Source organism: Chelon labrosus, assembly GCF_963514085.1.
Source record: "Chelon labrosus genome assembly, chromosome: 18".
NCBI classification, from domain to species: domain Eukaryota; kingdom Metazoa; phylum Chordata; class Actinopteri; order Mugiliformes; family Mugilidae; genus Chelon; species Chelon labrosus.
This window is the reverse complement of record NC_140351.1, coordinates 2,040,214-2,102,178: the sequence shown is the minus strand read 5'-3', so window position 1 is coordinate 2,102,178 and position 61,965 is coordinate 2,040,214. Positions and strand designations below refer to the sequence as shown.

The window sequence follows — 61,965 nt, the reverse complement described above, 5'->3', positions numbered from 1 at the left end:
ATACAGCAAACCATGACCAGGAAGTAACTGGGACACCTGTCTGACCTCTGACCGTTTCTAGATGTCAGAGGAACTCAGAACTACTTGTGCTCTTTGGTTTTAGTTGTTGTTCTTCTAAGAAGTGCATCGTTGTCTAGGATTGAAAGCCAGCCTCTTCTTTAGCTCCCAGCATCCACACTAACTAACTAACTCCAGAGGAAACACACCACGTCTACAAGACATGTCCTTTTAGAAATGACATGTCATTTATCTGGCTACTTTCTAGCAGAGATTACGCTATAAATAAAAAGAAGAACTCAGTGTTTGTTAATACTCATGATGTTAAAGGTGACAGAGAATGAAAAAACGTTTTTACCTTGTCTTAGTTGAATAACGGTAGTCTGCCCGCATTCACGAACATACGAAAAGTGCTAGACATTCTGAACATCTCCGTTTCATAGAAATTCCTCCTTTAGAAATGTCAGCCAGAAAATGCCCCAATCTGAACAACGGATACATATTACGTAACATGTATCTTACTGCCCCCCCACTCTCATTCAATTCCCTCCCCTTCAAAATAATTTGCATACATCCGCCCTCTCGCCTCCAACGGGAAGTACATTGCAGCAGTGCTTGCGGAGTTCAAGGCGAAATGGCGAGTCGCGTTCCGAGGTGTGCTCTTCCAGGCTGTGCAAGCGGTGTGCAAACTTTCCATTACATTCCCACCGAAAGAAATGCACGAGATGCGTGGCTGCTGTTCATTTATAATCGGATTCCAACTACATTCAACCACAGACTGCTACTTCGTTTGTGAACGGCAGTCTATGGCGAAAGATAAATTATTTTCTGGTCCCGATCGACTTGTGCCTTGGATTATACATATGTGGTTTTTCAGAATAAAAAATGATTTTACATGTCAAGAATGTCACAGTTTGTCGCAAGATAGTTAAGTAAAACGCTATGGAAAATACGTAATTAAACGAACTACAAGTCCCGCATGCTGGCGCGTACAGAACCGACCAAAACTCCCTTCGGTAAGTAGAGGGGCAGGACTTCGGCTCTCTATAGCGAAGTTTACATTCTTTTGAGTGGCAGCAAATGCAGCCAATCAGCGTCAAGTGCTTGCATTTCATAATGAGGTTGCCAGTTAAGCCCGAAGGGGCGCCAAATAGGTGCAAAACCACGCGTTTAAAATCCCCCACCCTAATATAGCTTTCTGAGAGAGGTTTTTAGGAAGCTTCTAAGGCATTACAAACCCAACCAAAATTTTTTTGTCTGCATGTCACATCACAGATCAAGGATAAATACCCCGTTCAATCATTCTATGTCACCTTTAATGAAGCAGCTGTGGCTGATAACCAAGCACAGACATCTATTAAAGTACAGCACTGTTACTGCTGACATCTGTGCATCTCTGCATCCTGGGCAGCATACGACTGTCTGCTGGCGTGCAGACCTTCCTCCCACTCTGATGCATACTCCTGCTCCTCATCCTCCTCCTCCTCCTCTTCATCCATGCCTCTCTGGCGTTGCAAGGTGCTACGAGGCTGCAAATAAAAAAGTTGTCCTTATCCTCAACAAGCATTCTCATTCTGTCACCATAGCAACCAGGACATTCAGGCCTCACCCCCCTGGCTTTGTCGGGGTGCAGGCCGTGTTGGTGTCTGTGGCTCTGGCCGGTGCTCGTGGCCAGCGTTGACCTGAGGTGTTGTGGTCTAGGGGAGGCCAGGTGAGGACTGAGGTGGTGGTTTATAACGGGAGAGGTGCGGCTGCTCACAGGACTGTCCAGAGGTCCAGACAGAGAGTCGGACATCTTGATCCGACTGCTGAACAGCTGAGGAGACAGAGACAGAGGTTCAAGCTTTTCAGTGTCCTTCACTCACTAACAAGAGCTGAATCACTCAGACACCTGGACCTGCACAGAGTAGAGAGACTCAAAGAGACGAGGCGTCCCTCAGAGACTGAAGGAGCTGCTTATGGCTGTCAGTAGAAGTCAAGACTCAAGACTCAAGGGTTAGGGTTAACCCGTTCTCAATGTCCCAGGACGAAGACAGGTCGCCCATGTCCACCGGCTGGAAGTGGATCTGTCGAGCTAACTCCATAATCTGCAGATGAAGACCTGCAGAGAGAAGGGGTGTGTGTGTGTGTGTGTGTGTGTGTGTGTGTGTGTGTGTGTGTGTGTGTGTGTGTGTGTGTGTGTGTGTGTGTCAGGCTGCATCCTGCTGGGGATGGCTGCTGTAAACCATCAAGGAGTGTCATTGCTATGGGGTGGGGGGGCCTGGTCTGGTCTAGGTGGGTGCTACATGTCGGAAGATAAATGTAGGAAATGTAAAAACTCTCTGACTCTAGCCTGAAGGTGTCTCATGTACCTTCCAGTAGATGCTTGAGGTCCCACAGGAAGGAGTAGTGCTGGCGGCGGCTAGCCAGGAAGACGATGTCAGCCTTCCCCACAGCGTCCTCATGGTGGCTCACGTCCACCACATGAGGAAATGAATGGGCTGCTAGTTTGGGATAGCGGCTGCCCACCACCACATGGAAGCCACAGCGTAGCAGGCGCATGGTCAGACACTTGGAGAAGTCTCCTGAACCCAGGATGGCCACTGTGGGCGGGACAGGGGAACGGGACGGTCCCGTATCTGCAGCCGTGTTCTTCTTCATGCCGCTGGGAAGCAAACAGACGTGATGGAGGGGGTCGGAGGAGGAGGAGGAGGAGAGGAACAGAGGACTCCTCCTGTCACACGCTCTAGAGACAGAGTCCATCACTCACAGCAGCTCTCTTCTTCTTCTGTGGTGTCCTCCTTCTGAAGACTTCAGTCTAACGGAGCAAAGAGACAACGAGGCCGATAGAAGGTCATTTAATACATCATGTCACTGGACAGAGAGACAGAGACACAGAGAGAGAGACGGTGAATATATGAGTTAATAATAATGTAAAGTATGTTCCAGTAGAACAGAGTAAATGTGTGTCTCCTCCAAGAAGGCCCAGATTTGTCCAAACTAGAGTCTCAGACTAAAACCAAGTAGATTTGTGTTGATCCAAGGAGAATGTGACCAGAACAGTTTAGTCAGTAGCAATAGTTTCTACTTTCCAGTCAGTACTGTCATTGCTCTGGACTGGATTTCATCTCTGGACATATGTTAGTTGCTGTGCTGTGTTGTCAGACTGACAATGAATCAATGAATCTGTTTTGAACGTGTTCACACATGAAAAGGATCAGACGCTGGAAAGAAGAAACTCTGACTCTGACAAAGTAGTTGTTGCTCTCGTCTGTGTTCATCTAAAACCTTTAGAGTTGTGCTAGTTCTCATTTGAAGCTTCAACTGAACTAAGAACCAGGAAGAACATCTCAACAACAAGTTAGAACAGATGATTAAGATAATTTAGGAGCTAAACACTGGAACAGAGTCAGACACCGACCAGGAACAACAATCATCTTCATTCAACATGTTTCATCTTCTCAGTTTTCTGCAGTGAAATCATTTTGAAGTAAAGCTTGTTAAACATTTGGACAGTGAACGTGGACTTTATCTCCCACTGATGTGAAGACACTAAACACGTTGGTAATGTTTCTCACTCTGGCTCCAACGACACGATGCTGCAAAAACCTGCACACATCCTGAACCCTTAAACACAACACGGTCTGGAGGATGTTCCACATGTTGGAGGGGGACAGGACGCAGGGCTGGACCTGAGGTGCTGCTGGGGGGGTCCGGGGGAGGGAGGGAGGGAGGGAGGGGGAGCTGACCAGCGCAGCTCGTGACATCCGTTCACCTTCCGTTGGAGAACCGGTGATCCTGAGGAGATGCGTCCACGGTGACATTGTACAGGTGAGATGATGTGGTGTGGTAATGGTAAATGGCCTTGCTTTTATATAGCGCTTTTCTACCTATTGGTACTCAAAGCACTTTACAGTCATACCCACCTGAAGACTGGAGGGATCGCTGGGTGGATGCAGACACAGGCCAGCTGCTCGCTGCACGCTCCTGCTCACTGACTGATCCTGACGCTGCATCAAGACATGCTGCGTTCACGTGCTGTGGGGAAGTTCAGGATGGATGCTGCTAAAACACTGTCAGTAGAGACAAAGATTAAGACGTTAAGACTTTGCTTTGAACAAAGTTGTGATTACATTCAAACGAGATAAAAGATGAAGATTTATGTTATTTTCATTTCATGTCAATCTTCAGACTGTTTGTCTTTGTTCACTGACTCTTTCTAGAATGTCCATTATTTCTGGGTTTTTATTTCTTTCAAATATTTGATTTGGTCTCAAAAATAGAGTCAGACTGTTTAAAGTTTTATAGATTTTATAACAATAAATCATTTGGTCATTTGATCAATCCTTCAATAGCTTCTTTGTGTGTCAGCTGATGGATGGGAGCTGCCACAGCTCAATGATTTAACCCTAACCCAGGTCTGTGCTGCGTTCACGGTCTGGAAAGGCAGTGGGACAGCAAGGAACAGAGGGACAGTCCTGCATCTGTGGTGCGTTCACGACATGCAATGACAGCCTGTGGTTAATTCACTGTCTATCAAATAAATGGGACCGTTCAGTTTTCACTTTTAAATTTAGACCTTTTCATTTTTGTGAAACTCTGAAACTCTTTAATCAAGTCCATATGAACGGTTTCTTTCCAGTGTTCAGTCAACAGCTTCTCTTAACATTAATTCCACCTTAAAACTGTAGACATTTAATATCACCTTGAACCTTTAAAGACCTGCAGGGCTCAGATAGGCTGATATTAGCAGAGTGGAACTGATCATCTTGTTCAAACTGAACTGACTTTATTTGTAGAAAGAGATGAAGAGATTCCAGAGTGGATGAGGAAACAGCACCGTCTGGTGGCCTCTAGAGGAACTGCAGCTCATCAACATCTCTGTCAGAGTCCATTCAGAGAATCACTGGGAAGCTTCCAGGAGATAGACGGATCCACTGAGTAGCTGCTTCTCCCAGTAAATACACAGATCCAGTGGGTAGTTCAGGGCTTTACCAGATAAATCAGTTAATGGGTACTTCAGGGACCTCTACACGTTTCTAGGAAATACACACATCCTGACCAACTGTCTGCTGGGAGAGCTGTTTGAGGATAGCAGTCTGTGGTGCGTTCACCGACTGAGATAAAGGTAGGACATACCAGCGTCTGTGGTGAGTTCACTGACTGAGATAAAGGTAGGATATACCACTGTCTGTGGTGAGTTCACTGACTGAGATAAAGGTAGGATATACCAGTGTCTGTGGTGAGTTCACTGACTGAGATAAAGGTAGGACATACCAGTGTTTGTGGTGAGTTCACTGACCGAGATAAAGGTAGGATATGCCAGTGTCTGTGGTGAGTTCACTGACTGAGATAAAGATAGGATATGCCAGTGTCTGTGGTGCGTTCACTGACTGAGATAAAGGTAGGACATACCAGTGTTTGTGGTGAGTTCACTGACCGAGATAAAGGTAGGATATACCAGTGTCTGTGGTGAGTTCACTGACTGAGATAAAGATAGGATATGCCAGTGTCTGTGGTGCGTTCACTGACTGAGATAAAGGTAGGACATACCAGTGTTTGTGGTGAGTTCACTGACCGAGATAAAGATAGGACATACCAGTGTCTGTGGTGAGTTCACTGACTATGATAAATTATTTCTATTATTGCCTTTTGTTGGTGGTTGTCAACCAACTTTTAGGAGCATTCAGCGCCACCTACTGGACTGGAGTGGGGGACATGAGATGAAGGCATCAATCCATTATCTGGAATCAAGTTGCCTTGACTCTACGGTGGCCCAGAGAGCTCAACACACTGCAACTTCAGAAAACACCTGCAAATAGACTGACAACAGCAGCAAACACAGAAACACGCTGCAAACTCACACAGAGGAAATGTTTCCAGAGGAGCCTAAAAAGAGATGCACCTGGTTTGCTCCAACCCTGTAGTGATGGAGAACCTGAAGCTTTCTGAAGCTCTGAATCAATCTGAAGCAGTTGTGTTGAAATGGTTCAGGTGTTTGGAAGCATTTGATCTAATGAAATGTGGCGACATCTGCTGGATAATATGAGACATAGCATTCACATGAAACCAAGGCTCCACAAACACAAAGTTGGCTTTGTTGAACAATAAAGGATCTACAGTATGTGCATCTTCAAATGCTTCATTTCTTTTCTTTTCTATAAAATAATAGACTTGTATGAGTTTGACATCATATAATACTGGATGTTTTAAATAGATGCTTTTATAAGATTGATACAAATACAGAAATATATTTACAAAACAGGTGAAATGCTTGTGCATCTAGGGACGGTGATGACAGTAGTTGTACTAAATGCTTGTGAAACTGCTTCAGAGATTTTTATTAAAAACAAGATCATTTCAGCTGAGTCAGGCTTTAGTCTGCTCCTCTTCTATGTATGTATACAGGGATGGAAATCAATGTGTAGTGTGTGAATGCCTATGTGAGGATGCAAGTTCATCTAATGTTCTACTAATTTAATTCAGTTTTATTTCTATAGCGTCAATAACAAAACAAATCGTCTCAAGACGCTTTACAAAACCAGACCTGAAACCTCCAGAGCAGCCTGAAGGAGACGGTGGCAGGAAAAACTCCCTTTAACAGGAAGAAACCTGTTTAGAGCTGTACTAGTAATAGAAGAGAATAGCATGACTAGTAGTAGATATCATCCTGTAGCCACGTTTCAGTCAAACTAAATAGATCAATCTGATGATCAGTTATCAGATCATTCACTAAAAGACATTTAGATGAGAGAGATGTGACATTTAAAAGACCACATTTCATTTTCCTCTTCTTCTGTTCTACCAATGAACTTGTACTGATTTGTATCAGGTTCCAATGAGTAACTCCTCTGTTGTTGTTCTTTGGTTTAAATAATCTGGGAGCAGACAGAACATCTAGAGAGTTTAGAGAGTTTAGGGTGTGAGACAGTCCTAGAGAAGCAGCAGAGAAGTGTGGAAGACTACAACTCCTGCTCCTGGTCTGAACTCTGGGTTGTCATGGTTACGGGTGGGGGGTTAATAAAATGGTCCATATTCCTAGAGATGAGAGCAGCACCTGCTAAAGTGGGGTGGATGCCATCTCTCCTAATCAGACCAGGCTTTCCCCAGAAAGTGTTCCAGTTGTCAGTGAAGGCCACGTGGTTTGCTGGACACCACCTAGATCAGTGGTTCTCAACCTTTTTGGGGTCCTGGACCCCCTGGACCCCCCCCCCCCCCCCCCCCCCCCCAACTGGTGGGTGGGGGTGCAATTTGATAGAAACAGCAGAAACTGCATTTTAAATTGCAGTATGGCATATTCTCTCTTTGGGGCAATCAAATATATTATTATATATTACTATTGCGTTGTTAAATCTTTTGGTGATCTGATTCATTTTAATTCAGACTGTTTAACAGAATATCTTCCATTATTTACCAGTTCCTGTTTTGACTGAAGGTTTGGATTTACAATCAATTTTTATCTTTCACACAGAGAAAAGATCCCAGCTCGTACAGTTGACTGAGAGTAGAAGAAGAGCAACAGCATGAACCAGTGGCTCACTAGCGCCCTCTTCCATGAGGCAGAAGTACTGGCTGCCTCATCTCCTTGTTTTTCAGTGCGGTTTAATGTCAGATCAACAAGACTAAATATGTTACACTCATACATGAAATACAAAAATAATATGATTATGAGATTACCCATATATTGATGGAATACGGAGAGTTAGCCACAGGCACGCGCCAAGGACACGAGCCTAACGCAGTTTGTGAGAGATTGCGCAACCCGAGGCTCGGCTCGCTGCCTCAACTCACGTGGCTCCCTGTGGTCGCTCTTTATATTCACACAAGAAATACGTCAATTCAGCGATTTTGACCATAAAAAGGATCGAAATGACGGGAATCATACAGAAATTGCACGTATATCCAACTTATATTAGACCAATGGACAAACAGTATAATTTATTTTATCAACAGTATAATTTATTTTATCAACAGTATAATTTATTTTATCGTCATTACTTTTCATGATGCCAGGTGAGGCACTTTCTCCCCTGACCGCACGTCTGTTGTATTTTTCTGTGGCCCAGAGTCTGCTTCGTCCGAAACAAGCGGTCTTTTTTTATTTGAGTCATCTCTCCATGTTGTCAAGTTGAAACGTCGTCGTCTTCTTTGTGTAACTGTGCTTATCATCTTCTTCGTTTGTTTGTAACATTAGCACAATTTCAAGCGCTAACCTGAACCTTGCAATTGATGAGTTTTACCACATCAGCTTCCTGCAAATATTTCACAATAAAAGCATTATTAAGAAATGAATGGTGTATGCCCACTGAAACACTAGGGGGCTCATAATTTGAAAAGAATGCAGATGGTGTTAAGTTTGTATTAACAGCGTCATGCAGTAACTTTAACAATGCAAGCGGGTGAGGGATCTCATTAAAATACAACGAATAACACTTGTGAAACAGACGGAATTACAGGAAAAAAGCCATGTTACCCACTGTAGTTTAGGTAGATAAAGGTCTCAGTCACATTTGAATAAAATAATACTTTTTGTATAAATGTCATAGGATCTTTTTTAAAAGATATTTTAGTTTCACGGACCCCTTGCAATTACACCACGGACCACTAGGGGTCCACGGACCCCCGGTTGAGAATCACTGACCGAGATAACCAGAGATGGAATGACCACGTGAGACTAAACATGTCCTCATTGGTCAGATTGGTCTAATCTGACCTTAAACTTCACTCTCCCTCCTTCTAAATCAATGAAACTACGTAACGGAGGCAAAACTCTCTTCCTCTCAAAAACCCACAACCATCTGAGGGACTGTCCCCATTTATAATCATTGGGAGTTTAACAATCCCGTGACACGTCACTGATGACGGCCGATACGCGTGTGACGTCATGAAGCTTCATCTGGGGAGTCACGTGATCTTTCAGCTGATGAAGCATCCAAACATCTTGTCGCGATACTTCTGCTTTGAACGCTCGACACTGTTTCCAGCGTCTGCTTCCATCATAACATCTCTACTGTGAACTAAAGGACAGATTTAAAGTTCAACTTTAGTTTCTGTGAGATTGTCAGTGAATGAATGTAATTAGCTAGCGTCTAGCTACAACAATACTCCAACGTTAGCTCTGTGGGAGGAGCTTGATTTACAATAATAAAGAAGTTCAGTGTATAATTCAACATGTCTCAGTAACTGGTGGAGGTGGAGCAGAGCAGCATTAACCAATCAGCAGTGAGTCTAGAGGGAGAGTGGGCGGGGCATCAATAACATGGATCCACTCTCAGACAGAACTGATCTGACTCTGGATCAGAAGTCACCAGATGGCGCCGCATGTAGCCCTGGGACACTAGCATCAGTTTGACCAATGAGAGGAAGTGGAGACGTGTGCTCCATGTTTTCTACAGTCTATGGATTCAAGCCCTAACTGGGACGACTGCCACCGTCATAGTTCAGCCATGAACCGTGCATCAGCTGCAGTACAACGTCATCTTGTTTGGATCTACAGTGAAGCTGCTTCTTCATGCTGGAACTTGTCCTAGTGTTTCACGTCTTGTCCCAACAATCAAACTTCACTTCATCCCAAGCAGCTGGGCGGCGCCACAACATCATTAGAGGAGGATTTGGTTTGAATGGAAGGACGTCAGGAAACATTTAGTTATTTATTCTTTGTTCATTTACAAATCATTTACAGTTTAAAAATAACAAGAGGCAAACATAAGAATATAATGTGCAGAGCAGGAAGAGGCTTAGACCCAAGGGGGGTTACTGGAAGCTTCCAGCTTCATCATCTACGGTGGCCTGGAGGTGCCAACCAACATTACAACATGTCAAACACTTTACAGCTGGAGACACATTTACATTTTAGAAAACATTTCTACATATCATAAAACACAATGACATCACCATAAGACATTCACAAGTCCTGAACCAGATTTACAAGCATCAACCATCAACCAGGAAGAGAATGGACCAACTCTGGGCTTGAACAGGAAGTGATGACGGGAGCAGCCAATAGGAGCTGCTGTTGTCGTTGTCATGTGGTTGTCATGGTGACACTTGTCCACTGCCATCATTGAGTCCATCAGCACCTGGTCTGCTGCAGCCTCTGCTGAGGACAAGAGCAGACTCTCTGCAGAGAAGGTGATTGGCTGCAGTCTGACGTCTCTAGACCAGCTGAACGCTTCCAGGACTCTGAAGCAGCTAAGATTGTGTCTGATCCCTCTCACCCTGGACACAGACTATTTAACAGACGGCTGAGATCCATCCAGTCCAGGACCACTCACATGGTCAACAGTTGTATGAACAAACATACTTGACAATAAAGTCTCTTCTGGTTCAGACACAGCTCATCCTCTCACCTCACACACCGTCCTGTTCACTGTTACCTCCACCCCCTGTAGAGAGGAGGAGAAAGAAGAGAGGAGGTGATGACTCTGCTCATGGTTACTAAATGTAATGCTGGTTCTGTGATGTGCAGGCTTCAGTCAGACTGATCTCAGAGCTGTGATCAGTTGTTGATCAGATCTGATGAATGACCACCACTGTCTCTATACATCTTGGAAGGCTGTCAGCTGGAATCCAGCTTTATTTCCTGGACACATCAACACAACAACAGTCGTCTTCACATCAACTCAAACACATGATCACAACAAGCTTCTGGCTCATCTGATTGGCTGACTGTTGTCTCTCTCTCTGTCTTTCTGTCCAATCCTGAAGCCTGTCTCCATTCTCCTCTCACAGCTTCACTGAGAAGCTGCAGGTTTACAGGAAACACTGGATCTTTGATACTAACTGTGTTTAGGACAATACTGATGAAAGCAGCATGGACTGACTGGAAGCCTCTACTCACCTCAGAGTCTCCAGTTTATAGTCTGGACTCTCCTTAAGATCAAGAAGCTGCTTCACATCTGAATCCTTCAGGTCGTTGTATCTCAGGTCCAGATGTTTCAGATGGGAGGGGTTGGACTTCAGAGCTGGTCCCAGAGAATCACAGCTGATCTCTGACAAACTGCAGTCCCTCAATCTGAATAAAGAATAAAAGATGTAGATTAAATGAAGAATAATTCAATCAGATGTGTTCAGGTTTTAAATGTGCAGCTCAACATTACTGCAGCGTTTCCCAAACTTTTTTGGCTGTGCCCCCCCTTCTATGTCCCAACCAGGTTGACACCCCCCCAATCCCCCACACCTTTAAAAACACAACCATCTTTTTTATAGCCATATTAAAGGCAGCATGTTTAATCTGCTCAAATGACCAGAACACACATAGAACAAAATAATCAGCATCACAACAATGAGCTCTCACATTTGAATTAAAGTCAAACACTAACATTTTCAATAGAATGGAACAAATTTAGCACAAGCTTCCACTTTAAAGAGCAAAGAGGATGATGACAGGCTCAGGATCAGAGGCAGAAAGCAGATCAGTTGGAGGAAATGTTAGAATATTTTCAGACGCCTTCAACTAAAATTGCAGCAACTTTAAATGAGCGTGGAGCTAACACAACCCGTCATCATAGCACAGCGGTTATGGAGATAAAATGACAACGCCAGTCATTTGAATGAAACTGTAATAAAGTTCCACACGAGCCACAACATCAATAACAAAGAGCATAGGCTCAGGAAGAGATAAAACAAGAGGATCCATGTGAGGATGTTAAAGAGCAGAGCAGGTGGCTCAGCTTGGTGTGCACCAGTAACGTACGCTGAGGTTGGTGGCTCAGATTTACTGTAGTGTGACTATCAGGACTAAGTTAGTCACTGAGAGGAGAAAGTGGAGCTCTGTCTGACACGCTGAGTCCAAGGAGGAAACATGAAACCATTACTGCTATTTAAGGGCCTTTATTTTGATCCTTCTGATAACACATACTTCTTGTTATATTATTATGCAGATGGACTTGCAGGACTAAACTATGATGAACAATAGCTTAAGAGGTCAACAGTAAAACCCCTCCCCTACCTCCCCCTCTCTCTGTATCAGACAGAACAGATTGACAGGTAGGTGCAGGTGATATTCATGAGGCAATCATTCAACCCCAGTCACACCCACTGCCCCTGGTGACCAGTGACAAACACATCCCTGCCTCTACATTTACAATCATGAAGCCAGTGAAACAGCTTCAATTCTCCATCAGTTGGCTGCTTTCACACTAACTGGTTACGTTTCATATCTCAATGAGTATCTTTATGTGTGAAGCGTGTAAGGTGCAGCTGGACGACCTTATTAATAGAAGGGATGGTTCAGCCACCAACGCAACAATAACAATATTGGATATTAAAGAGTTATGTGAGATCAGAAACAGAAAGAAGTCTTCTTCTATCGTACTAGGTACGGGCTTGTTGACCACTTTGCTGCAGCTTTGCTCACTAGATCAGATGCACCACACTCTAATATTTCACCTTGTAGAAACCAGTTAGAGCCGGCCTCGGCTACACATGGGAAACTACTGATCCACTAAAGGCGGCGCTCCTCCTATTGTCCTCGGGTGGAGCCCAGATAGAATAAAACTTGTGTGCACACATAGTTGGGGGCTTCTCCTTTTCTACCCATAAGGTGGTGAAGAAGTAAACTTTGAAGGGACATTGGAATTGACACGTCTGGGGCAACTCCAGCCATATGTTGATCTCTCCTGTCTCTGTTCCCCTGACGATCAGAGCCTCCTGATCATACTCCTTTGTCTACCCTCCCCATCTCCTCTCCCCTGCTGATCAGAGCCTTGATCATACTACCTGAGTGTCACTCCTTTGTCCTTTTGTTCTGATCATGTCTGGGAGCCACCCCTGCCCCCTACTGAGTTCACCCTCCTGTGTAAAGTTGCTCTCGACTGACCAATATACATCCACTATACGATCTAATCAGGAACTGTCTGCAACCACACCCGGGGACAGGGTATATCTGTGCTCTGGCCCTGCGTTCAGGGTCAGTCTCTGGTCTCAGATCCACTCTGTGTCGGCAGGCTCACCATGACCTGGAACTCCAATAAACCTCCACCACTGCAGCAAACTTGGAACTAGACTTGGATTGTTTTTTTCTTCAACAGTGGTTAAGCTGAAGTCTCAGCGCTAATTCTGGACCTATTCTCTGCTGTTGATTGGAGAGAAGTTGTCAGGTGGTCCATTCATAGTCAGACTAACCTTCCAATAGGTATAAAGACAACAACAACAGCAGTGCTCAGACTCAAGAGTCTTGCTGGGCAGACTGCAGCTCCTGAGGACACTGGACTGGTGTAGCAGATCACACCAGACAGAGGGCAAGAGGAAGCGGTGTGGGTGGAAGGAGGAGAGGGGCAAACGGGGCGGACTGCTAGCTAGGCTAAAGGCTAACGCTGGAAGACCACCGATCCCGTCCCTGTTCCTGTCCAATGTCCGCTCCCTGGACAACAAGATGGACTTACTTGGACTGAGGCTGGGGGTTTCCTGAGAGATGAGGAACTGTGCAGTGCTTTGTCTGACGGAAACCTGGCTGAACGACAACATGCCGGACCAAGCCTTCCAGATCGACGGCCAGCTTCTCTTCTGTGTTTACCACAACCAGCTGTCAGGGAAAGCCCACAGGGGCAGATTATGCTTCTATGTGAATAAAGGTTGGTGCATGAACTGTACTGTGGTAAACAACCACTGCTCTGAGGCCATAGAGCATATGACTGTGACATGGCAGCCACACTATCTGCCTCCTGAGTTTACAGCAGTGTTTATTATGGCTGTTTACATCCACCGGGTGCTAATGCTAACGATGCGCTAAAGGAGCTCCACAACAACATAACTCGCTCCAGAACAAGCACCCGGAGGCTTTTTACGTGATTGTGGGGGATTTCAACCACGTGAACCTGACAGACACACTGCCTAAGTTCCATCAGCATGTCACCATAGCGACACGGGGAAATAACACGCTGGACCGTGTTCACACCAACAAAACAGACGCATACAGAGCCGTCCCCCACCTCCACCTCAGCTTCTCCACCACATCTCCATCATGCTGGTCCCAGCCTACCGTCCCCTGCTCAGACGCCACACACCAACACAGAGGACCATCACCGTGTGGCCCAGTGATGCTGTCCCTGTGCTGCAGGACTGTTTCCAGACTGGCAGATGTTCAGAGAGGCAGCTGTCTGTGAGGGAGAGCTGGATCTAGAGGACACACATCTGCTGTCCTCAGCTACATCAACAAGTGTACAGAGGATGTCACCACCACCTGGACAGTAACATGCTACCTGAACCAGAAACCCTGGCTGAATGCAGAGGTCCACTCTCTGCTGAAAACCAGGGATGCTGCGTTCAGGTCTGGTGACAGTCTGACACTCAGGGCGGCTAGAAGACAGCTGACTGCAGGAGTGAAGAGGGCTAAGGCTGCATACGCCCAGAGGGTCCAGGGACACTTCACGTCCAGCGATCCACGGAGTATGTGGAGGGGCATAAAGTGCATCACAGACTATAACACCAGAGATGTACAATGCCCCAGGGACCCCTCTCTACCCGACGCTCTCAACAGATTCTACGGCCGCTTTGAGGACCTAGACCAGACTCACCCCCCCACCAGGAGAAGAGCCCCTCAGTGTGACCCCAGCAGAAGTGAGGAGGACCCTCCAGAGGATTAATCCACACAAAGCTGCTGGTCCAGATAACATCTCTGGGTGGGTGCTGAGGGGCTGCACACACCAGCTCACCGAGGTGCTGACAGACATCTTCAACACCTCCCTCCAACAGGCGGTGGCCCCCACCTGCCTGAAGACCACCACCATCATCCCCATTCCTTAAACGTCTACAGTGACAAGCCTGAATGACTATGGACCAGTAGCCCTCACCCTGATAGTCATGAAGTGCTTCCAGAGACTGGTCATGGCCCACATCAAGGACTGCATCGACGTCACTGTGGACCTGCACCAGTACGCATACAGGAAGAACCGATCCTCAGAGGACGCCATATCTACTGTGGTCCACACAGCCCTCACCCACTTAGAGAACAAGGACTCTGATGTTCACATGCTCTTTGTGGATTTCACATCAGCCTTCAACACCATCAGACCACAGACCCTGGTACATAAACTGACAACACTCAGACTGAGCTCCACACTCTGCAACTGATTCCAGGACTTCTTAACAGACAGGCCACAGTCTGTGAGGATCCACGATGTCTCCTCCTCCTCCATCACCCTCAGAGAGACTCCACCCACCCTGTCCCTCTCCCCTCAGGCAGGAGGCTGAGGAGCATCAAGAGCAGGACCACCAGACTGAGGAGCAGCTTCTTCCTGGAGGCTGTGAGACTGTTGAACACTGGAGGACCCCTGTAGCCCCTGACCCCCAACAACCAACCACAGATACATTCTGCACTGAATGCAGTCGTTTTGCACAGACTCCAGTAGAGCACTGTCACTTTAATTCTTCTTCCATGAGGCAGAAGTACTGGCTGCCTCATGGATCATACATGAAATACATTAACTAGACTATGGAAGATTAGGACACATGATAAAAATGGACACAACCAATATATTGATGGCATACACACAGTTAGCCACAGGCAGATTGCGCAATCCGAGGCTCTGCTTCCTGCTGCCTCAACTGGTGTCTCTCCCTATATGACCATATATGGTCGCTCCCTGTATTCACATTAGAAATACTGAAATCCAGAGATTCTGACAATAAAAATGACTGAAATGACTGGAATCATACAGAAAATGTATTTATATCACAGACCAATGGATAAATAGTAGAAGTTATTTTATCAATAGTATAATTTATTTTATTGTCATTACTTTTCATGATGCTAGGTGAGGCTCTACCTCACATGACTCCCCTGACCACACGTCCCTGGTGCTCACATCTTCTCCACCATTACATGTTTCATCTGGTGCCCCCCCTAGAGGCAGCTCCCCTGCATTACTGTGTCCTAACAGCCTTTAAGCTTCATTGACTTTAACAACTAACAGTGGACATTTTCTACAGTTTCTGATACAAACACTCGTCTTGAACTAAAGGACATTTACAGATTTATGGAGGAAAGTTCTGGATGAACATGAATTAGATTCAGTTGGTGATTAAACATATCAGATCTACAACAGTAACAGACAGTGAACTTACTCTAGTTTCTCCAGTCTACAGTCTGGACTCTCCAGAAAACCACACAGCTGCTTCACTCCTGAATCCTTCAGGTTGTAGTTGTAACTCAGGTCCAGATGTTTCAGATGGGAGGGGTTGGACTTCAGAGCTGGTCCCAGAGAATCACAGCTGATCTCTGACAAACTGCAGCTCTTCAATCTGAATAAAGAATAAAAGATGTAGATTAAATGATGAATAATTCAATCAGATGTGTTCAGGTTTTAAATGTGCAGCTCAACATTACTGCAGCGTTTCCCAAACTTTTTTGGCTGTGCCCCCCCTTCTATGTCCCAACCAGGTTGACACCCCCCCAATCCCACACACCTTTAAAAACACAACCATCTTTTTTATAGCCATATTAAAGGCAGCATGTTTAATCTGCTCAAATGACCAGAACACACATAGAACAAAATAATCAGCATCACAACAATGAGCTCTCACATTTGAATTAAAGTCAAACACTAACATTTTCAATAGAATGGAACAAATTTAGCACAAGCTTCCACTTTAAAGAGCAAAGAGGATGATGACAGGCTCAGGATCAGAGGCAGAAAGCAGATCAGTTGGAGGAAATGTTAGAAGATTTTCAGACGCCTTCAACTAAAATTGCAGCAACTTTAAATGAGCGTGGAGCTAACACAACCCGTCATCATAGCACAGCGCTTATGGAGATAAAATGACAACGCCAGTCATTTGAATGAAACTGTAATAAAGTTCCACACGAGCCACAACATCAATAACAAAGAGCATAGGCTCAGGAAGAGATAAAACAAGAGGATCCATGTGAGGATGTTAAAGAGCAGAGCAGGTGGCTCAGCTTGGTGTGCACCAGTAACGTACGCTGAGGTTGGTGGCTCAGATTTACTGTAGTGTGACTATCAGGACTAAGTTAGTCACTGAGAGGAGAAAGTGGAGCTCTGTCTGACACGCTGAGTCCAAGGAGGAAACATGAAACCATTACTGCTATTTAAGGGCCTTTATTTTGATCCTTCTGATAACACATACTTCTTGTTATATTATTATGCAGATGGACTTGCAGGATTAAACTATGATGAACAATAGCTTAAGAGGTCAACAGTAAAACCCCTCCCCTACCTCCCCCTCTCTCTGTATCAGACAGAACAGATTGACAGGTAGGTGCAGGTGATATTCATGAGCCAATCATTCAACCCCAGTCACACCCACTGCCCCTGGTGACCAGCAGGGCTTGAGCTTAGCATTGTCCCAAGTAGCACGTGTTCTCCTAAGCTGAAAAATCTAGTAGCACACAAATCATTTTAGGGGCACGATGAAAAGTTACCAAATAATGTGTATTTCTTTAATAAAGTGATATGAGGTCAACGAGGAGGCATTTATAAGCAAAACAATTCAATTCATATCTTTTTAAGTTTTACAAGTACTGCACAGACTGAAGCTTATCTGGCCTGTGTTATAACATAGAACATTCATACAACAGGCAGGTTCATAATGTGATTTACTGTGTTTCACTAAATTATCTCGTCTGAAGTTCACGTTGCCTGTGACATAAACAGACTTTCCAGCTGCTTCTGAGCTTTGCAGTACTTACATTTATTGGTTTTGGTAAAGGAGCCACGGGAATGTTTTCTGCCAGTCAGCATTAAACCTGTACTTTCACATTAACTGTCATATTAATTGTTGCTACAGTGTTAAAAGCTCTATCCATCTTTGCTTTTATTTTTATAAGAACAATTGGTGCACTGCACCTTTAGAACAACAGCGCTGTCTCTTTCAGAAAGACGGTAGTCTTGATTGTTGATTGTTGTTGAAGTTGTGCGTGGCTGTGGATTTATGCCGCTGAACTGAGGGTATGTTGTAAATATAAAGTAAAATAAATAAAGATGAACGTTTGTCTTGCTGTTTGTTTTGGAGTTGCAACGGATGAATGTTTTAGACTAAAAATTTAATTTTTCTGGTGATGCCTGGTGTATAATCAGTCAACAATGAGTTAGAGTATTATTATCTAAATTGTCTTTTTGTTATTGTCAGCCATTATGGTTTATTTTATTTTATATCGCTGTGAAAACAACAACAAATCTTGTTGGAACATTTAACTTCTTTGTATTTTCAAATGTCCCACCAATAGCGAACACATTTTAACAAGACCACACTTGAACACATCATGATAACGTTATTGACCTTCGCCTAATGCTCATAATTACCGAGTAGAACTTGAATGCGTCATAATACAGTTCAGTGTAGCCTGGTAAGTGAGCGGGTGCTTGGTGCTGACTGGAGCACTGTCCGACAGTAATATGTGTGAAACACACAGTCCGCTGTAGATAGCCTCCACATTAGTAACGTTCAGTTATCTACACTAGGAATCGCTGCTCTACAATGAACTGCGTTTACATGATCTTTAGTATCCTGGTTTTGAGCATATTCGGGATATGTTGTTTACATGGAACACAGAGAAACCCGGTTATTCATATCCCTGTATACATGATAAATAACAGTATCCCGTTTTCCGACCACTGCATCCTATCTGCGCATGCGTGTTTTACGTCTTTGTCAACGTTTTCCAACGCGACCTAACTTGTTCAACGGAGCGAGATGGAAAACCAGCGTCACGTAGCTTTTCCGCAACAGATTTGAATACATCAGCATGTCTGTGTTTTCGTTATGTTTAGTTATTTCATTAATTTAAGGCAAAATTCTGTCTCTTCGTCGCTCCAAAAGTGAGAAGTTCTCGTTGCCGCCATGTTGTTTGTATATCTAGTGCGTCACTCGCGCCTGCGCAGACAGTGGGCAGCCGTCAGAGACCAGGATAAGGTGTATACATGCTCCAGTATCCCGGCTTCTATCGGAGTAGGTAGCAAAGCCGGGTTTCTTGAAATCGGGAAATGGGCATATCCCGATTTCTGAATTCGGGATATGGTGTTTACATGGACAAACACAAAAACGGGATACTATCTAAATACTACACTATCTAAATATAGTATCTAAAATACTAAAATAGTATCCCGATTTGGATCGGGTTACTAAAGACCATGTAAACATGGTCAATGAACTGGCCACTTCCCGCCTCTCACCCGATGATTGACAGCTAACGTAAGCTACAGCCCCGCCCCGTCAGCTACGCGTTACAGACAATGAATGAATGAATGAATGAACAAGAGGCGCCCTCGGTAGTTTTACTCTCACCATTCTTATAAAATGTTGATGTCCTGGGCCCCTGCTCTGTTGCTCCTAGCCCTGGCCTCCCTCTCTAGTCTTTTCTAGTCTCCAGATCTGTGTTTTTTGTTCCATCATCTTCATCATCTTCGCTGCTGGAGTTCGCTCGCGCTCAATTCGAACCTGCGGTGTGGACCAAACCATTTTTTAAGAAGGGGCCAAGAGGGTTATTGAAATTATTAAAATTAAAATATGTCGTGACTTTGTGGCTTTATTTTAGTTGGGATTCATTACTATGAATATAATGTAGTCGTAGAGGCTACTGGGGGCTGTGTGTGGCCCTGATGGGCTGTGGGCCCTTAGAACTGTCATCACCTTTCCCCCCTAAACGACGGCGCTGACCCTGCCATAGATTCTCCCTCTGCCTTTAACCGCCTTCCGCAGCACGTCACCAACCACGATCACTACGTGTAAATCACCTATTATTATTATTTTCAGCTGAGGCTGCATTCAAGAGCACAACCGGCCTCAACCTCCAAACGTCAGCAACACATCATAAAACATTTATTGAACGGTAAACTTCGGTAGTCGCACACGTGCTACTAATTGCATTTCACAATTCGCACTGAACTATTTTTTACTAGCATTTGCGACGAGGTGCTCGCACTGTGGAGCCCTGCCCCAGGGACAAATGAAGTTTTCTGAATCTGAATAAAAATAAATAAATAGTAAGCTACACTTTAAAAATGATCTTATAAAATGTGTGATTAAACTCAGGCCCACTACCACAGTGTTCACATGCTGATAGTTCTATTTATCTGCTTCATTCATTTACCTGCTGGTCATCAAAAAAATAAAAGTGTTTAAGACGTAGATTTGGCTCCAAGTCATCACTGCTGCATTGTTGCATGTTTTCATTTTTCCTGTTGCTAAATACCTCAGTGTTGTGATGACTTTCATTTCTGGTGATATTGCGATTGTAACCAGCTTGATTGTCATTCAGTGTTTGGAGAATATCTCTCCTGTCTCTTCTCTCAGACATTTTCTCCTCCTCTTCAGAAACTCCTAAACCTCTAAAAGTCCTCCTCCCTGCTCTGAACAGATCTCACCTTAGGAGCTCTCTGAAGAGCTGAGATTCTTTAGGAATACCTTTTATCTTCACCAGGATCTACTCTGAGGAAACATCATGATTCTAGGAATGTTCTTAGAGTTTGGCCACTAGGAGAAACTCTTTGAGATAAGAACCTTTAGGAATACCGGCCCAGTCTGTTAGCATACATGCCAGCAATACAGACACACTGAAAGTGACCGTTAGCTAAATAACAGCAGCATGTTTAACACGGTATTAGCATTAGCATGCTAACTTTGGGCACCACGCAAAAAAGTTCTGGGATGATCTGTTGAGAACAAATGAGAACAAACACGCTTTACGTGGGATGGTCAGAGTCAGACAAAGGGCCGTATACGGCCCGCGGGTCGTGTCATGCCCTGGGGCCTCATGTACGAAGGGTGCACAAAAATGTTCCGTACGTACTCGCTCACGAAAAATTCAGATGTATCAATAGTGAAATGTCGTGAACTTGTCCGTTCCTTCACCAACGTCATGTCTGGCTACGCTGGCTTCTACAGCTGTTGATCCTCTGGAGACACTGAGAGGTGATGCTGGGAAACTGTCATCAGTGTGAAAACTATTAGACCGACCGGTCGACCCTGAGCAGAGCCATGCCAGCCGTGTGGGGCGGAGTTATCCTCATGTCAGCCAGGTATATCAAATACCCACAATGCATCTGAACAGGTCAACATTAAAGAGACGGTTCTCTGAATGTAATCAGAGCTATGGACTGGACACACACTGATATAAAAGAACCATCACATGAATTTGTAAATGTCAACAGGAAACATGTTCATTCATCAATGTACAGATCATACGTGATGCGCAAATGCAAGTAAACATTGTGGCAGCATGTCAAAGAGGACATGTTTGCGCATCTCCAGTGAGTAGCGTCTCCAGTTCTCTTTCTGTGAAGTTCTTCTTCCCGTCTTACTCATTCTTATGTTTTCGTTTTCTGATCACACAGAGAGGGGAATCTCAGGTGGAGGGTCAATTTAAAATATAATTTGCATATTTAAAAGGGGCGTGGACAGGGAGGGGTCAGGTACGCTCGATTGGGATGTACAAAGGAAAAATGCTTCTAAATCTGAGCGTGCTCCACGTTTTAGAAGGAAATCTACGCAACTCTTCGTACATGAGGCCCCAGGTCTGTTCTACACCATTACATGTTTCATCTGGTGCCCCCCCTAGAGGCAGCTCCCCTGCATTACTGTGTCCTAACAGCCTTTAAGCTTCATTGACTTTAACAACTAACAGTGGACATTTTCTACAGTTTCTGATACAAACACTCGTCTTGAACTAAAGGACATTTACAGATTTATGGAGGAAAGTTCTGGATGAACATGAATTAGATTCAGTTGCTGATTAAACATATCAGATCTACAACAGTAAAAGACAGTGAACTTACTCTAGTTTCTCCAGTCTACAGTCTGGACTCTCCAGAAAACCACACAGCTGCTTCACTCCTGAATCCTTCAGACTGTTGTTACTCAGGTTCAGATGTTTCAGATGGGAGGGGTTGGACTTCAGAGCTGGTCCCAGAGAATCACAGCTGATCTTTGACAAACTGCAGCTCTTCAATCTGAATAAAGAATAAAAGATGTGAGTTTAGAAAGTTCAGAGCTGAAGAAGGTTCAGAATGAACAAGTTTAAAGTTCACATGTTGAAGATGTTTTGTTCTTTTGTAAATATTTCTTCGAAACTTTTTCTTCTTTAGAACACAAATATACTCAGGCATGCAAACTGGTCAGGGGTCAAAAAGGTGAGAAGAGTGCGCGAAGAGGGAAATGGCCACGAACCCCCCCCCCCCCCCCCCCCCCCCATATTTCACTGTCTGAATGGAGTTGAATGTGCCAATTTTCATGTTTCCACTTCTTCCGTCAATAATCTCATTCATGAGACTGAACGAGGATTCAACTCTGGGGCCGTGAAAAACAGAGAGATTTCCGGCGTGTGAACGTCTTCTTTTGCTTCTCCCTTGTCGAAGACTGAATTAATGAATTGCTGTAACGTACTGCGGTATTGATCGGTGACGTGCATAGCGCTTGCAAGTGGCGGGTAAAGTCTGTGCATGTTTAATAAACACATAGGGGCTACGCATGGGGCTCTGACAACACATTTCAATATGTGTTTGCGTCTGTAAATAAAGTCAGCGGTTATATATACCGTATTTCCTCTAATACAGGCCCGGGCCTTTATTTTACTCAAGCGCATAGCGGTCCAGGCCTTTATTGGAAGGAGGCCAGAATTAGAGGCAGGCCTTAATTTCTATTTGAGCAAAACGAACTACGAGTAGAATGAATAAAAACAAGATTTTGTGTCTATTTGAACCTATAAAATACTAGGTTCATTTATTGAAAACGTACAGTTACCATAACATGGTATGCTTACAGAACATTAACAACAAATGAGCGGCGCGACGCGGTCGGAGCGCACTGAGGACAGTGAGTCCGCTGCAGGTCGGCAGTCGCGCCGGGAGCGAGTGGGCCCCGTCCCTCCCCGCAGGGAGAGAGGGCGCAGTGAGCACTGATTCCACGACCCCAGGGAAGCGGTGAGGTGAGATGCGGGGGGTCGCTGTAAAGCTCGCGGCCGGAGCCGACGAGCCACCTTCGCCCCGAGCACTTACAGGCCGCGCACCGCCACGGAGGAAATGCGCCCGGCAGGGGCCGGCCGACGCTGGGGAGAGGTCCCGCTGAGGGGATCCTCCCACACCGTGCCGCCGAAACCCTGACCCGCCGAGATGGTTCTAATAATAGCCCCGGCCGCTATTAGAGACCGGCCTTTATTTACCTCCGCTGACAGCGAGACCGGCCAATGTTGGAGACCCGGCCGCTAATGGAATACAGGCCAATATTAGAGGATTTACGGTATATAGAACATTATATTATTATATTATTAAAATATATTAAAATAAAAGTCAACGAGTAGGCTAGCCCCCCCCCCCCCCAAAATATTTTCTCCTCGGATTTGCACGAATCACATAAGTCACCCAATTTGGATTGAAAACGGCGAATTTCGCCGAAAGGTGAGGAGTTTGCATGCCTGTATACTGTATATTTGTTAGTTTCTTTGTTTTATAAAGATGCTTCTCAGAGGACTTTTATTCACTTTCCTGATCACAACCGGACTATTGTTTGGAGAGCATTCTGCGTTCGGGCAACAACGGGACGCAGCCATTGTTTACAGTCGGGATCAGCTGTTTGACCTGAGACACGCCGGCACAGACCATGGCTACATCACAGACCTCATCCCCGAGGAGATAAAGAGAAAGCGACGGGGGAGAAGAGGTAAGGGATGGAGGACGAGGCAGAAGAAGGCAGCGGCGAGGAGGGAGCGAAAGAGATTTAAGCCGTGTCTTCCCTCCGTCATCATGGGAAATGTCCGGTCGCTGGCTAACAAAGTGGATGAGCTGGAAGCGTTAGTCAAGACCCAGCGGGAGTTTCGTGAGTGCAGCATCATGCACATAGCAGAGACATGTGGGTCAGATCTGGCTTGAAGCCGGCACAGGTGGCGTTCACTCGGCACTGGCATACGGCATGTGAGCCGGACATGGCCCAGATGCGGCAAAGGCGGCACTGTCTTGACTCCGGCAGACAGATGTGGGCCACTTGTGGAGTGCCGAATTCGGCCCACATATCAGCTTAGACCTCTGGGCCACATATGTGAGGCCGGACTCATGCCACCCTTAAAGTTATTTTTCGATATTTTTGAGTGAGTTGTTGTTTAACATCACAGGTTTAATAAATATAAATAAGTAAATTAAATATTATTATGATATATTGTCGATGTCAATCAATGTCAACTATCACAATATCGTTCTTGTAGAAACAGGACAGATGTCTCAGTTGATCTGAAAATTTAAAGTTAAACCTTGCCACAGCGGCCTTTCAACGGTCAGCCAGCTATCCACTTTTTAAATTCATCAGCCAATCAACGGAAGTAACGGAAGTGACGTAACCGTCCAGGTGACTGACGCGACCGACGTCACTGTGACCGGAGCTGATGGCTGCTCGTGCACTCCGGTGAGACGGACATCAAAGACGTGGTGAGTGAAATGCATCAGTTTTATGTTTACGATAACATTTGTTTTTGAGACAATGCGCTAGCCGTTGGTATACTGTCTAGAGCAGTGGTTCTCAACCTTTTTTCAGTGATGTACCCCCTGTGAAATATTTTTTCAGCCAAGTACCCTCTAACCAGCACAAAGCATTTTTAGTGTCAAAAAGTCAGGTGGCTTACCGACGTGACATCCATGTTTTGTATTAAGATGACGCTGCAGATGTGCTGGCTTCATGCAACTGTTAGCTAATTTCTCCCCACAGAAAAAACACATTGCACTGGGTGGGTTGCAACTTGTGGACGTAAATCCAAATAAAACATACTCTTCAAGATACAGCCGGAATTTTGCCGGCTGTGGTTTGGCCTTCTTTGCCACTTGTCCCTCCGTGTTTTCAAAAGAATTGCCGCTACGCTTCAACCACGACTCCATCGTTTGAGTTTTAATGAGTTTTAACAGTGATTGACAGGTGATGGCAGGTACGTGACAGGTTGGGTTGGTATGGGGGGGACTCTGGGTTTTTAGGATAATGAAATTGAATAGCCTACTGAAATATAAAATTCATTTTATGAACTTATATTTTCCTGAAATATTTATTAAATAATTATTTTTAAAGGATTTTTGCATGGATGCTACTTTTTAAATATATGTATATTTTAAAATCTCAAGTACCCCCTGGAGTGCCTTCACGTACCCCCAGGGGTACGCGTACCCCCATTTGAGAACCACTGGTCTAGAGAGTCTAGCCTGAATGTTAACAAGGGGCGCTAACGTTTAGCTATGTGGCTAACGGTTAGCTATGTGGCTAACGGTTAGCTATGTGGCTAACGGTTAGCTATGTGGCTAACGCGTGGTTAGCGTTAGCTAACGATTACCGTTAGCCTAAAATGCGGCTCAGGAAAGGATGGACTGCACTGTTTTGCTGTTAAACTATCATATTAGTTTTGAATAAATTATATAGACGAACTTAACACAGCAGATGTTTTGCCGAAGGGGTCGTTTTCTTTTTTTTTTTCACGTTTTTTCCGGCTAGTTAAACATTAGTGCTACTACCATAGCTTCTGCTAGCTGACCGTTAGCGTGTTTTTCCGCTGGCAATTACAGATGTATCGTGCTTCAATCCAAAAATAGCGTTTAAAAAGTCAACTGTGGACTTGTAGAGTTTTATTTATGTATGTGTTATGTGTTTTTATTTTATTTTTTTGAGAAGACGTTTCACAACTCATCCGAGTAGCTTCTTCAGTTCGAGGGGACTGGTGGGAAGTCTGAGGTTTAGGAACTTGTACTGAAACTATTGTTTGTAAACAACCATAAAACGGGTCAGTTTGAATGTTGTTTACAAACCTACAGACTCTATTTTCAAGAATCTTAGAGTTATTTTAATTGATCACATACTGATACTGACTACTCACAGTTTGTGTAACACTAAGTCCTTGTTTTGTACATAAATTAAACCAAGTAGATGTAGGGAGAACATTTATCTGACACCTGAATATTGTCATCACTATCAGTTTTAATATAATTACTGTAGCCATATTATCTAATGATACATAAATGTTAATTTCCAATCATTTGTGCTTTGTGTGTATGTTTCAGCTGCTGTTGGCGTAACTGACTAACATCTGGGGCCACAGACCAGGAAATAGACTGGACCATCAAAAGATGTTTACATCTCTCTCCAGGTAGAGATGGTGGCAGACTGAAGAGGATGAAGAGAAAGCAGGGAATGGACAGCACCATATCTAAAACTCGTGCTGAGAGTGGGGAGAATCCAGTTTTCTCTCTACTTCCATCAGGTCGGTGTTTCCGATGCCTGAGGACAAAGACTGAAAGGCTGAAGAACAGTTTCTATCCAAATGCCATCCGCCTGCTCAGCTCTGAACTGTAACCACTTATACCACTGCACTTTACTCACATAGCTGCTCAATACCGTAAATGTGTGTATATATACAAACTACCCCCCCTCTAAGTTTACACTTGAGTTTTACCATCTTTATTTTATTCTGTATTACCATCTATATTTTATTCTATTTTTATCGGTATACATTTACACTTATATTGTTTACCTTGTGTGTTAAGGAATTTACAATTACTACTGTTTTACTGTAGTACTCTTTTTTTTTTTACTACTGGCTGCAGGTACAAGAATACATTTCACTGTGCATTGTAGGGGTGGGAAAAAAAATCGATTCTCCGATTTATTTCGATTCTATCCTGAACAATTCTGTCTCGATTCAAATAAGTTCATAATCGGAATTTTAAAATCAAAATTTTTAATTAGTTCGCCCGCTGCAATATTCTGTGCGCCTGCTGCGGAGCTCAACAGAAAACTCTCCTCTCTGGCCTGCTGATTCTCTGCTATACGCGCATGCACACACACGTGCGAGTTGTTTACATGCGGCGATAAAATGGCTGCACTACCTAATTTGAGTACGTGAGGGCGTTCACACTGAAAATTCCAACGAGACGAAGTGCACTGCAAGTACCCGGATGGTGTACTCATAACGGTCAAAAAGCTGAGTGTGGAACGCTGCACACTTTCCACCCTAAACGGTAGCCATCTTGACTACGAAGCGGCAGGGGAGGGACTATCAACCCAATTCAAACTTGCGATAGTGGCGGCTGATATCGGCGGCAGTGATTTGGAAGCGGTGGTGGAGCAGTTTTACAGGTCCATACAGATGTAAGTTACAATATGACATTTAATGAAAATGATCTATATTGCTGTTTTACACGTAGTACTATTAAATTGCTGCTCGATATACGCTCGCGGTCAAAATCAAAATACGGCGTTAGTCATTCGTCATTTCCGGTAAGTATAGGCGTAGCACCCGATTTGAGACGATACTACCTTTTTGAAAATTACGCTCTACGGACGTAAGTGCATAGTGCTCATAGTGCATGATATCGAAGTGTACTGACGAAAGTACGCCATTTGAGACACAGTCATAAGACTTGCACCGGCTTCTTTAAAAGCTGACGTATGGCAGCATTTTGGATTTTTTGAGGATGGAGGAAAGATCGACAAGACTTTCACTGTTTGTAAGGTAAATTCTAAAAAAAATTAGAGAAGGTAATTCATCTATTTTTCTTTCTCTAATGATCAACACAATAGTAGGAAATGATTTGCAAATTCTGAGTAGCAAACTCATATTTAAGAATCTGACCAAACTAAAATATGTGTGTGTGTGTGTGTGTGTATATATATATATATCACAAAATTTAAAGTCACACATGGAAATGTACATAAAAAAAAATAATAAAAAAAAATCGATTAATCGATAATCGTTTTAGAATCGAATCGTTGACCTCTGAATCGGAATCGAATCGAATCGTGAGGTGCCAAGAGATTCCCACCCCTAGTGCATTGTACTATATATAACTGTGTATGTGACAAATACAATCTTAAACCTTTATGGACATGTCTAGAATCATAAATGTACAGTTTTTAAATTTGTTAAATGTTTGTTAAATGTACTGTGTTGACATGACTAAAAAAATAATAATAAATAATAATACTGTACTTGTTTTTATATATATATATATGAATAAATATGGCACATAAATATAGTGGCTGAGTTAAGGCTGACATCAGGAACCACTTCTGAAAATGGTTTGGCCCACCTTAGGGCCACATCAGGGCCAGCTCTGGTTGAAGTGTGGGCCTTATCTGGCACACATGTTGGATGCCGGATGTGGCCCACGTAAGGGCCGGAATTCTTTCAGGCATGTGGGCCGAGTGCAAGTGGGAGGTGTGGCCCAGAGGTGGGCCACACCAGTTTTGCTATGTGGGATGTTTTTTACGGAGACATGGTTGCACCGTGACATCCCTGACTAGAACGCTACCATCAACGGCTTCCAGACTGTCCGGGCAGATCGGGACATCACCGCAAGTGGTAAGCGGAAAAGAGGGGGGCTTTCCATCTTTGTCAACAACAGGTGGTGTAACCCAAACCACATCACCATCAAGGAACAAGTCTGCTGCCCGGATATCGAACTGCTGGCTGTGGGGCTCAGGCCGTATTTCCCGCCGAGGGAAATTCCCCATGTTATCGCCGTCACTGTTTACATCCCACCATCAGCGAACCCGACGGTAGCATGTGACATCACTCACGGCGTCACTGCAAAACTGCAGACCAAACATCCGAATGCCCTGATAGTAGTCTCTGGTGATTTCAGTCATGTCCCAATGATAAATACACTGACTAATTTTACACAGTATGTTGACTGCCCGACCAGAGAGGAGAGGACACTGGATTTGCTGTATGCTAATGTGAGGAATGCATACAGATCTACCTCCCTTCCCCCCTGGGCAGGTCAGACCATAACCTGGTTCACCTCAAATCCTGCTATGTGCCCCTGGTTAGGACACAACCAGTCACCACCAAAACAGTGAAAAGGTGGTCTGAGGAGGCCTACCACTCACTGCAGGACCGTTGAACTAACGGACTGGAATGCACTCAGTGAGCCACATGGAGAGGACATCGACGGACTTATGGAGTGTATAACTTTTTACATAAACTTCTGTGTGGATGTGTGAGCTGCCCATCATCATCATCAACACCAACGATGGCATCATCATACCCTCCCCCACCTCACAGCTCTCCTGCTCCTGTAGGGCCCGATAAAATCCGTTTTATTTTTTTCCCAAATTCTGTTTTGTTTTTTCCCAAATTCCATTTTTTCCATTTTAATTTTTGGTAGTTCTGTTTTTTCCAGTATAGTTTTTGCGAATCCCATTTTTTTTTTACCTTTTACTCTTATTTTACTATCAAAAACAGTGTGTTTTTAATGTAAATGACTAAAATGCACACAAATTAAATAGAAATTAACTTTATTGAGGTGACAGACAACACGTTTCCTCAATATGGCAAAATTAAAGTGCATCAAAACCAACCAAAAAATCTGAATTCACACTCCTGACCACTTGGTGGCGAGTGAGCATATTGATTGGCTCTTGGTTAAGCAGGGATCCACGAGCAGCAGTTATGAGTCGGTTAAGTTTCGTTTCTCTGCGTCTTGTGCGTAAGTGAGCGCCTTAGTTTGCTAATAGACGTCTAGATTCACAAATCTTGAGTCGTCTTTGATGGCCGGTTATATAAGCCAGATCCAAATCTTTTTTTCCACCGCTATATTAATTAAAAATGAATGAAAATGAAATTCTATTGAATATGTCATTATTATCATTTAAAAAAATTAAAGTGACGGGTAAAAATAGATTATGACGGGATTTTTATGACCCTGTCAGTCAAAATGACAGACAACGAAAAAGTCTAGCGCAACTTCTGCCTGACACATAGAAGTCGTTCGGGAACTGCTCGGCTCTGTACTGGGGGGTTAGCGTCGAGTTTCGCAGTTTTTTCGCCAAAGAAGACGGAGCCATAGGCAGCCGATTCGCCATGCTTACAATGTTTTGAAGGGGGAGGGGCTCAGTCTTTGGAAGGGGCTTGTTGTGCCACCCAGATTTGCTTCCCTCCGTGCAGTTTTCCCCAGACATACGTTCCTCTTCCACATGCAAACAGCACTGCAGTCAAATTATGTCAAATTACGCGATATTCCGCATTAAAAAATAGATTCCGTTTTTATCGGCCAATTCCGCGATTCCATCTGCGATTCCGTGATCGCGGAAATCATAGGACCCTACTCCTGCTCTTATTGATGGCCCTGCTCCCCCTTCACTACCTCCTCCATCAGCCCTCTCCAGAGGCGTGGCAGCAACCCCCCACCAAGAACAATAACAATGACCTGCAGCTGACCAGGTGAGGAGACGGCTGAGGACAATCCACGCAGGAAAGGCTGCAGGCCCGGATGGCGTCTGTCCCAGGGTGCTTAGGACCTGCGCCACCCAGCTGTGTGGAGTCTTTCAACTGGTTTTCAACATGGGCCTGAGCCTACAGAGGGTACCTGTGCTGTGGAAGACACCATGCCTCGTCCCAGTGCCAAAAACACCATGCCCCTGCAGCCCCAGCGACTACAGACCGGTGGCCCAGACCTCCCACATAATGAAGACCTTCGAGCGACTGGTTCTGGAACAGCTACAAGACATGGTCGACACTCAACTGGACCCTCTCTAGTTCACCTACCAGCCACGACTTGGAGTAGAGGATGCCATCATCTTCCTCCTCAACCGTGCATATGCTCACCTGGATAAACCGGCAAGCTCTGTGAGGGTCATATTCTTTGACTTTTCCAGTGCTTTTAACACCATCAGGCCGACTCTTCTGGATGAGAAGCTCAAAGCTATGCAGGTTGATGCCTCCCTGGTGTCCTGGATTGTTGACTACCTCACTGGAAGACCACAGTATGTGCGGCTGCAACACGGTGTGTCTGACAGGGTGATCAGCAGCACTGGGGCTCCACAAGGGACAGTCCTCTCCCCCTTCCTCTTCACCGTCTACACCATGGACTTCAACTACCAGAGGAGGATGCTGGCAAGAGTGGAGCCATCCTGGACAACACATCTCACCCACTCCACAACACACTGACCAGTCTAAGGAGAACCTTCAGTAACAGACTCATTCTACCCAAATGTACCACAGAACGCTACAGGAGCTCATTCCTGCCTGTGGCCATCAACCTTTATAACTCCTCCCGCTGAGTGTTGGTCACTCTTAACACCTTTAACACTTCAGATGCCGTTAACTTATTTGCAGCCTCTTACCTCTGTATATTGTGAATATGTGTGCAATATTGTTCTTTTACTTTAAAATTCAATTCAATTCAATTCAATTTTATTTATATAGCGTCAATAACAATACAAATCGTCTCAAGACGCTTTACAAAAACCCGGCCTGAAACCCCCAGAGCAGCCTGAAGGCAACGGTGGCAGGAAAAACTCCCTTTTAACAGGAAGAAACCTTGAGCAGAACCCAGCTCATATGGAGGGACCCATCTGCCTAAGGCCAGCCGGGTACAGACAGAAGAAAGAGAGAAGAGAACAGCAAGATAAACATACATCTGTCATAGATACACATATCTGACTAAAGCGTACATGTGGAATCTTATGATACAAACTGAAAATGCATCTTACTTTATTTTTATATATTTTTGTATTGCTTTTATTCTATTGTAATTGCTCTGTTAACTAGCAACTGTCACTTTATGAGAGCAACAGCAACAAAACAATTTCCTTTAAGGATTACGTAATAAAGTATTCTGATTCAGATTCCTTCACAGTGAACTCTTTTAGATTCTTGTTCAGACAAACAATGACATTTGAATACATCACCTTGAACGTGGTATCAAGATGTTTTAACATTTCATAAAATAATTTAATAACTGATAGATTCAGCTATAATATAAAATAATTGTTAGTTGCTAGCCTGCTTTTAATTTGAAAAACTATAAGGTGGAAATAAAGAGTGTCAGAGTTTCAGAAGCAATCATCCTGTGGAGGATTTTTCTTCTTCTATGAAGGTTTGAAACCTGGAGCTCAACATGGCTCTGCTACAGTCAATGGACTAAACCACAGAAGAAGAAAACAGACTTCATGAAGATCCTCAGTGTGGGGTTAGGGTTATCAGTAGAATATCTGCCTGATGTCTGCAGTTTAGAGTCACCACAACTTTACCATCACATTCATCTCAGCACACAAAGAAAACATGGAGTCTGACCTGAGAGTCTCAAGTCTACAGTCTGGATTCTCCAGAAGATAACAAAGCTGCTTCACTCCTGAATCCTTCAGGTTCTTGTTCATCAGCTCCAGATGTTTCAGTTGGGAGGGGTTGGACTTCAGAGCTGATTCTAGAGAATCACAGCTGATCTCTGACATGCTGGAGTCGTCCAGTCTGAATAAAGAATAAAAGATGTGAGTTCACAAAGTTCCTGCTTGAAGAGAAAAACAACACAGAGTGATACAAAACAAATATTTATTTCAACTGTACACTTGATATAAAATGAAGAAATGTCTGTAATATCATAAAATAATATTTCTGTAAACTTCCAGAAAACCAAACTGCAGTCAAACTAAACTAAACCTCTACAGTCTGATATAAAAGAACATTTGTCATAGTGCTGAATAATTAATGATCTTCTTCAGTCGGGTGGATCAAGTTATTTTCAGAAATAATCAATAATAAATAAAAAGCTAATAAAGTAATGACTTTAGATGGTGGTGATTTCACAGTGTTGTCCAGCTACTTTGAGATCTGACTGCTGCTGTTGACGCTGCGTCTTTCAAACCTAATAAATAGACGGAGGAAAGTTCTGCATGGAAACGTCATCAGAGTGAAACAAAGGAACATCACAGCTGTGTGTCTAAAACAGCTATTAACACACTCAGTAACTATTAGTACATGTGTAAATAATAAGATGAATTAATGTACATTTAAAGAGTTTATTCATCATTTACTGACACTTTCTAAATGTTCTTATGAACCACTGATAACTCCTAAATAAATACTGTAAACACTTTAATATTTAATTTATAAATGATAAACTGATCATTAGTAAAGTATGAAAATATAATTATTAAACAGTTTATAGAGGACTTCTGGTGACACCATGTTGGAGGCAGCAGCTTAAAACTGAGCTCTGTTGGTTCAACTGTTCATTTCCAAACAAAACTACTTTAAAAATCTAAAAAACTTGCACAAACTCGGCATGGCAACTTCTTTGAGAGGCAAAGGCTGAAAACAGGAACACACGAGGAGAAAAACAAAAATGTGAAGCAGCTAACTTTAATGCAGACTCGAGTGGTGCAGCAGATGCTAGCACATGTGACCCTGGGTCCAAAATTTTACCTGAACTGGAGAAGTTAAGGAAATAAAATCTAGACGGACACACGCAGACCACACTGTCGCTGACAATAACTGAATCTTCCATGCAAGAACTGAAAGACGAAATGACTAAACTTGAAAAAGGAACCACGGAGGCAGAAGGACGTATTAGCGCTGTGGAAGATATCGGGATGAGACACCAGAGACCAACACAGTACCTGTTATATAGAGAGATGGACCTGACGGCCAGGTGTGAAGACCTGCAGAACAGGTCAAGATGGAACAACTTGAGAATCTACCGGGTGCCTGAAGGGAGTGAAGGAAAGGATGCGAAGGCTTTTGTGAAGGAGCCAATTCAATCAGTCCTTCAACCGATGCCTGAAGTGAATCTACAAATAGAGAGAGCCCACCGATCCCTAACAGCCAAGCCAAAGAACCCCACTGCCACTCTGAGATCACTGATTGTCAAGTTTCTGGATTACTCTGTGAAGGATGCTATTCTAAGACAAGCCTGGAGCCAAAGACAGATCCTCTACAAAGCAGAGCTGATATTCTTTGACCATGATTATTCCCCAGAGTTACAAGAGAGCACAGGTGTGAGATGCAATCAAACAGTTAAAGCAGAAAAACATCAGCGCCTAATGCATCTACCCAGCACAGCTGAGGATCTTCACTGGTGATGGTGAAGACCTACTCGATGCTAACACATGCTCTCCTGGCGCTACAGGGGCTCAGGATACAGGCATGGGTGGATGAGAGGGAGCAGATGGAGAGCGATCTGTCCCGCTACAGGTGGAGCACCGTGGGAGGGAGATGAGGGAAAGACCCAGCGGTGCTACCAGCTATGGATGTCAAGGCTCTCCTCAGTGGAGATGAAGGATGCAGAGTGAGGAGAGAATGGGTGGATCAGATATATAGCTCCTCTTTCAAAAACAGGAGGAAAAATAAATCAGTTTATTTTAGCCACGAAAAAACAACTGAGGATAAAGAGGGTAGGTATGTGATGGTGATTATTGGACGTACTACAATAACAATGGTGGACCTATATGTCCCGAACGAAGATTGTCCACTTTTTTAAGATGATAGCATCTCTATTAGCAGTAGGGCTGCAACAACGAATCGATAAAATCGATAAAGTTCGATTATTAAAAGAGTTGGCAACGAATTTCATTATCGATTCGTTGTGTCGCACGATTATTATGCCACGGAGATGTTTGAGTATTAAAAAAAAGTTGAGTTGAGCGCGGAGCGGACGTAGAGGAAAGACCATCGGAGAGACTGTTGTTTTGAAACATGGCGGAGGCGGAGAAATCAGTACAACTGTGTCTCAAATCGCGTACTTCTGCACTTACAATACCTAATTTGAGTACGTGAGTGCGTTCACACTGAAAATTCCAACGAGACGAAGTGCACTGCAAGTACCCGGATGGTGTACTCATAACGGTCAAAAAGCTGAGTGTGGAACGCTGCACACTTTCCACCCTAAACGGTAGCCATCTTGGCTACGTAGCGGAAGGGGAGGGACTATCAACCCAATTCAAACTTGCGATAGTGGCGGCTGATATCGGCGGCAGTGATTTGGAAGCGGTGGTGGAGCAGTTTTACAGGTCCATACAGATGTAAGTTACAATATGACATTTAATGAAAATGATCTATATTGCTGTTTTACACGTAATACTATTAAATTGCTGCTCGATATACGCTCGCGGTCAAAATCAAAATACGGCGTTAGTCATTCGTCATTTCCGGTAAGTATAGGCGTAGTACCCGATTTGAGACGATACTACCTTTTTGAAAAGTACGCCATTTGAGACACAGTCGGTGCAGTACGCCGAAATTAAACTACAAATGAGACCTGGAAGTGGAATCCAGTGTTCAGCCTGGTTTGTAATGTGTTGCTGCACCGGGTATGGTAGGGAAGTACGGCGCAGGCGAAGCGGGGAGATTTTATCGTCACGTAGCGTTTGTTAGCGATATGTATTTATGCCTTTTGGATTCGAGACTTCTCCTGTCACATGAACCTCGTATTAAATTTGGGAAATGGACAAGATGTAAGTTTAATGATTGCTGGCTTTGTAACGTGAAGTTGGAGAGAAGCTTAGCCACTTTTGCTAGTAGTATGTTTCAACATGAAGTAGCAAGGCGTCTCACGGCATATTACAAAATATAATAACAGATAATAAAATGTTCGTGGCTTGTAGCCTTCACCAACGGATGCAACAAGAGTGACACCTGCTGAACTAAGCGATGAAAACAAAGGAGGCGCCGCCGTGTGGCGTAAACTGGTACTGCCCCATGTAAAACACTGGCTGTTACAGCTTGAATGAAATGATTTCATTGATTAGCTGAAACGTCCTGAACTATCCTTATGAGGCGAACTGCAGACTCTACCGATTTTTTAAAAATTATTGAATGAATCATTTTTTAAATGATTACTTTAACAGCTCAGAGATGTTCAAGGAGCAACCTGTTTATGCACTTTCTGCTCTGTCAGCTCTGTTTTTGAATAAAGGGTTGGAAATTAATGCTTTTTTTTTTTTTGTCCGATTCATCGTTTAATCGAAAAAATAATCGACAGATTAATCGATTATTAAAATAATCGTTAGTTGCAGCCCTAATTAGCAGACAAAGCAGAGGGAGTTATTTTGATAGGTGGAGATTTCAACTGCATTGTGAGGCAGACTCTAGATAGACTTCCAGCAGGAGGAGGCTCCATGTCCAAGAAATCCATAACTCTTCATGCAATGATGGATGAACTGGGCCAGGTGGACGTCTGGTGTCACCCACACCCTAGAGAAAAGGACTATACCTTCATGTCACAGGTGCATGGCAGCCACTCTAGACTGGACATGTTTCTGATATCAGGAACAGATATTTATAGAACGAGTGAATGTAATATAGAACCAATAACTATATCGGACAATGCTCCTGTCGCCTTAAAGACTCAGATAGGACCAAATAAACAGTTTAAATATTGGAGACTCAACGTTTCATTATTAAACGATGAAGCAACCCAACAAGAAGTCTGTAAAAACCAACAGACTATCTGAAATCTAATGATAATGACACAGTCTCCCCCTCTACTCTCTGGGAGACGGTCAAAGTGGTGATGAGGGGTAACATTACTGCTATCTCATCTAGATTAAAAAAGCAAAGACTGGACTTCCGGTCTGGCAGCCATGAGGTAGACAGCACGCTATCGGAGCTCCCCGATCATCAAGGAAACGCCGTTATTTTTTTGAGAGATTGTTTCTTGTTAATAGGAAAGGTTGAAAAGGCGTTTATAATATGCCCAAACCAAAACAGAAAAGCGTGCCACAGACGAGGGAAAGAGCTCAAATAGCCGGGGAGGGGTCGGTCGAGGATGATACACCTGGCCTTCCCGACATGGCGGAGCAGCAAGTGGATGCGGAGACGGTTAGCCTGCAGACGATATTGCAAGAGCTGAGAGAGTTTCGGCGCGAAAATGTAGATACTCTCCGAGAGATACGAGAAGACATTAAGGCAACTAACAACAGAGTCGAGGAAGCCGAAATGCGAATTTCAGAGACAGAGGAAAGAGTGCAGGGGCTGGAAGAAGCTACGGCGGAGCTGCTAAAGCTACAGGCTAAGCTGGAGGACAGGCTAACGGACCAGGAGGGGAGAGCAAGGCGGGAGAATATAAGAATTCACGGCATAGAGGAGGGGTCCGAGAGCAACTCCACATCGATGATAACATTCGTGGAAAATCTGCTGAGGGAGAAACTGGAGCTGCCCCCCACCCATGACCTGAAGATTGAACGTGCGCATCGCGCACTGGGACCGAAGCCCCCGGCTGGGTCTCCCCCGAGATCTATAGTCGCTAAGTTCTCCAGCAGCAAAACTAAAGAAGAAGTTCTGAAGTTGGTATGGCAGAAAAAAGGTTTTCTGTACAAGGAAAGAAGAGTTTTTGTGGACCACGACTACGCACCGGAGACCCTCAAGAAACGCCGGGAATACGCAGAAGCGAAGAAGGTGCTGCGGGAAAACAACACACGGTTCCAGACACCTTTCCCAGCCAGATTAAGGGTGTTCTACGAGGGAGAGACGTGCCTATACAACTCGGCCGAGGAAGCTACGACGGACATGGTGAAGAGAGGTTTGCCTGTGACGATATTCAAACCACCGGCGAGCTGGGCTGATAGAGTGAAAAACCTGATGTGGCGCAAGGTCCGGTCCCCGGGGAGAACGGATCAGCACCCTGAGACGCCGCGGGACGGTTTTAAAAAGAGACTGGACGTTTTCAGACGGTCTGACCGCTGATCTTGTTGCGCCTCGGCGCGGTTTCTCCACGGTAAGGATACATAGTAGTAGTGGCAGTGACGCGAACAATTAATAAACCACTACTTTGAGACGTGTTTGGGTCAGTTTAATGACATTAATAATATAATATGTGTGACCGGGGAAATCCGACTAAGCTAAAACATGGAACATTTTGAAAACTTAAGGGAGGGCCCTCCACAACTGGAGATGATTGGAGACTTTCCCTCCGAGCCGGCAAAACATCCCGGCTCCTTCAGGGTCTCAAACGAGACCTCAAATCAGGAAGTTCAACTTGAGTCACTGGTAAAATGTCTCAAGTTTATGTTCTTTTGGGACTGTTCAAGTCACGTTCTTTTTTGTGTTTTTGTTCGTGTTCTTATAGTGTTTGAGTGGAGGGGGGTAGTAAGATTAAAAGAGACATATAATTTATAATGGAAAGTCCAAAAGTTCCACTTAGATTTGCCTCTTACAATGTGAAGGGTGTACTTAATCCAGTTAAAAGAAGTAAAATTCTGGGCAAAATGAAAAAAGACAAAGTAGATATAATATTCTTGCAAGAGACGCATCTAACCGAATCCGAGCATGCTAAACTTAAGAGGCAGGGCTTTAATCAAGTTTATTCGTCGTCCTATAAAACAGGACATAGAAGGGGAGTGGCTACACTGATAGCGAAAAGATTAATTTTTGAAAAGATATCAGAAACTTCGGACAAAGAGGGAAGGTATAACATGCTTGTAGGAAAATTAGAAGGGTCAGAAGTCACTCTCTTAAATGTTTATGTACCCCCAGGTGCAACATGGGAATTCTATAAACAAGTACTTGATCTAATGATTACAAAAGCCCAGGGAATGGTGATTTGTGGTGGTGACTTTAATTTGAGACTGAATCCAAACTGGGATGTGTCAAGACCCACTCAGACTAACACAATAAGCAAAAAGGTGAGAAAGATGATGAGTGAAATGGGCATTTGTGACGTATGGAGGGAGTTGAATCCTACAACTAGAGATTTCACTTTTTACTCCTCACCACATAAAACGTACTCAAGGATTGATTATTTTTTCATGTACAGTAAAGATATTGGTCTGGTAAAGTCTTGTAAAATTGGAATAATGGACCTCTCGGACCACAGCCCGGTTTATCTGGATTTAAATTTTAAAAATAACAAAAACAGTTTTTCCTGGAGACTTAATTTAAATGCACTTAAAGGTAAAATGAAGGATGAACTTCAGGAGGAAATTCGGTTGTACCTGTCAGAAAATGATAATGGGGAAGTATCCCCAATTATGGTATGGGATGCAGGTAAAGCCGTCTTGAGAGGGAAAATCATTGCGAAACTGGCCCTACAAAAGAGGCTTAGACAGGAGAAACTGAATAAACTAGAAAAAGAGTTGGAAAATTTGGAGAAAAAACATAAAAAAGATGTCCAAATGGATATTATGAAGAAAATTAAGGAAATTAAAAATCAAATTAAAGAAATTTACGAGGTAGAAATTCAGAAGAAACTAACCTTTCTGAAACAGAATTACTATGAAGTAGGTAATAAATCAGCCAAAATTCTGGCCTATAAATTAAAAAAACAACAAGCAGAGAGGGTAGTGTATAAAATCAAAGACCAAATCACCAAACAAATAAAACTTGACTTCCAGGACATTCATAGTTGCTTTGAAAAATATTATAAAAATTTATATACCCGGATGGTCAGTAAGGGGATTAGGACTCCTGAATCTCTGCTTGCGTCACTCAATCTCCCCACAATTACAGAAGACCAGAACAAAGTCTTACTGGCCAATGTGACTATCGAAGAACTCCAAAAGGCAATCTCTAGACTAAAACCTAACAAATCCCCAGGCTCTGATGGGTTTACAGCAGAGTGGTACAATACTTTTAGTGACTTATTATCACCTCTATTACTGAGAACATTCAATTGGGTCATTAAAAATGGAGAGATCCCTCCATCTTGGAGGGAGGCGATCATTACTGTAATACCAAAAGATGGTAAAGATAAGACAGATTGTTCTAGTTACCGACCAATTAGCTTGCTAAACCAGGATTATAAACTATTCACATCAATTCTAGCAAAACGCTTAGAAATAATACTTCCAGATATTATTCATTTAGATCAAACGGGGTTCATCAAGCAGAGGCAAACACAGGACAATGTTAGGAGGACATTACATGTTATTAACCATATAGATCAAGATAAATTAGAGGCTGTTCTGCTGGGGCTAGACGCAGAGAAGGCTTTTGACTCTGTCGACTGGTCATTCTTATATAAGACATTAGAGAGGTTCCAATTTCACAATGATTTTGTTAAAGTAATACAAGCTTTATACTATAAACCAACAGCTAAAATTCGGATTAATGGAGCATTATCAAATAATTTTGAACTTGAAAGGGGATGTCGGCAGGGTTGCCCTATATCGCCGCTCTTATTTGTCATCTTTATAGAGCCCTTGAGTCAATGGATAAGGCAGAATGAGAAGATAAAGGGGATCATGGTGTCGCAAGAAGAACACAAAATTGCCCTATTCGTTGACGATATTTTGATATATTTGGGGCATCCGTCCGCCTCTTTCCCAGAATTACTCACAACTCTGAAGGAATATGGCCTACTATCAGGCTATAAACTCAATATTCACAAATCACAAATCTTGACATTCAGGTATTCACCTAGCCATCCCATGAGAGAGGAATTTAAAGTCAATTGGGACTCCAAATCAATTAAATATCTAGGTGTGAATATCCCAAAACACCTGAACATGATCATAGCAGAGAACTATGACATATTGTTTTCCAAAATTAAATCTGACCTGTCCAGGTGGAATCTAATCCCCTTCTTAGGATTAGGACAAAGAGTGGAAGTGATAAAAATGAACCTGTTACCTAGATTATTATATCTGTTCCAAAACATACCAGTCGAGCTTCCAAATGGGAAATTTCAAGAATTAGACAAATTAATATCACGATTCATTTGGCAGGGGAAGAAGCCAAGAATTCGCTATAAAACTCTCCAACTAGCAAAGGACAAAGGTGGCCTTGCTCTCCCGAATATTAAAAATTATCACCAAGCGGTCCAGATAAAAATTTTGGTTGACATTTGCAACCCTTCCTATAAAGCAAAGTGGAAAGACATAGAATGTCAGATATCTAGTGATATCCCAATACAAGCAATTATAGGGGACAGTGGACTGGTTAATTGTCTAAAAGATGTAAACCCATGGATTAAAATGTCAATGAGGACCTGGCACAGAGTAATCAAGGAAAACAAGGCAAAAGAACCTTATTGGATCATTAAATGGATAGGATATGACATAGATTTCTTACCAAACAGGATGGATGCAAGATTTAAACAGTGGGCTGACAAAGGGCTAACAAAATACAGCGACCTCTTTGAGGGGGGCACACTGCAACAATTCCAGGATCTTAAAAATCGATTTAGTTTAACAAATCAAGATTTTTATAGATTTTTGCAAGTTAGACATTATCTAGATAATATAATGAAAAAGGAAGAAGGGCAACAAACTAACTTGGGATTACTGAAGATATTTCTACTCAGCTACAGATCGGACCCTGGTCGCGGAAACATATCAAAGATATACAAGGTGTTACGACAACTAGAAGGAGGAGACACTGTATATATAAAGGAGAAATGGGAGAAGGAGAGCAACATTACGATACAGATGGAAATATGGGAAAAAAATTATATTACAAAAGTGGAAGAGTACATTCTCACTGTCTTGGAGAGAATTTGGGTGGAAAAATGTTGTCAGGTTTTTTAAAGTTCCAGCACAAAGGACTTCTCTGGGAAGAAATACAACCTGCTGGAGAGCATGTGGTGAGGGCAAGGCAACACATTATCACATGTTTTGGGAATGTCCAGTCATTACAAAATATTGGGAGGAAATTAAATTGAACATTGAGAAAATCATGAAAATAGTGATCCCATCAGGGTTTGAGACATTATACCTGGGGCTAAGACCGGACACTGTGAAGGGACCTGACAATAGATATATGTATAATATTTTACTATTAGCAAGTACAAAAGCAATCACAAGGAAATGGTTGGTAAAAGATTCCCCGACAATTGAAGATTGGATCAGAGTGGTTAAGGATATTTTCACAATGGAGAAGCTAACATTCATTCTGAGGCTGGAACAAGAAAAGTTTGAAAGTTACTGGAAAGTTTGGATCAACTATCTAACAAATGATAGGCAGGAAGTTTAAAGTGACATCTCCACCCACCCCCCCCCCCCCCCCCCCCCCACCTCTTAGTTCTTAGTTCTTGACTCCACTCATCTGTTTCTGGTTTTAGTTTCTGATGTAGTTATCACATATTTATTATAAGTGCTATACATGTATGCAGCAAGCTATCTTTGTTTTATTTTAAAGACTATTACAAGGACTACTATTTGAGTTAGTGAAACTTTTGTTATGGCTGTAATTATCACCCCACAGTACTGTCCAGATTACCCCCCATACAACTTGGTTATTAGTTTTACTTTGTAACATTATTTTTTTTCACTTTTCTTTGGATACTCAGGATATTTAGACATTTTGAGGGGTGTTGTGTATAAAGAACAGAGGTATTTCTGTAATGATTTTTGAATTCTGAATATATTTGTAATCTACTTGCTCTCTATACATGTTTCAAGCAAAAGACTTGTTGAGGTGTACTTGTATGAGCTCTTCAATAAAAAGTTTAATAACAAAAAAAAATAAATAAATAAATTAAAAAAAAAGCAAAGACTAGCTCAGCAAGTTGAATTAGAGAGGGAAATTAAGAAATTAGAGACACAGTATCAACAATCAGAAGAACATAACCATTTTGATTGTGACCATTCTGGTATTATTAAAAGAGAAGAGACAGAAACTGGATGACCTGTTGACTTACAAGGCAGAGGGAGCACTGTGATTTATAAATAGGAAGTACTAAGAATATGGTAATAGAGCAAGCTGCTTGCTGGTCTTCCAGCTGCATAAAGCTCAATCTAACAAATTAGTGCATAAAATCAAATGCCCAAATACTAACCAGATGTTAACCCAACCAAAAGATGTTTTGGAGGCATTCGCTACCATAAGCTATATACAGAAGAAGATCAGCCTCATAAAAAAGAGAAGACTGAATCCTTCCTTAATTAAATTAATTTGACCAGATTAACAGTAGATGAGGCAGTTACAATGTTACCAATTACAAAAGAAATTAAAGAAAATATTCTCAGACTCAAAAATAACAAATCTCCAGGGGTAGATGGCCTTCCCAGAGAATATTATAAAACCTTGGTAAATGAGTCAACTCCAGTTTTGTGTAGAGTTTATAACTATGCTCTAGCACAGGGAGGGGCAACCTAAATGATGGAGGGGGCCACAATTTTTCATCGACACTACCTGAGGGCCACATAGGACCGCACACTTAACCAGACATGATAAAACTGCAATTTCAGATATGTTTGTGTGTATATACACACATACATATATATATGAAAAACGTCCCTCTCACCCTTTTGGGGTGGTATCTCATATCTGTGTCATCCTCAAGCTCGGGTCCTCTACCAGAGGCCTTGGAGTCTGAGGGTTCTGCGCATATATATATATATAGATATATATAATGTTTAGTGACGCAAACGGAAAATAACCACTTATTGTTATTTCGTTTATTTTTTTTTTTTTAATTAATTTGTGCATTTTTACACTAAGAAAGAGTTCAACATTGTCCCTGTATACCCACTCTACCTCACCACTACCAGCAGTGGCCACTGGTAAAAAGCTGCCTTTGTTTGCATACTTTTGATTTAAGGCCCGCTACGATAGCAGCCCTTGCAGCTTCAGTATACTTCTCGTATTTAGTGTTGGGACATGAACCTGGTGGTGAGCTATGGAAGCTCACCATGCATAATCAAGTTAACCACATGTCTTGGAAACAAAGGGAGGCCCAGGAAACCCCAAGTCCCACAATCCTCCAGGTGTGAAAACTGACCCAGCAGTAGAATGTGACCTCTGAGGTCATCAGGTCATATAAAGTGCACTTTTTGGCCTGTGTTCTCTCTCTTACCTTCTTACTCTCTACTCTTCCACCTCTTCAACTCCACACCCCCACGTGGGGTGCCAGGCCTGTTCTCCTTACAGCAGTGAAGCGAGAGCCTGCTGAGGAATCTGCACCAGCTCTTTAAGCCAACAAACAGAAGGTTTGTAGGCTAAACCCCCAACCAACAGGAGCCACGGCTAGTTAGCACCGAGCTGCTAACAAGCCACTTCAAAGGGCCTAGTTAAGCTAAGCTAAGCATAGAACTTAAACTTTGATTTGATGTGATATTTGTTTTTATTGAGTTGTTTTAGTATAGTGACTTGATGTTAGTTTAGATTATGCAACACGTAGACTCAGGGTCTTGCATGCTAAGCTAACCATCCTTTCTCTAACCTGGCACCTCATAAAACCCTTATCACATTCCACGAAGGCATGGTAATTTTGGTTATAGTTATGAAGTTAATTATTAATTCGAAATCCAAATTGACAATTTAGTATAATTTATGAGACTGATTTGATTAATTGGCTATCTTTTCCCTTCGTTGAAGGGTGGTGCTCCGAGGTGATCTAGTAATTCAGATCCAATTCTTTAATAATAAATAATTATTTTTGATAATTATTAATTATTCATGATAGCCAAACCCCAATATTGAGTGCCTTAGTACCCAGGCCCAACATAATCTTTGAGCAACATGTTGTAGGGGCAACTTAAATTGAAATCTTTCATGGCAGATAACGTCTCTAAACAGAATAAGCACATAGGTTTGCTTTTACATTCTGTAAAAGATAATCTTCTTCCCATTTCACCTGAAACACACATTTTCTAGATCAAGTTTTCTCTCTCCTCTGCTCTTAGCCACGGCTCAACGTCTCTTCTTCACTGGTGGAGAAGACCCGGTAGAAGCGTGTACGAGGCGGCGTCTGCATTAGAGGCCATCTAGTGACCAACTGTGTCATTACAACTGATTCAGTGCTGCAGAGGATACATGTTTATAATTATCAAAATTAATCTAAGGGCCACTTAGAGTGAGGTCGCGGGCCGTGTGCGGTCCCCGGGCCACCAGTTGCCCATCCCTGCTCTAGCAGAAGGGCAGCCCCCTGGGTCATGGTCAGATGCAGTGACCAGTGTTATCCATAAAGACAATAAAGACCTGACTCTTTGTACATCTTACCGCCCAATCAGTCTCCTATGTGTAGATCTTAAAATGTTGACCTCCATTATAGAATACAACAATATATTAGAAAACTTATAAAGCCTGACCAGACGGGTTTTTATTAACAACAGACAGAGAACCAATAATGTAAGAAGGGCCTTGAGCCTTCAATCAGTTGCAGCCAGGAGGGAAACCCCGTCAATGCTTCTCAGCTTAGACGTTGAGAAGGCATTTGACAGAGATGATTGGACCTTCTTAGAACAGACTCTCAGCAAAATGGGCTTTAATGATATTTTTGTGAAGTGGATTAAAACCTTTTATAAAAGTTCCAGATCCAGAGTGAACAGGCATTGCTCAGAATGTTTCCTTCTGGGACATGGCACATGTCAAGAACATGCTTTGTCACCTTCCTTGTTTGCTCTCAGCATTGAACCTTTAGCTGAATTGATACGATCTAATCCCCTTATACAGGGAATACTTGATGAAGGAAGTAATCAGCACAAACTGGCACTTTTTATTAATACATCATGTATTAATATTTTTGGATAATCCTATTACTTCTGTCCTCGCTTTCCTACATAGTGTTGAGTACAGTAGAGTGTCAGGCTATGAGGTTAATATGAACAAATCTGAAGCCACGATGATTGTGGGGGATTGGCCATCCCAGTTAGATGATCTGGTCTCTTTCAGAAGATCCAATCAGGGATTCTGATATCTTGGCTATCTTGGATATCCTGTATTAGTACCACAATCCATATGGAACCTCTGATGGACAAGAGCTGTTAGAGCACCATTCATAGGGAAGAGAACGGGGACAGGTAAGTACCGAAACCAGTAATGGAAATTAGCTGCACCGTTTCTGGTTGTTAACACAACATGCAAGTTACAGTAGGAGTTCCTATTTAAACCTCAAACTTCCCACCAGTCCCCTAGAACTGAAGAAGCTACTCGGATGAGTTGTGAAACATCTTCTCAAAAAACTCTACAACTCCAGTTGACTTTTTGAACCTTTTTGAATAAAGCCTAAGCCTAGCTGGGAGCAGTGGTGGCATGGGCTGTCGGGGACTTATAGACCAGTTGGGTCTCTATGGAACAAAACACCATACCAGGGATACCCCTGTCTGGTCTTCTATTTCTTAGCCAACAATCATCATACAATCATATTCATCTCAGCACATGAAGAAAACACGAAGTCTGACCTCAGAGTCTCCAGTCTACAGTCTGGACTCTTCACAAGATCAAGAAGATGCTTCACATCTGAATCCTTCAGGTTGTTTCCTCTCAGGTCCAGATGTTTCAGATGGGAGGGGTTGGACTTCAGAGCTGAGACCAGAGAATCACAGCTGATCTCTGACAACCTGCAGTTCATCAATCTGAATAAAGAATAAAAGATATAGATTAAATCATGAATAATTCAATCAGATGTGTTCAGGTTTTAAATGTGGAGCTCAACATTACTGTATCCTAACAGCCTTTAAGCTTCATTAACTTTAACAACTAACAGTGGACATTTTCTACAGTTTCTGATACAAACACTCGCCTTGAACTAAAGGACATTTACAGATTTATGGAGGAAAGTTCTGGATGAACATGGATTAGATTCAGTTGGTGATTAAACATATCAGATCTACAACAGTAACAGACAGTGAACTGACCCCAGAGTATCCAGTCTACAGTCTGGACTCTCCAGAAAACCACACAGCTGCTTCACTCCTGAATCCTTCAGACTGTTGAGACTCAGGTCCAGATGTTCCAGATGGGAGGAAATGGACTTCAGAGCTGGTCCCAGAGAATCACAGCTGATCTCTGACAAACTGCAGCTCTTCAATCTGAATAAAGAATACAAGTGATCTACAATGAAAGGTATGATGTGTTTGATCCTGACTCAGAGCAGCAGCCTTCAATCAGACTGACTCAACAACATCAGTAACAGTCTGTGACTGTGTATTTAGTTTTTATGATCAGTGGAGAAGGGAATGGACTGTTGCACCAAAGCAGCATATTTACCAGGACTTGTTGTTTTAAGATTGGAGGCCAGTTATAGTTTGGGGAGTTTCAGTGATATGTGAAATGTTCTGAGTAATAGTTGATGATGTATGATTGTAATAAATAAGAAGACTGGGTCAATATCCTTCAACTGTTTTGAAAAACATTTGAGAAAAAGAAACTTCTTCAGATTTGTGCTCATTGAAATACTGAACATTTATCAACTAAAGAACATTTGACACATCAGTCAATGATTTGAACTGAATAAAATAAGAAACCCTACAACAGCTCCAGTCAGTGAACTGACCTCAGAGTCTCCAGTCTACAGTTTGGACTCTCTTTTAATTTTCGTTTTTATTTAGTTCACTTAACTAAATAGTTTTTTCAATTTTAGTTTTCGTTATTTCGTTCGTTTTCGTTAACTATGATAACCCTGCTCCTGAGTTTACAGCAGTGTTTATTATGGCTGTTTACATCCACCGGGTGCTAATGCTAACGCTGCGCTAAAGGAGCTCCACAACAACATCAGCTCGCTCCAGAACAAGCACCCGGAGGCTTTTTACGTGATTGTGGGGGATTTCAACCACGTAAACCTGACAGACACACTGCCTAAGTTCCATCAGCATGTCACCATAGCGACACGGGGAAATAACACGCTGGACCGTGTTCACACCAACAAAAAAGACGCATACAGAGCCGTCCCCCACCTCCACCTCAGCTTCTCCACCACATCTCCATCATGCTGGTCCCAGCCTACCGTCCCCTTCTCAGACGCCACACACCAACACAGAGGACCATCACCGTGTGGCCCAGTGATGCTGTCCCTGTGCTGCAGGACTGTTTCCAGACTGGCAGATGTTCAGAGAGGCAGCTGTCTGTGAGGGAGAGCTGGATCTAGAGGACACACATCTGCTGTCCTCAGCTACATCAACAAGTGTACAGAGGATGTCACCACCACCTGGACAGTAACATGCTACCTGAACCAGAAACCCTGGCTGAATGCAGAGGTCCACTCTCTGCTGAAAACCAGGGATGCTGCGTTCAGGTCTGGTGACAGTCTGACACTCAGGGCGGCTAGAAGACAGCTGACTGCAGGAGTGAAGAGGGCTAAGGCTGCATACGCCCAGAGGGTCCAGGGACACTTCACGTCCAGCGATCCACGGAGTATGTGGAGGGGCATAAAGTGCATCACAGACTATAACACCAGAGATGTACAATGCCCCAGGGACCCCTCTCTACCCGACGCTCTCAACAGATTCTACGGCCGCTTTGAGGACCTAGACCAGACTCACCCCCCCACCAGGAGAAGAGCCCCTCAGTGTGACCCCAGCAGAAGTGAGGAGGACCCTCCAGAGGATTAATCCACACAAAGCTGCTGGTCCAGATAACATCTCTGGGTGGGTGCTGAGGGGCTGCACACACCAGCTCACCGAGGTGCTGACAGACATCTTCAACACCTCCCTCCAACAGGCGGTGGCCCCCACCTGCCTGAAGACCACCACCATCATCCCCATTCCTTAAACGTCTACAGTGACAAGCCTGAATGACTATGGACCAGTAGCCCTCACCCTGATAGTCATGAAGTGCTTCCAGAGACTGGTCATGGCCCACATCAAGGACTGCATCGACGTCACTGTGGACCTGCACCAGTACGCATACAGGAAGAACCGATCCACAGAGGACGCCATGTCTACTGTGGTCCACACAGCCCTCACCCACTTAGAGAACAAGGACTCTGATGTTCACATGCTCTTTGTGGATTTCACATCAGCCTTCAACACCATCAGACCACAGACCCTGGTACATAAACTGACAACACTCAGACTGAGCTCCACACTCTGCAACTGATTCCAGGACTTCTTAACAGACAGGCCACAGTCTGTGAGGATCCACGATGTCTCCTCCTCCTCCATCACCCTCAGAGAGACTCCACCCACCCTGTTCCTCTCCCCTCAGGCAGGAGGCTGAGGAGCATCAAGAGCAGGACCACCAGACTGAGGAACAGCTTCTTCCTGGAGGCTGTGAGACTGTTGAACACTGGAGGACCCCTGTAGCCCCTGACCCCCAACAACCAACCACAGATACATTCTGCACTGAATGCAGTCGTTTTGCACAGACTCCAGTAGAGCACTGTCACTTTAATTCTTCTTCCATGAGGCAGAAGTACTGGCTGCCTCATGGATCATACATGAAATACATTAACTAGACTATGGAAGATTAGGACACATGATAAAAATGGACACAACCAATATATTGATGGCATACACACAGTTAGCCACAGGCAGATTGCGCAATCCGAGGCTCTGCTTCCTGCTGCCTCAACTGGTGTCTCTCCCTATATGACCATATATGGTCGCTCCCTGTATTCACATTAGAAATACTGAAATCCAGAGATTCTGACAATAAAAATGACTGAAATGACTGGAATCATACAGAAAATGTATTTATATCACAGACCAATGGATAAATAGCAGAAGTTATTTTATCAATAGTATAATTTATTTTATTGTCATTACTTTTCATGATGCTAGGTGAGGCACTACCTCACATGACTCCCCTGACCACACGTCCCTGGTGCTCACATCTTCTACACCATGACATGTTTCATCTGGTGCCCCCCCTAGAGGCAGCTCCCCTGCATTACTGTGTCCTAACAGCCTTTAAGCTTCATTGACTTTAACAACTAACAGTGGACATTTTCTACAGTTTCTGATACAAACACTCGTCTTGAACTAAAGGACATTTACAGATTTATGGAGGAAAGTTCTGGATGAACATGAATTAGGTTCAGTTGGTGATTAAACATATCAGATCTACAACAGTAACAGACAGTGAACTTACTCTAGTTTCTCCAGTCTACAGTCTGGACTCTCCAGAAAACCACACAGCTGCTTCACTCCTGAATCCTTCAGACTGTTGTTACTCAGGTTCAGATGTTTCAGATGGGAGGGGTTGGACTTCAGAGCTGGTCCCAGAGAATCACAGCTGATCTCTGACAACCTGCAGCTCCTCAATCTGAATAAAGAATAAAAGTGATCTCCAATGAAATGTATGATGTGTTTCATCCTGACTCAGAGCAGCAGCCTTCTATCAGTCTGACTCAACAACATCAGTAACAGTCTGTGACTGTGTATTTAGTTTTTATGATCAGTGGAGAAGAGAATGGACTGTTGCACCAAAGGAGCATATTTACCAGAACTTGTTGTCTTAAGATTGGAGGCCAGTTATAGTTTGGGGAGTTTCAGTGATATGTGAAATGTTCTGAGTAATAGTTGATGATGTATGATTGTAATAAATAAGAAGACTGAGTCAATGTTCTTCAACTGTTTAGAAAAACAGAACATTTGAGAAAAAGAAACTTCTTCAGATTTGTGCTCATTGAAATACTGAACATTTATCAACTAAAGAACATTTGACACATCAGTCAATGACTTGAACTGAATAAATAAAGAAAACCTACAACAGCTCCAGTCATTGAACTGACCTCAGAGTCTCCAGTCTACAGTTTGGACTCTCCAGTCCAGCAGACAGATGCTTCACTCCTGAATCCTTCAGGTCATTATTAGTCATGTCCAGCTCTGTCAGATGGGAAGGGTTGGACTTCAGAGCTGAGGCCACAACTTCACAGTGAGTCTCTGAGAGTCCACATCCAGTAAATCTGTGATTAGAAAACATATAAATCTGTTGTAAAATCAGATCATTTAGATTCTAGATCCAGACTGAATGAGTATGAAACAGAGTGAGGTGATCATCTGATGAACATCTGATTGATTCTGTTAATGATCAGGACTCACTGAGCCTTTCTGCAGTTCCTCACAGCTGGGATCAGTCTCCGTCGTCCCTCATCTGATGTGTTGTACTGATTCAGGTCCAACTCATCCAGAACCTCCTCTGACATCTGCAGCATGTAGGCCAGAGCTGAGCAGTGGATCACAGAGAGTTTCTTCTCTGATCTGTTCTTTGACTTCAGGAACTCTTGGATCTCCTGATGAACTGAGAGGTCGTTCATCTCCATCAGACAGTGGAAGCTGTTGATGCTTCTGTCAGGAGACATTTTACTATTCCTCATCTTCTTCAGCTTGTTGATGGCTCTCTGGATGATTTCTAGACTGTTCTCTGTCTGACCCAGCAGACCTCCTAAGAGTCTCTGGTTGGACTCCAGAGAGAGGCCATGAAGGAAGCGAACAAACAGGTCCAGGTGACCATTTATACTGAGCAAGGATTTCTTCATGGCTCCATACAGGAAGTCATCCAGAGGCTTAGTGGAGACCTGGTGGTCTTTCCCCAGGAAGTCCTTCAGCACCTCTGTCTTCTTGTTGGTGTAACAGTGGAACATGTAGACTGCAGCCAGAAACTCCTGAACGCTCAGATGAACAAAGCAGTAGACTGATTTCTGGAAGATCACACTCTCTCTTTTGAAGATCTCTGTACAAACTCCTGAGTACACTGAGGCCTCTGTCACATCAAGACCACAGAGCTCCAGGTCTTCTTGGTAGAACATGATGTTTCCTTTCTCCAGATGTTCAAACGCCAGCCTCCCCAGCTTCAGAAGAACTTCCCTGTCAGCCTCCATCAGCTCCTGTGGACTCGTCTCATGTCCCTCATGGTACTTGTTCTTCTTCCTCTTTGTCTGAACCATCACAAAGTGTGAGTACATGTCAGTCAGGGTCTTGGGCAGCTCTCCTCTCTGCTCTGTAGTCAACATGTGCTCCAGAACTGTAGCAGTGATCCAGCAGAAGACTGGGACTCCACACAGGATGTGGAGGCTCCTGGATGTCTTGATGTGGGAGATGATTCTGCTGGACAGCTCTTCATCACTGAACCTCCTCCTGAAGTACTCCTCCTTCTGGGCGTCAGTGAAGCCTCGTACTTCTGTTACCCTGTCAACACATGTAGGAGGGATCTGATTGGCTGCTGCAGGTCGGGAAGTGATCCAGACCAGAGCCGAGGGAAGCAGTTTCCCCTTGATGAGGTTTGTCAGCAGCACGTTGACTGATGCCTTCTGTGTGACATCGGACACAACCTCACTGTTGTTGAAGTCCAATGAAAGTCTGCTTTCATCCAGGCCGTCAAAGATGAACAAAGGTTTACAGACAGCCAGCTCCTCTGCTGTGACCTTCTGTAATGTTGGATGGAAAACATGGAGCAGCCTGAGAAGACTGTACTGCTCATCTTTGATCAAGTTCAGCTCCCTGAACGAAAGCACAATCACCACACTGACATCTTGGTTTTCCAAACCCTCTGCCCAGTCCAGAGTGAACTTCTGCACTGAGAAGGTTTTTCCAACACCAGCGACGCCGTTGGTCAGAACCACTCTGATGTGTCTCTGTTGGTCAGGTAAGGCTTTAAAGATGTCGTGGCACTTGATTGGAGTGTCATGGAGGGCCTTCATCTTGGAAGCTGTCTCAAGCTGCTTCACCTCATGTTGGGTATTAACCTCTTCACTCTGTCCCTCTGTGATGTAGAGCTCAGTGTAGATCCTGTTGAGGAGGGTTTCACTTCCTGTTACATCACTTCCTTCAGTCACACGTTCACATCTCCTCCTCAGACTGATCTTATGTTCATCTAAAACCTCCTGCAGACCAACATCAGCTGGAAAGAAGAACAAACGTGAGACAGAAAGAAAACAATCATCCCTGTTAGAAGCCACAAAGAACAGAAAACTGACTTTAAATGTTTTGTAAAGAGTTTTTTCTTCTCATAATAACTCATTTTTAGAGGAAACACTAGAAATGCTCTTTGTTCTATCAGCCTCTGAGGGGGCGTGTCAGTGTTTGATTGACAGCAGAGGCAGCTCGTCTGCAGCTCTTCATCTAACAGCTCACTGTGGTTGTTCCTTCCTCTCTGTAATATTTAAGACTGATCCACTAATAAAATGATGAGCAATATGTTCATCTCTTGTTTTTAACTGCACTAACAACAAAATACTGCTAATCAGGTAACAAACATTTCCTCTGGCTGTTTCACAATAAAAGCCTCTTAGTGGCTGGTCACAACAGGAACAGATTCATTTATATCAGCAGTAATTAACAAAGCTCAGTTATGAGTAAAATAAGGCTGGTATGTGAAGTGCAGGGAAAGAAAAGAGAATAAATAAAACTGTAGGAAACTAAGAAATGATTTTATCAAGAGTCCATCAGCAGACAGATGTACAGTCTTACTTGTTCTGGATCTTTTTCCACACTGGGGACAGGAGGAGTCTCCTGATGAAGCAGACTGGTCCCAGTATGAGGTGATGCACTGTCTGCAGAACCAGTGTCCACAGCTGCTAGAGACTGGATTCTTCAGGACGTCCTGACACAAAGCACAGCTGGACAGCTGCTCCTCCACAGAAACATGACTCCTCTTCCTCTCTCTGTCAACACATTTCTTCATCACTAAAATCATTTTGTCAACATTTGACATCACTGTCCAGAAGCTCAGACGCTCACAGAGAACAGGAAAAGTTTGAATTGACTTCCTTTGATTTCAACTCTCCTGCTTTCATCAACACCAATCAACTGCTTTTCCTATCTGGCTGTCTTATTAAACACTGAGTCATCTACCTGCCGTTTGCTGTTAATACAAACTCAACACTTCCTGCAGAGACTTCACAGTAAAAGCCTTCCATCAAAGAGAGCTGATTATGTCCTTCACTGTTTTTATCTTGAGTTAGTTCAGTCTGAACTGAGCTTAGAAGAGTCTAAGAAGTGTTACTGATAGTGAACTGGACTGATAGGGAGTATTGATCAGATAAAGATCACGTCACTCTTCATAGACAGACAGCTGGACACTGGAGACTCTGGTCTCTGTCTGTGGTACTACCCTCTGCAGAAACAAATGTGTTTTATTCTCATCAATCACTGATAAACTCTGAGATAAAGTAATTTCAGTAGCAGTAAACACACAAACTACAGCTGCTGCAGATAATGAGATGGTTTCATGTTTGTAACAGTCCTCTGAGATTAGATTACAGCTTTTCTAGGTGACTGACAGCTGTCAGAGAAGCTGAGAGGAAGACAGGACTCATTATTTATGTTGGAGTCACAAAAACCTTTTCAGAGTATTTTAGTAAAAATGAATCAACCATCAGAGACAGAAAATAAACTGGAACTGACAGAAGTGACTAAAATGAGTCATGAACAAGTTAGTAGTAGTTCTCTTACGTTGTGTCTGAGGGTCCAGGTTCTTGACTGAAGTGTGGAGGAAAATCCTTGGACCGGTCACTCTTCATAGACAGACAGCTGACTCTGTCCTCCCCTTCCTCCATCTTCTGGACTTCAGTCAGTCTGAGAGGTAAACCAGAAACACTCAGTGAGTTTACATCAACTTCAGTTACACTAAGATGATGGTTACTATAAAACAACAAGGACCTGGTGACTTTATAACCTTCTGGTGAAATGTAAGAAATTGAATAAATTATAACAGGCCTGTAATTTAGAAGAAGAATATTAACTCTCACCTCCCTTCAACCTTCAGTTTTCCTCCTTCTACTCTGAATCAAAGTCTGAACAAACAGACTGAACACTTTCATTGCTCAAGGATTAAAGGGAAGTTCTCCAACTTGCAGTGTTTCTTCTTCCCTGAAGCTCAAGCTAATTTTATTTTCTATACAGCGCCAGATCACAACACAAGTCATTTAAGGTTACCTTCCTATAGAACGGTCTACACCTGGTTCTTTTATTAAACAAACTAAATTGACTCATATTATTTATCTTATTTACAGTCATTTCTGTCTCTACATGGCCATGGACTAAATATTGTTGAATGAACTAAGAGTTCTAAGTTTACATCAACTTCAGTTACAGATCTCCAGGTTGATCAGAGACTGATGGGAACTGTAGTTTTTATTAAAGATTTACCTGTCAAGTTAAAATAAACACTTGTGTATTTTAGAATATGGACAGAAAACCACAAGCACACGTTGTGTTCAAGCTTTAAAAAGTAAAAATGAACTTCCAGACTTTTAGATAAAGTTAAAAAGCTGCGTCAGTAGCCGTTAGCTTAGCATAAAAACACTCGATAATTTAGCTTCAAACTGAAGGAAGAGAAGAGTAAAATGATTCTATAATGTATATTAATCATTCAGTTCAGTGAAACTTTAACAAAGCAACAGAAAAGTCCAACAAACTAAAGAAGGAAAACCGTTAGCATTAGCATTAGCATCAACGGTCCCTCTTCAAAGTGACAGTTGATGCTAATGCTACATTTGTCTGCTAACAACGCAGTTAGCTAACTTATTTAAAAGATGAACTCAAAACACTTAGAAACAGGAGAAATCATTAAAGTCATTCACCTCTAACACAATAATTTAATTTAACACAAACACAGAGAATTATCGTTTCTGTTCCATCTTCCGTTACTGTCATTAACGGTTATCACATCCGGATACGGTCCTTTCAAAATAAACTTCACAGGAAATACAAAATAAAAGTAGAAGGAAATACACGGAAGAACACAAACACGTTTTCAGTACCGAAACAAACCATTAATGGTCATATATAATATAATATAATATAATATAATATAATATAATATCAGAGTCAGTCTGACTGAGAACAGGAAGTAAAACACAAACTACGCAGTTTAATAAAAGCAGCAGAACTACAACTGATTAATCACTAGTTTGTTTCAATGGTTGAATCAAACTGTTAAATTCTGACTCTTCTTCCCTCTACAGTCCACATGAAGAAGAAGAAGAAGAAGAAGAAGAATATTAACACTCACTTCGCTTCAACCTTCAGTTTTCCTCCGTCTGTTCTGAATCAAAATAGAGTCTGAACAAACTTTAGTTTCGTTTCTGCTCCGTTTACTGGAAGTGACGTGGTGTGTGTTTGTGCGCGTACACTTGTACAGCTCTCTTTGTGAGGACCACTTTGAGTTTTCACCATCAGAGTGAGGACATTTTAGCCAGTCCTCTCTTCTCGTCCTCCTCTAATAGAGTCAGTCTGAGAGATGTTGTAGAACATGTAGAAATCAGTTAGAAAGTGTAGATAGAAAAGACTGATTAGTAAATGAATCTTTCAGATAAAGTGGATTGTTTGAGTCTAATAGCAGCGTGTTAGTGTGACTTAGTTCAGACTCATGGAGTGATGATGGAACAAACAGTCAAAGCTTTAACTGGAGTGAAAGGAACAGTATCACAGAGCAGACATGATCTGTTCCAGGTGCTGACTTCTGAAGAATAAGACTGACATTAAATGTGACATGGAGACAGGGAGGTTTAGCTCCATGACACAATGACTGATGAACTGATAACACAGACATGGGTCCCACACTGTGCTGCTATCTGGAAAACAGCTCTGATACAAACGCACCTGATGCCACTTTACTACCAACGTGACGTTCACCTGTTGTCAGCTGTGCAGGTAGGCAGCGCTAGGCTGCTCAGCTGGATGCTAACCAGTCTCTTTTGACTGAGTCTGGTTCTGTTCTGGTTCTGGTCCTGTGCTGCTTTCTCCGTCTGAATGCTGAAGAATCCCACTGTGACCTGGGAGTCCACGTCAACAGCTGTTTTAGCCCGTTAGCCCTGAGCATAAAACTAGCTTCATTTATTTGTTGACTTGTACAGATCTCTGTCCAGAGTTGGATCTCAGCTGCTGTGCTGTCCTTGATCATTTAGAAGGTTGGATCAGACATTACAGAGAAAAGAGGAAGGATTCATTCCAGGAACTACATTGATGGACAGTGTTAGCTCCATGCTAAATGCTAATCCATCATCCACTCTACTGTCCACTGTTTACATACGTGTCAGCTGGAGCTGTTGTGCAGCACGTCTTGAAACACACCTGAGAAATAGGCCAGAGTGACGAGGCGTGACAGCTCTTTCATTTGTTGAGACCTGATTTAATTCCAGTCCAGGAGAGACAGGAGACGCGTCCACCATTCACTGCTCATAGATACAGCAAACCATGACCAGGAAGTAACTGGGACACCTGTCTGACCACAGACGTGCACAGGTACGGGTTATGGGCTCACATCAATACAGTGAGCCCATAATTGGTAAAGTGTTAAAAAAATAAATAAATCGCACATGGTTACTAAACCAATCTATGTTGTTTGAGTGTAGTATCTTAGCCTCACCACAAAGTGGCGCACCAGCACTGTGCGTAGTGCCATGACCCTTGAACGTGATCTCACCAGGGCCGGATCAGTACCCCCAGGGGCCCCTGGGCACTGAAGTTCATGGGCCCCCTCCCCTCCCAAACACCCACACCCTCCAAAGTAGTAGATTGCTGCCCCACCAGACAGATACACACGCAAAATGCTACACACCCTGGTCATTAAAGCCCACCTTAATTATTTGAACTCCCAGCCAATCTGACATGTCAAATCACACATCTATTGGTCAAAAGATGAAACTAATCCAACTGAGCAAGGAGCAAGTATGCCTGACCAGTTCAATAAATCTCCAGCAATCTCCAACACAAACAATAAGACAATGATAGAATGAATCAAATATAGTGTTCATTGAAAACAATCAGCCTACATTATCAGGTCACACAGTCACATCAAATTATACTACTCATTTCACAGACAGCATAATAGCTCTTACCTTTAGAAGTTCTTTTTTCGTGTGTTTTTCTTTGCGAAGTTGCAGATCAAGTCCTCAAAGTCCAGCTCCCTCACCAGCTCAGACTCAATAGCCATCAAAGACAATGAAGAGAGCCTCTTCTGACCCATGGTTGTCCTGAGTTCATTTTTTATCCGTTTCAGTCGTGAAAATGTCCTCTCTCCCTCACAGTTGGACACAGGCAGTGTGAGGAAAAGTCTGAGTGCGACAAAAACGTTGGGGAATGTTGTCTGCAGTCCATTCCTGAGAACAACCTGCAATAGATTTGCAGGTGTCTTTTCTTGTTCAGTGCTGACAAAGGCCCTAAACTGGATCAGCTCATCAGCTAAAGCAGTATCCATGTCGGTGGGATATGAAGAGGAGAGAGCGTTGGCCCGTTTGCGTAGGTCACTGTCATCGCAGTCCATGTCAAAAAAGCGACTGTTAATGTCTCTGTATGCGTCCAGGCGTTTGTCCAGTCCTGAAAGCAAACTGTCAATGATAACATTGAATGTCTCAACTTGAAACTTTTTACTCCCATTGAGAACAACTTCATTGTCCACTGTCTCATCAACAAAGGCCTTTCTTTTACTCCAGCGGTGGGTCTCGTCCTGGTAGGTCTGTGTCACACCTGTGACAGCCCGAGCAGATGTCTCAAAGTCAGCAAATTGCCCTCTTAGTGATGCAACATAAGTGTGCATTGATTCCAAAAGGTGCACAGCGGTCATTAGGTCCACATCCCTCTTTTGCAAACCATTGCTCGTAAGCTTGAAACGGTGTAGCACAGTGTCCCAAAATATTGTCATGAGTGCAGTCTCCAGTTTCCTGAGCTTGTTACACAGCGCAGTAGCCTCGCGCCTTGTGTCCTGCCGCTCTTCGTCGTCAGATGCTAACATCTGTAAGGCTCCTCTTATTTCAGCATAATTTTCACAAAGAGCTCTTGTGGAGTCTCCTCTGCAGCTCCATCTTGTAGAGGAGAGCGATTTTAGCGTCAGTGTGATGTTGGCAGTAAACACTTTATTCCATCGGTGGGTCGAAGCAGAGCAAAACGCATATAGTGCTTGAACGAAGTCAAAAAACTGGCTTGCTTCCCGGCACCTATTTTCAACACAGTTCACACCAACCCAAATTCAAAGAATGTGCTGCGCATGGAATGTAATGAATCAGTGGGTTGTGTTTCTTGAGATGAGCTTGCAACCCATTATATTTCCCCGACATGTTTGATGCGTTGTCATAAGCTTGGCCACGGCAGTTGGAGAGATCCAGCCCCAAGTCGCTGACCATCTTGATCACACAGTCAGCCAGACTTGACCCAGTGTGACTGTGAATGGGTTCAAATCCAATAAATCGCTCTACTACTTTCCCTTTATCATTCACAAATCGGAACACAAAAGTTAGCTGGTCCACATGAGACATGTCAGGTGTAGAGTCCACTACAACGGAAAAACACTTTGCTCGCTTTAGTTCTGTAGCTATGGTTTGCTTTATCTTGTCACCCATCAGGCCAATAAATTCCTGGCTGATAGTTGATGACAAATATGAAACCTTGCCACGACCCTTCTGACCATACTTTTGCAAATGTTCCATTAAAAATGGATCAAACTGTGCTAGCAGCTCGATGATTCCCAAGTAATTACCATTGTGTGGGGATCCCAAAAGTTCATCATCTCCCCGGAATGGAAGTCCCCTTTCACTCAGAAATTTTATGACGGCAACAACACGCCTCAATACATCCTTCCAGTACTGACTTTCAGCTTCAATTTGTCTCCCAAGAGAAGCATCCACAGTGCCCAGATGTTTAGTGCGATGTATAAGTGACAGCATGCATTTTTTCTGCTCACCGCTCATTTCGTGCTCCGTTATTCTCTGCGGATGTTTCCAGTCACTGAATCCGGTGACAAATGTGGTGCAGTGTGTTGATAAAACTTTGCAAGCGAAGCAATAAATTTCTCCAGTGGACGGTGAATAAATAATCCATTCTCGTGACATAGTTTCACCATTTTGAAGATGTCGGGTCAACGCTTCGTTAGTGAGAGAGCGGGTCTTGCTGCCAGCCTCGCCCCCCCCTCCGTGATGCTGGATACTTTGCCGCCCGATTCTGAAAGGCTGAAACTCCTTTGAGAATAATTTCCTCCCGGACACTCTCTGTAATTGATCCCCATTGTGCGGGGTCCTCTGAGATGACGGTATCCGCCACTGTAAATGAACGTGAAGAAATCGCGTTACCTTGTTCCGTTTGGTGACCGGCGTCATCTCTCTCTTTTCCCGCATCCCCGCTAACGTTAGCTGCTGCTAGCTGAGGCTGAGCATCGCTGCTAGAGCTAGAGCTAGCGTTGTCTAGTTCGCCATCCTCCTCTTCTTCATTTCTCGCTTTTTTGAAAAAGCTACTTATTAGCGGGACATTTTTTAATGCCGCCGCTTCTTTCTCCTCCTTTTCTCGTTTCTTTTTCCTTTTTGCAGCTCCGCTGGGCTTTTGGTCAATACCGCTATCCATCTTCCGCGCAACTTTAACTGAACTTGAACCAGCAAGACGTACCACCCGCTATGTCCGCCCACCTTTACCACTCGCCAATCAACACAGTGCATTGCAGCCTGCTGCCAATCATTACCGTCCAGTAACTGACAAATAAAACAGGCAATCGGGAGACAGAATTTTTGTAAACAACTATTTTTATCTCCTGATTGGGTACTTATCAAGCACAAGGGGCAAGTTTAAACTTCGGGGAGGAAAAAAAATAAAAAACTCGGATCGTGAAGGGCCCTTTTCTGCCCAAGGGCCCCTGGCACGTGCCCAGATTGCCCATATGATAGATCCGGGCTTGGCCCTCCGGCCCGCTTGAATATGACCGCTCGCTCTGAGGGGGGCAGCTGTCCGGTCTGATTTTGTTCAGGATCACATCAGTGAGTTTTTTTTGTTTTTCTGTTTCCATCCCACATAGCAGAGACATGTGGGCCGGGTCTGGCTTGAAGCCGGCACAGGTGGTGTTCACTCGGCACTGGCATACGGCATGTGAGCCGGACATGGCCCAGATGCGGCAAAGGCGGCACCGTCTTGACTCCGGCAGACAGATGTGGGCCACTTGTGGAGTGCCGAATTCGGCCCACATACCAGCTTAGACCTCTGGGCCACATATGTGAGGCCGGACTCATGCCACCCTTTAAGTTATTTTTCGATATTTTTGAATGAGTTGTTGTTTAACATCACAGATTTAATAAAAATAAATAAATAAAATATTATTATGATATATTATCGATGTCAATCAAAATCAGCTATCACCCTTAACAATATCGTTCTTGTCGAAACAGGACAGATCATAGCTGATCTGAAATTTTAAAGTTAAACCTAAGTTGCAACAGCGGCCTTTCAACGGTCAGCCAGCTATCCACTTTTTAAATTCATCAGCCACTCAACGGAAGTAACGGAAGTAACGGAAGTAACGTAACCATCCAGGTGACTGACGCGACCGACGTCACTGTGGCCGGAGCTGATGGCTGCTCGTGCACTCCGGTGAGACGGACCACAAAGACGTGGTGAGTGAAATTGTTACGTTTTCTGTTCCTTCAGCCATCTTAGGAGGGAAATAATTAACACCAGCTTTTCTTTTCGTTCTCTTTTATTCACATCTCTTCTCAGTAACAGACATGGCGGAAGAAAAAGTTCATAATAACAACAAAAAACGCGCCCACAACATCTCATTGGCCCAAGAGGCTCACGTGACCTCCACCGAACGTACAGCTTCAAAATAAAAGCATAAAACAACAATAAATGAGAACACAAAACCCAACACCCCCACTTGTTCTCATCATCATAACCCGATGTTATCATTCCAATACATTTAGTTTCCAAAGAACCATGTTTTGAACTTGATTATTTTTGGTTTCGCTACAGGCTTTGTCAGTATGTCGGCAACCATTTCCTCTGATGGGCAATAGACAATACTTATTTTACCTTCACAGAGTGTGTTACGTATGAAGTGGTATTTCACATCAATGTGTTTAGACCTCTGTCTGTTCACTGGGTTCTTACACAGTGCTATGGCACCCTGGTTGTCACCATGAATCTCAGCACGACTGTGTATTCTATTATCCATGCCATTTAACAGCTGAGTAAGGTATATGCTCTCCTGAGTAGTAGCAGCTAGACCTATGTACTCGGCCTCACATGTGGACAATGCCACTGTGGGCTGTTTCTTTGTCTTCCATGAAATGGCGGGACCCTGTTTTGTCAGGCTGAAACAGTACCCTGTAGTGCTCCGTCTATCTTCCACAGAGGATGCCCAGTCAGCATCACTGAAGCCAATAAGATTCAAACCTTCCTCATTTTTCTTGTAACATAGTTCATAGTCAACAGTGCCCTTTAGATACCTTAGAACATGTTTAGCAGCCACTAAGTCCTCTTCTTTAGGGTTTGCTAAAGTTTGAGAGAGCTTGCTCACAATCCAGCTGATATCTGGTCTTGTACTAGTCATAGCATAAATCAGGCTGCCAACAATCTCCCGATATCCTCTGGGGTCTACAAACTCACTCTTCTTTTCCTCCTCACTTTTGATACCACCCTCTCTTGGTTCACTTGGGGTAGATCTGGGTTTACACTCTGACATTCCAAATCTTTCAAGCATTTTTAGAATGTATTGTTTTTGATTCATTGTAATTTTGTCTTTCTTCTGGTCAAACTGTATGCCCAAGAAATATGAAATTTTCCCCAGATCCTTCATGTTGAATTGTGATCTCATAGTGTTTTTGAAGCTGTTGAGTAGGTCGCCATTGCTGGCTGCAATGATTAAATCATCTACCCATATGATCACAATGATTGTCTCACTTCCTATCTGTTTCTTGTACACACAGTGGTCAGATAGGTTCCTCTCAAAGTTGTCTTGTTCTAGGTGGTCATTTAGAAGTTTGTACCAATTTCTTC

The 61,965-nt window shown here is 43.4% G+C and overlaps 1 protein-coding gene across 2 annotated transcripts; it reads right to left on the bottom strand.

The window, feature by feature from the left end:
* Positions 1-8,775: 8,775 nt before the first annotated feature.
* On the bottom strand, positions 8,776-59,787 carry LOC311503144 (NLR family CARD domain-containing protein 3-like). Of its 2 annotated transcripts, XM_084565690.1 has the most exons (13): positions 55,226-59,787; positions 53,665-53,787; positions 52,681-52,874; positions 50,314-52,111; positions 50,004-50,177; positions 49,361-49,534; positions 46,189-46,362; positions 45,733-45,906; positions 31,973-32,146; positions 21,711-21,884; positions 16,042-16,218; positions 10,817-10,990; positions 8,776-10,361 (listed from the first exon to the last, which is right to left on the bottom strand). In XM_084565690.1, exons 2-13 carry the CDS (start codon positions 53,766-53,768, stop codon positions 10,349-10,351), a joined length of 3,504 nt encoding a protein of 1,167 aa, XP_084421816.1. In that variant the 5' UTR covers positions 53,769-53,787; positions 55,226-59,787; the 3' UTR covers positions 8,776-10,348. The 2 variants fall into 2 exon arrangements, with proteins under 2 accessions (XP_084421816.1, XP_084421817.1); XM_084565691.1 differs by lacking the exon at positions 46,189-46,362.
* Between the last annotated feature and the right edge of the window lie 2,178 nt (positions 59,788-61,965).

What these genes read in the sequence shown, in the direction of transcription:
- LOC311503144 (XM_084565690.1), bottom strand. Translation starts at nt 53,768, where the DNA reads ATGGAGGAAGGGGAGGACAGAGTCAGCTGTCTGTCTATGAAGAGTGAC. An exon ending in TGTAGACTGGAGAAACTAGA is followed by an intron (nt 46,363 to 49,360) that starts GTAAGTTCACTG and finishes TTCTTTATTCAG; the next exon opens with ATTGAAGAGCTGCAGTTTGT. An exon ending in TGTAGACTGGAGAAACTAGA is followed by an intron (nt 16,219 to 21,710) that starts GTAAGTTCACTG and finishes TTCTTTATTCAG; the next exon opens with ATTGAAGAGCTGCAGTTTGT.